This window comes from Aotus nancymaae, unplaced genomic scaffold, assembly GCF_030222135.1.
Source record: "Aotus nancymaae isolate 86718 unplaced genomic scaffold, 86718_ANA_hifiasm-v0.15.2.pri h1tg000058l, whole genome shotgun sequence".
In the NCBI taxonomy this organism is placed as follows: Eukaryota; Metazoa; Chordata; class Mammalia; order Primates; family Aotidae; genus Aotus; species Aotus nancymaae.
The window spans coordinates 4728113-4800201 of record NW_026988472.1 but is presented as its reverse complement, the minus strand read 5'-3'; the positions used below and the strand labels follow the sequence as shown (position 1 = coordinate 4800201).

At 37.7% G+C, this 72089-nt stretch overlaps 2 protein-coding genes and 1 pseudogene across 2 annotated transcripts; 1 reads left to right on the top strand and 2 right to left on the bottom strand.

Moving 5' to 3' along the window:
- Positions 1-17054: 17054 nt before the first annotated feature.
- On the bottom strand, positions 17055-18315 carry LOC105730467 (26S proteasome non-ATPase regulatory subunit 11-like; annotated as a pseudogene).
- Positions 18316-28811: 10496 nt separating this feature from the next.
- Positions 28812-36956, top strand: LOC105730468 (putative G antigen family E member 3). The gene is made up of 4 exons (XM_021671550.2): positions 28812-28895; positions 29219-29324; positions 30061-30186; positions 36799-36956. Exons 1-4 carry the CDS (start codon positions 28812-28814, stop codon positions 36954-36956), a joined length of 474 nt encoding a protein of 157 aa, XP_021527225.2.
- Positions 36957-37330: 374 nt separating this feature from the next.
- PAGE3 (PAGE family member 3) lies at positions 37331-66920 on the bottom strand. The gene is made up of 4 exons (XM_064364301.1): positions 66837-66920; positions 66272-66380; positions 64242-64367; positions 37331-37542 (listed from the first exon to the last, which is right to left on the bottom strand). Exons 1-4 carry the CDS (start codon positions 66918-66920, stop codon positions 37331-37333), a joined length of 531 nt encoding a protein of 176 aa, XP_064220371.1.
- Positions 66921-72089: the final 5169 nt, after the last annotated feature.

Here is a 72089-nt window from a genome sequence, read left to right as displayed (position 1 = left end):
TCTCCAGATTTTTTAATGATCACCATTCTAACTGGCCTGAGATGGTACCTCAATGTAGTTTTGATTTGCATTTCCCTAATGACCAGTGATGATGAGCATTTTTTCATGTTTCTTGGCCTCATATATGTCTTCTTTTGAAAGGTGTCTGTTCATATACTTCACCCACTTTTGAATGGGTTTGTATGTTTTTTTTTCTTGTAAATCTGTTTTAGTTCTTTGTAGATTCTGGATATTAGCCCTTTGTCAGATGGATAGATTGCAAAAATTTTTTTCCATTCTTTTGGCTGCTGGTTCACTCTCGTGATTGTTTCTTTTGCTGTACAGAAGCTCTGGAGTTTAATTAGATCCTATTTGTCTATTTTGACTTTTGTTGCCAATGCTTTTGGTGTTTCAGTCATTAGGTACTTGCCTATGCTGATGTCCTGAATGGTTTTGCCTAGATTTTCTTTTAGATTTTTATGGTGTTAGGTTTTATGTTTAAGTCTTTAATCCATCTGGAGTTAACTTTAGTGTAAGGTGTCAGGAAGGGGTCCAGTTTCTGCTTGCTGCACATGGCTAACCAGTTTTCCCAATATCACTTATTAAACAAGGAATCCTTTCCCCATTGCTTGTTTCTGTCCGGTTTGTCAAAGATCAGATGGTTTTAGATGTGTGGCGTTGCCTCCAAGACCTCTGTTCTGTTCCATTGGTCTATGTCTCTGTTTTGGTACCAGTACCACACTGTTTTGATTACTGTAGCCTTGTAGTATAGTTTGAAGTCAGGTAGCTTGATGCTTCTGGCTTTGTTCTTTTTGCTTAGGATTGTCTTGGATATGTAGGCTCTCTTTTGTTTCCATACGAAGTTTAAGGTAGATTCTTCCAGTTTTGTGAAGAAGGTCATTGGTAGCTTGATGGGGATAGCATTGAATCTGTAAATTACTTTGGGCAATATGGCCATTTTCATGATATTGATTCTTCCTAACCGTGAGCATGGAATGTTTTTCCATCTCTTTGTGTTCTGTCTTATTTCGTTGAGCAGTGGTTTGTAGTTCTCCTTGAAGAGGTCCTTTACATCCTTTGTTAATTGTATTCCTAGGTATTTTATTCTCGTTGCAGCAATTGTGAATGGGAGTTCACTCTCCTTTTAGAATTTATTGTAGTGGTAGTGACAAATTCCCTCAGCATTTGTTTGTGTGAAAACGACTTTACTTCTTTTTCATTTATAAACTTAGTTTTGTGGGATACAGAATTCTTGCCTGACAGCTGTTCTGTTTAAGGAGGTTGAAGACAGGGCCCTAATCTCTTCTGGCTTGTAAGGTTTCTGCTGAGAAGTCTGTTTAGTCTGATCGTTTTCCTTTGAATATTACTTGTTACTTTTGTCTTGGTCCTCTTAGAATTCTTTCCTTCATGCTGATTTTAGATAGCCTGATGACTGTATACTTTGGTGAAGATCTTTTTGCAGTGAACGTCTCATGATTTCTTTGAGCTTCTTAGATTTGGATATCTGGATCTCTAGCCAGGTCCAGGAAGTTTTCCTCAATTATTCCCTCATATAAATTTTCAAGACATTATTTTCTCTTCTCCCTCAGGGACATCAATTATTCTTAGGGTTGGCCATTTTACATAATCCCTTATTTCTTGGAGACTTTATTTATTTTTATTCTTTTTTCTTTATTTTTTCCTGATTGGCTTAATTTGATCTTCCTGGTGCCATATTATTTCTTCTGTTCTGATGGAAACATTTCTATTCTTTGGATGTAAGTACAAAGTTTGAGGGTACTTCTTTTACATTGTATACTTGTGGCTCATAGATAGAATATCATCACCTACTTTGGGACATTTTTGAAGTTTCCAAGGAAAACTTTGATTGTTGGAATGATTGGCAGGGGTTACCAGCATTTGAGGGCTCAAGGTTACAGGGAAGCAAATGTCTTTTTCCAGAGTCTTAAAACAACTGGACTTTCGATACATGTTACTCCCTATAAACTGAGGGAGACTTATATGTTTCTTCATCTGGGAACGTAAAAAGACTGTCAATTGAGACAAATGATGAGATAAGTCTCAATCATTTTAAGAGATTTATTTGCCAAAGTTAAAGATGCATGCCTGGGAAACAGGTCTATGCCTTTCTCAGAAGATGATTTTGAGGGCTCCCAAATTTGAAGGGGAAAGGATGGGATACTGAGAAGTACACAATTCAATGAAAGAGGCGGGTGAGGAAAAATAGCCATTCATGCTTTTGTCTGACTCAGTGAATCTGTATTTTTTACATAGGATGACATAGACAAATGGGGCAGAGGAAAAATGCAGGGAATATGCGTTTTACATAAGATAACACAGACAAAAATGGGGCAAGGGAACAATCAGATATGCATTTATGTCCTGTGGGCTGGGGGGTTACTGCACCTCTAAAGATAAGCTATTAATTTACGTTGTTACGGTGAAATTTTAACAGACACACCTTGGAAGACTTTGCAGCTCACTAGGAATTTCCTCGTGGGCAAAATATGGGGGAGGCATGTAGCTTTTCATCTTGTAGCCATCTTATTTAGGAACCAAAAGGGGGAGGCAGGTCTTTGTGACCCAGTTCCCAGCTTGACTTTTCCCTTTGGCTTAATGAGTTTGGGGTTCCAAGATTTAATTTATATTCACATTTCCCTCCCACTTTTTAAAAAAGTCTTTTGGAGAAAGCATTTTAGAAGAAAATGAGCCTCTGGTCCCAGGTTTTATTGATCTGTCATGGCCAGGATGGTTTATTCCTGTACAGGTAGGTCCAGATGTATTAGGAAAGCTCACTTCTAGAAGATTGTGAAGTCTCATGTCCTATGAAAAAAAATAGGGGTAGGAAGGAAGAAAAACAACAAATGAAAAACAACTCTGGAAAACCGACATAGGTCACATTACTCTGAAGTCCCTACATCAGTAGGCAGGTATAAAAGTGGCTTATGTATGTAAGTAGTTTGCTGTTATTTTCTTCTCATGTTTAAGTTGTCTGGCTTCAATTTGCAGGGCTTTATGAAAGCACAGCTTAGGTTTGATGACTCAAAATTAGGAAATATGGGAAAAAAAGAAGAAAAAAATTGAAAACATATTTTTGAAGACTATAGCCAAGAAAAAATTAAAATTTGGTCCAAACTGTAGAGAATAATGAAAATTAAAAAACATTGGGCAAGGTTAGAAACTAACAATAGGTGTACTATAGTTTTTTGAAACATAATTTTTCTCTCTCCACTTTCCCATTTTTGTTAAAGACAAATCATGGTAGGACTGGTTCACTTTATCATACTTGACCTAATTATTTGTATATAGTACAGCAAGAATAATTAATTTTTACATAGGCGTTTAAATTGGTTTTGATGGAGCTTTGTTCCATAGAAGGAATTACAGATAAGACTATTTAAAAGCTGAGCCCAGCCATGGATTTGCGGCATCAAGTATCTATGAGTCGGGTTAATTTCCTCCCTCTTGAAGTTCCAAGATAAACTTGGGGCTTCTGGGCCTGTCAGAAAGTGACATTCTTTACTTATCACAGGTCAGAAACTCTGTACAGGGACTGTGTACACAAAATATGAGGCCAATTTTTCCAAGAGCTTTATTAACTCCATAAGTCAAGTTTGATTTTTTAAAGGAAAGCACAGTATACCAGTCAAAGACTTGGTAAAATAATCAGTCTCTCCAATTGTACCCTGTTAAAAATGGAAACAGATTCTTTTTGCACTTATGCAAATACTGAATTACCATAAGTTAAGAATACTTATAAATAGTTCCAAATCAGGTAGAGAGAAACAAATATGGAACTCAGGTAGACAGAAATAAATATGCTCCAAATTTTGTTCATAGGAGTATACTAAATTGTAAAAAGCTGTCAATAGCTCAAAAGAGAAGTTTCAAGACTCTGAAAAAAACCCAAAGGATCAGCAACATTTTAAACAAAAAGTAAAAATATTAGTTCAGTTTGTGCAGTTAATTACTGTTTTGCTTGATACTCATAAACATTTTATCTCTCCATGAGTCCTGAAAGTTTTTCCTTTATTCTGATGTCACAGTCTCCAAAGTTATCAGAAACCTGCATATAAATCCTTTTAGAGTTTTACAGCTGATTATAAAACCACCTTCAAAAGAAGACAGAAACAACACAATTGCCCATAGATGACCAAAAGTTTTAGGGAAGCCATAGTCAAAGATACAAATGACAAGGAAATTTGTTACCTCTCTGGCAAACAATAATTTTAACATAACAATTATGATTATTACTGATAATGTACAATAAGTCATATTAGAATTATAGGAGTTTCCCTTAATTTTGGAACACACATACCAATAACATATTTATACAAATACAGCCCAAAGAAAACCAAACATCATTTCATATTTGACAATGCTTCCTGTATATTTTTTATACCAAATAAGACAGATTATGTCATTTTTGGACTTTAGGGAACCTAATATCTTAAGGGATTAATTTGGTCAGAAAAAGACCTAATTTATAATTTGATTTTGTAAAGCTTGTTAAATATTAAAGGTTTAAAACACTCAATATTACAAAATAAGATTACAGGTTATTGTAAAGTCATTCATTTAACCAAAGTTATAACTCAAAGATTTTTTAAAAAGTGAAAACCTTCATTCTTTGAGAGAGGAGACAATTTTTCAAACCAGAAGCCCTAATAAAAACATCAGGAAGCCAATTAAATTTGTTTTTTAAAAAATTCTGTAAACAATTTATAAAATTTAATCTTGATTATAAAATATAACTTCCATAAGCCTTTTATAACCTTTATTAAGGAGTTAATTAGTGCTTCCAGAAAACCTTGTTAATCTGACACAGGGATCCATATGCTGGTCTTGCATCAGTTTGCCTTTGACATTAATGATTAATTTAGAGAAAATGAACTTATTTTATCTTTTAAAATTGACCCTCACAATCTCACATGCCCACCTATTCTTTAATAGTACCTGGGCCTTAAGGAGTTGAATGGATTTAATTTCTGGCTTTGTGTCTTAGGAATGCAGTTTATTTTGGTTGGGGTCTTCTACAGGGCCTGAAGATGAGGCTTTAATTGCTATCAGTATTTAATATTTATCAAGACTTAGTATTCTTTTTAGACCCAGGAGTTAAAGCCCTGTAACTTAATGTCACAGGTACTTTAAAAGCACATACAGAAAGATACAGGGTTGTAATAACCTTAATTTAAAAGTTTTTAAATCTCAGTTTTTCGTAAGCAAAATCAAACTTAATAATAATGTCATAGAAATTATTTTAATAAAATGGAAAATCTATTATGCCAGTTACCAAAGGGCAAAAGAAAAAACCTTTGGCAGTGCACAGAATATTATATTGGAAGAAAACATTTCCTTTAGACCTTTAAGAAAACATGCCTTTTAAAAGGGAAGGGAAAGCTGAAAAGTGGTGAAATACAATAAAAGTTGAACTTTGGGTTAAAAAAATTAAACTCTCTTATAATTCATTAAGAGTAAAATTGGCTCATGCCTTCAATCCCAGCACTTCGGGATGTGGAGGAGGGTGGATCACCTGAGGTCAGGAGTTTGAGACTACCCTGGCCCACATGGCAAAACCCCATCTCTCCTAAAAAAAATACAAATATTAGCTGCATGTGGTGGCATGGCCCTGTAATTTCAACTACTTAGGAGGCTGAGGCAGGAGAATCACTTGGACCTGGGAGGCGAAGGTTGCAATGAGCCAAGATCCCGCCATTGAACTCCAGCCTGGGCAACAGAGAGGGACTCTGTCTCATTAAAACAAACAAACAAATTAATTAATTAATTAAGCCGCTAAGAAAGTATTACTGGTTTAGCCAATAATTTAGTGAATAAATGTTGTTTTACATAGTCCAATCTCTAGAAAGAGCATTTTAATTTTCCTTTAATTATAAACAATTTGATCATATAATTAAAAAAAATAAATTCTCTTATTGTTACTCACACAGACTATTCATGACATGCTTGTACTTTCTTGTTTGTTCTGAGCATCCTTCCTTTTAAAGAACCAGTCATTTATATTAGGACCAAATTTACCTTATAAGATTCTTTATGACATAAAATCATTTCTCTTTAATCTTTCTTACCACAAAATCCTCTTTATTTTATAACTTTCTTGACATCTTTTTTACTTCCTGGTTCCTTTACCTTGTTTTACACATAACATTTAAATAAGCTTTGAATTAGACAAAACTTGTTCACCTTTTTAAAAAAGAACATACTTTTTTTGGCAAGAATGTTTTCCTACAATATATTTTTTTATTGGAAAATACCCAAATAATGAAATATGTATTATTTGATGTAATATAACTTTATCTAAATTGTGTCATTTGTTTACAGGTATTCATCCCATTACATCTGCCTAATTAGTTTGTTTTAATAGTTTGCCTAGATTATTTATGAAATCTGTGATAGTCATGATTTAAAGTTATGAAACCACAATTGCAAAATTATAACTGAGACAGTGAAAAAGATATGACCTAACTGACTCCATCTTGCTTCTAACCTCCAAACTGTCCTTGTTCATTCCTAAACTTTGGGAGGAACGTGGTTTATAGTTTTGCTTTGAAACAAATACAATAACATTCCTTTTCCAAAACAAACCTCCTTACTCCCTGTGGACTAGACTGCCTAAAGCCACAGGATTAGAAGTTAAGGTAATCTTACTAAATTCAAGATGCAGCTGTTTTTATTAAACCAATATCAATGTCTGATTTATTAAAGATTGCACAAGAAAAGATTATTCTGGTTTGGGCCGGGTTTATAGTTTTGTAACTGCTATTCCAAATTTTGTCACTTTACAGTATTTGGCAGGGATAAGTGTGAAATTGGTTGAATTAATAAATGCAGCCAAAAAGTAGTGAAATATTGTATAAACAACACATAAATGTGTCGACATATTAAGCATGCAGATGGAAATACATCTTATAGATTCATGAAGATCCCTCTTCTTTTTTTCCTATTTTAGACTTTCAGATTCTTAATAACCTGTTTTACAACCCTAGGCAATTGTTAGCTAAATAGCCTCAAAGTTGTATATTAAAGGAAACAATCCAGGTGAAAATCAAATAGCAAAATTTGCATCATAAGGTAGAGAAAAAAAAGTCTGGTGGTGTTAGAGGGAGACATTTTTATTTTTCTTTGAGCCAAATTACACATAAAATTACAAAAATTTATCATAGGATTGTATAGAAAGACCAATTTTATTTAGATAGGGATTACCTATCTTTTTAACTGGATCTCTGAGCTCTGGGCAGAGCATACCAGTCTGAATCCCGGGTCTCCAAAAAAAGGAATAATCATCTTGAAATTAGACCACATGATGCTTTTACAGTGCACTTAATTTTTTTTAACAAAGACATTTCTAAGTGTCTAAGCTGTACTCTTCCTTAAAAACTTGGGAGTAGCCTCTGTTACACTAGCTATTAATGAAGAAAACAGAATTCAGTCAACTGAGAAATTAAAAAAAACTTTTGCTCAAAAACAAACAAACAAAAAACAAACAAACAAAAAAACAAGGTCCTAGGAGAGAAAACAAAAAGCAAACCAACACAAAAACATGAAGGCCTTAAATACAAACAGGCACACACACACACACATACACACACATCATGGATGTTAGCTTTTAATTAAGTGGACTTTTAACCGTTGAGCTCTCTTAAAAAAATCTTTTAAAATTTCATTACTATATTTCGGCTAGAACAAATTGCTGCTGTTTCAGAAGTACCAAGTATCAAACCAGAAAGGGTTTGATTTAGGAACAAACGTAGGCTGTCATGGTGGGGAATAAAAAAGAAGTAAGACCCTTAGCTATTGAACTGCAGCATGGTGGTGGGGAGAGAAAGACAGTCATTGCTTTCAATTTGGCATGGTTAGGAAAAAAAAAAAAAAAAGCTTTGTTATGTAAATAAAGCTCCTTACGTAGTCAAAATCAAAAATCTTTCCTTTTATTTTTCTGTTTTCTTTTGCTGGCTGTTTTTCTCCCTGCACTATACCACCTTTCATTTAGTGGGAATTTAGCCACTTTAGAGGCCTTGCTCCCCCTCATTTGGAACTTTCCTTCAGATTTGATCAAGTCAGACAGAGCTGGTCAAACCCAATGGGAAAAAGATGGAAAAAACAACAAAACCAGAAACAAACAAACAACCAAAAAACCAGTCAAGCAAAATAAATGATTGCACAAATTATATAATTACTGAGTGCTCTAATGGTAAGGAGAAATTAAGACCAGCTGGTTGTTAATCTTAACTTCAGCCAAGACAAACTCCAATTCAGTTACTTACCTAGGGATGGGTCTCAAGCTGTAGACTGCTCTCTACCATTGTAGAAGAAGGAAAGTAAAAAACAACTCATCTTCCATGTTGGAATCGAGCTCAAACTCCATCAAGGAGTTACCTGCCTTCCATAGTTACAGAAACAGGAAATCTTGCCTTCCTCATGGGAAGCAAGTAAAACTGAAAAAAGAAAGAGGAGTTGGACAGCAAAATAAACTTTAGATTTTAACCAAATTTTGGGAGATGAGGGATTCTCTGGAAATGGTGCTCTCAGACCTCAGCAAATTGTCCTTTTGGTTTGAGCCATAAAGTTAGCTCAGGCTGGTACCAAGCACCAAGAAGAGATTTGTCAAATGTCAGGGGCATCTCCATTCAGAATCCCTCCGTGGCTACCAAATGTGAACCCCAAATACTGGAGACAGGTCTCAGTTAGTTTAGAAAGTTTATTTTGTGAAGGTTGAGGATGTGTGCTGGTGACATAGCCTCAGGAAGTCCTGGCAACATGTGCCCAAGGTGGTTGGGGCACAGCTTCATTTCATGCATTTTAGGGAGACATGAGACATCAATCAATACATCTAAGAAGTACATTGATTGCATCCAGAAAGGCAGGGACAACTTGAAGCATAGAGGGGGCTTCCAGGTCACAGGTAGATGAGAGACAAATGGTCGCGTTCTTTTGAGTTTCTGATAAGCTTTTCCAAAGGAGACAATCAGAATACACATCTATCTCAGTGAGCAGAGGGGTGACTTTGAATAGAGTGGGAGGCAGGTTTGTCCTGAGCAGCTCCCAGCTTGACTTTTCCCTTAGCTTAGTAATTTAGGGGCCCCAAGATTTTCCATTCACAGTATAAAACCAAGCTCTGCCCTAACCACCTTGGGCACATGTCGTAAGGACCTTGTGAGGCTGTGTCGTGGGTGTGTCCTTAACCTTGACAAAATAAACTTTCTAAATTGATTGACACTTGTCTCAGATACTTTTTGGTTTACGGGATAAACAGGAATGAGAAAATTTAAATATACTGTTCCATATCTTTTTAGTCAGTGTTGTAGTCCTGAGACTAGATTCGTCCAGTTAAACAGCTGTATCCATTAGGAAGTGGCATTGCAAATGGGCAAGGCTTCTGTATGTCATGAAGACAAACAGATTTTTAATAAGAGGCATTTCTATAGAGACAGAAGAAAAACAAAGGTTAATGTTGAGCACAATTTATCCAGATATCTTTAGTATTAGAGGAGGAAGGCAGTGGCAATCTGACATTTTTTTCTCTTGCCTCTGTTACAAGGCATAAGCTTCAGCTTGCAGGGTCTTAAGAAAGAGGTAGTAGCAATTTCATTGAGGAAAAATCAGAAAAACAAAAGAAAAATTTGAAAGCATTAGTATGGGGACTTGTAGCCCAGAAAGAATTCAGGATTCAGCCCAAATTGTGTAATCGCCTAATGGGTTCACCTTGCTCACTGCCTAGACAGAGCTAATTTATCAAGACAGAGGAATTGTAATAGAAAAAGAGTAATTCATGCAGAGCCGGCTATGTGAGAGACTGGAGTTTTATTATTACTCAAATTAGTCTCACTGAGAATTTGAGGATCAAAGTTTTTAAGGATAATTTGATGGGTAGGAGGCCAGTGACTCAGGAGTTCTGATTGGTTGGGTCAGAAATTAAATCACAGGGAGTTGAAGCTGTCCCCTTGTGCTGATTCAATTCCTGGAAGGGTGGCCACAAGACCAGATGAGCCAGTTTGTGTATCTGGATGGATCTAACTAGTCCATCGAGTGCAGGGTTTGCAAAATATCTCAAGCTTAGGTTTGACAACAACAGTGATGTTACCTTAGGTTTGACAACAATAGTGATGTTATCCCTGGGAGCAACTTGGGGAGGTTTAGAATCTTGCAATATGCAGCTGCAGGACTACCAAATCATAATTTCTTTTTTAATTTATTTATTTTACTTTAGGTATATACTATATCTGGCATTTCTCCCCATGTTCCAAATCATAATTTCTAATCTTGTGGCTAATTTGTTAGTCCTGCAAAGGCAGTCTAGTCCCCAGGCAGGAAGGGGATTTGTTTTGGGAAGGAACTGCTATCCCCTTTGTTTCAAAGCTAAAGTATAAACTAAGTTCCTCCCAGTTAGTTCAGCCTACACTCAGGAATGAACAAGGGCAGGTCGGAGGTTAGAAGTAAGACAGAATTGCTTAGGTTAGATCTCTTTTGCTGTCTCAGCTATAATTTTGCAATGGTGGCTTCAATTGCAGAAAATAATAAAAACTCAAAAACAGTGGATGAGACTAAACTCGAACAACAGCTATACTATAGTTTTTTTTTGAAACATAGTTTTTCTCTCTCCAGTTCCTGCTTTTACTAAAGACAAATCACAGTAGGACAAATTTATTTGCAAAATAAGTTTTAGTTTTATTGTGCTTGGCCTGAGTATTTGCACAAAGTCAGCATATTATTTGCCATATAGGTTCTTTTAAAAATTGGCTTTGCTGGAACTTTATCCAATAAAGAATCTCAGATTAGACTTCAAAACTTTGAGGCCAGCCACGGATTTATCTGTGTCTACAAATACTTGTATTAATTGGGTAAATTCCTCACCTTGAAGTCCCAAGGTAATTTGGGGCTCCTGGGCCTGTCAGAAAGTGACACTGTCAGAAGGAGTGTCAAAGAGTGACACTCTTTACTTACCACAGGTCGAGAACCCTGTACAATGACTGTGTAGACAAGATATGAGGCCAGCTTTCCCAAGGGGCTTTTATTGGCTCTATAAATCAACTTTGTTTCAATTTATTTATGTCTGAAAGTATGCCATTCCAGTGAAAGCCTGGGTAAAATAGCCAGTGTCTCCAATTGCGTCCTGTTACAAAATAAAACAGGTGCTTATTGAACATATGCAAATAACTCTACCACCATAAATTAGGTATACTTATGAATAATTTTCAAATTCTGGAGAAATCAGGTAGAGAGAAAGAAATACACTTCAAGTTTTGCTCACAGAGGTTTACTTTACCCAATTGTTAAAATCTATGAGTAGTTCTAAGGAAATAAAGGTTTTCTGAACTCTGAAAAACCAAACGTTAGCAATACTTCAAACAAAAAGTCATAAAAAGATTATTTTAGTCTTCCATTAGTTCAGTCTACGTAATTAATTCCTGTTCTGCTTGATATTCATGAACAGATTAGCTCTCTATGGGAGTCTTGGAAGTTATTTTCCTCTATTCTAGTGTCACGATCTCCACAGTTATCAGAAACCTGCATTCAAGAGCATCTGTCATAGTCCTACAGCTGATTATAAAACCACCTTAAAAATAACCAAAGTGAAACAATTGTAGATGACAAAAGTCTCAGAACAGTCACGATAAAGACTGGTCATCTCTGTGGCACACAATAATTTAACATGGCAATCATAATTACACTGAGACATAACAGAATTATGAAAATCTTACATCATGATGAAACACATACCAGTAACAGATTCATGTAAATACAGTCCAAAGAAAGCCTAACACCATTCCATAGTTGACAATGTTTTTGTACTATTTTTATATACCAAATAAGCCAAATATGTGGCTTTTGGACTTTAGGGTAACTAATATCTAAAAGGTTAACCAGATTTTTTAAAAGGCTTAATTTAGAATTTAACTTTGGAAAGTTCATCAAATATCAAAGGTTGAAACACTTGATATTACAAGATAAAATCCCAGGTCACTGTAAGTCATTTATTTAGCCAAAATGATAACTCAACACATTGTTAAAGGCAAAAATCTTTACTCACTGATAGAGGAGAGATTCAGTTTTGCAAACATGACCCAATAATGACAGCAAGAGGTCAACTAAATCTGTCTCTTTTTTCCTCCCCTCCTTTTTCTCTATCGCTTATTCAAAAGGCAAACAAAAATCTTTTATTACATTTTAACATTACATGAAAATCTTGTTTAAAAGAGAAAGCCAAATTTCTCCTTTGCATTAGTATATTATTAATCTTAAATCTGATTCTAAATAAAACTTTATAGGACAGGCACAGTGGCTCACGTCTGTAATCTCAGCACTTTGGGAGGCTGAGGCAGGTGGATTGCTTGAGTCCAGGAGTTTGAGATCAGCCTGGGCAACATGACAAAAGCCTGTCTCTACAAACATACAAAAATTAGCGGGGCATGGTGGTACATGCCTGTAATCCCAGGTATTCAGAAGACTGGGGCACGAGAATTGCTTGAACCCAGCAGGCAGAGGCTGCAGTGAGCTGAGATCACACCACTGCACTCCAGCCTGGATGACAGAGGGAGACTCCGTTTAAAAAAAAAAAAAGAAAGAAAAAAAAAGACCAAAAAAACCCCCTTATAATCAAATCTATGCAATCTTAATTGGTTTGACCATAAGGTAAAATTTTCATAAACCTCTTATAACCCTTTACAATTTCCTATTAAACAACTGATCAATTCTCTAATAAAACCCTGTTATTCAGTCATGTGGGCCCAGGTTCTGACCCTGCGTGTGTGTGCTTTTATTTCAGTGTTCAACCTACAGAAAAATGAAATAATCCCCTTCAAATCTTAGCGAACTTGCCCATACACACAGAGCTTCTTTTACAAGATCAACCCTTCACAAACACTTTACAACTTGCTTAAACCTTCAGTTTTGCCCCATTGCTCTTTTAGGCTAGGACAATCCTTAAAACCTCTGAACCAGACAAAATTACATTCCCTTTAACAAAAACCATATTCCCATGCTATACAACCTCCCACCAAAATATTATACTTTCCTTCTATATCTTGCATGTAAAACTGTTTTTCCAGTAGTCTCAAGTACACATGTTACAATGTTAATTCCTAGCAGCTTTTGTTTTTAGTGAGAAACCTAGTAGGTAAGCAATTTTAACAATGTATAAGATTGCAGAGCCCATGACTTTTCCCAGCTTAGCCAGGGTACTTGGCTAACTCCATATACCCCATGACTTACCTAGAATCTAATGACTGTAAAACAGACAAGTCAAACAGTTACTAAAAGTCATAGCAGTTTATGTCCTTAAAACATCTAGTAGACAGTATCCGACTTGCCTAATGTAGACCAAATGTGTGAACTTTGAAGACATTTTTATTTTAATTTAACCAATAATCTTTAAACTGTCTTTATTTTTCAAAGGTTATCAGAGTCACATGACCTAAAAGCAGTAATATTTCTATTTTTCTAACAACATGTTTGATTAAAGTGCTTATTTTTGTTTAAGTCAATTAACTAGAGCTCTTTTATAATAAACATCACACACATAACACATACAGCTACACAGACAGACAGAAACAGGGAATCATGAAAAAATTCCATCAACTGAGAAGTTTTCTTCACTTAACAATATAGACTTAATGTTTGTCCATATCTTTTTTTGGCTTAAGAGCTCATTTCTTCTTATCATTAAATGATATTCAATTGTACAGACATACCAGAGTTTGTTTATCCATTCACCTACTGGGGGATATCTTCATTGCTTCTGAGTTTTGGCAATTATTAATAAAGTTGCTATAAACATTGATGTGCAGGTTTTGTGCACATTTTACTTTTTTTTTTTTTCCTTGAGACAGAGTCTTGCTCTGTTGCCCAGGCTGAAGTGCAATGGCGCAATCACTGCAACCGCCGTCTCCCAGGTTCAAGTGATTCTCCTGCCTCAGCCTCCCGAGTAGCTGGGGCTATAGGCCCACGCCACCATGCCCAGCTAATTTTTGTATTTTTAGTAGAGATGGGATTTCACCATGTTGGCCAGGCTGGTCTCGAACTCCTGACCTCAGGTGATCCACCCGCCTTGGGCTTCCAAAGTGCTGGGATTACATGCGTGAACCACTGCACCTGGCTTACATATTAAGTTTTCAAATCATTTGGATAAATACCAAGGAGCAGGATTTCTGGGTTTTATTGTAAGAATATGCTTAGTTTTTGTAAAAAGCCCCCAAACTGTCTTCCAAAGTGGCTGTACCATTTTGCATCTCCACCAGCAATGAACGAGTTTCTGTTGGTCCACATCCTTACCATCGTTTGATAATCACTAGTTTAGATTTTAGTTATTCTACTAGGTGTGTGTTGGTATCTCATTGTTGTTTCAATTTCCACATCCTTCCCAACATTTGAGGCAGGAGAATAGGGTTTGGGGGCAGGGAACCTAAGGCTGTTTCACGGGGACTTCCTAGAACTAAATTGAAAGGAAAACCCTAACTTTCCTCCCCTAAGTAACAAAAGGACCAGAGGCTACTCCCTTTCACCTTTTCTGTGTGGCAGATGGGAAATTGGTTGTCGGCAATAAATCATACTGCGTTTGGGTGGCGTCTTCCTTTGCAACTTTGTAACTCCACTCCAGCCTCTGATTGGTTGCTGTCCACAACCATTCAGATTGATTGCCCGCAGAGTCTTCTTTTGCATAGAAGTATAGCTTTGTAACTTCACCCTGGCTCCTGATTGGTTGCTCTATGCAAAAAGAAGACTCTTTGCTCACCCTTACATGAGGTGAGCAAGAAGTGGCCAATGGGAAACTTCTAGGGGGCATTTGGAACCAATAAGATTCCGTATCCAGGCCCTTGAGCCACTGCTTGGGTCCGCTCCCACACTGTAGAGTATACTTTCCTTTTCAATAAATCCCTGCTTTCAGTCTTTTGTTGCTTCATTCTTTCTTTGCTTTTCGGGACGTTTTGTCCAATTTGTTTTTCAAAATGCCAAGAACCTGGACAACTTGCAATTACTACCCTCTACCAGTGACAATTCGATATAGACAGTATTATAAATTTTAATTATTCTACTAGGTGTGTATTGGTATATCATTGTTGTTTTAATTTGCAGTTCCTTAATGACACGTGATGTTGAACATCTTTTCATGCACTTATTTGCCATCTGTATATCCTCTTTGGTCAGCTGTCCAAATTTTTTATCTATTTTTTAATTGGGTTCTTCCTTTTTTTATTGTTTTCAGAATTCTTTGCATATTTGGATACCTGACCTTCATTACATGTGTTTTACAAATACTTTCTCCTAGTGTTCTTCATTTTGTTTCATTTTCTGAACAGTGTCTTTCAGAAAGCAGAAGCATTTAATTTTACTAAAGTCCAATTTATCATATTTTTTCTTTCATAGAGTGTATTTTTTTTTGAAAAAATATTTTTATTGGAACTCATCTGAACATCAGATATACATGGCGTTGGTTAGCAAGAACCGTTTGTACATTTGATGTTGATGGTGCCAAAACCAGTGACTGGGCATAGTGGGGAGAGATGTTGAGAACAAAAACCTGATTTTGGAGAGGAAAATAAAAGCCAGCCATATTCAATGAGGATGCAAAACCTGGTACAACAAAATCCTTGTACAAAATATGAATGTATTGCAAAAACCTGGAAGGATAATCCGTGGAAGGTAAAGAAAGAGAAAAGGAGACCAGCAGGAAGGAGGCAGGAAGAGGGGAAGAGGAAAAGAGAAAAGACAAAGAGGAGGTGTGAGAAGAAAATACAGTTCAGCACAACAGAGGTGCAGAAGCTCACCTACCCAAATGGCATTAAAGCCTTGCTGTGTAATCGCGTCAGAAAACAAAGCATGCTGACACACAGTGCTCTACTTCCCATCCACTTGAGTTCTAACAGGTAAATAAAGAAGCTCCCTGGGAAGGGGACATGAGGTTGCTCAAAAACCCAACAAAGAAAATTAAAGGAAAAAAAAAAAAGAACCACACTTCACAATCTCATTTCAGATGTTCACTGTTTAAAAAAGGAATAAATCCAGCTGAAAGCAGGAGAGGAGGAGTGGGAGAGGGAGAGAAGCTCATGGATTTCAGACAGCCTGACTCCCCTGGAGGGGAGAGGGAGAAGGCAGAGAGACATGACAGTCTTCTGGTTGAAAGGGGAAGAGAAGGGAGAGGAGAGGAGAGGAGAAAGGAGGGGACAGGAGAGGAGGAGCAATTAAAACACTGATGGCTAATCTGGTTTACTGTGTGGAAAAAAAAAAAAGTCACATGCGTAGCAGGCCCCCTGGAAGCTAAGGGCCCACACTGCTCCCTGTGTGGCCGTGGTAGACACTAGCTCCTGGCCTCATCCCAATTCCTTCACAGGTCAGAGCGGAGCTTTGCAGGTGCTGCTGCTGCTGCTGTTGCTGCTGCAGTGGTGGTGGTGGTGGCCGTGGCAGTGGCGGCAGGACTTCCAGCTGTTCTGCTGGAGCCAATGTGGGGGATGGAAGGGTAGACAGGCCGTATGGCAGGAGAAATAACACCAAAATGTCCCATTTCAAATAAAAAAGAAAACAGCAGTCTATATACAGTTGTTTGTTTTGGTTCAGTACAAACAGAATAAGAAGTCTTTGCTTTTGATGGTCAGCCAACATCCAATTGTGAGGAGGAGGAGAGGTGATGCCCAGCAGGTGGATTAGGCCCCCTAGTGGTTGGCGGGGTGCCTGGCTTTGCGGCCCTCTCCCAGGAGGCAGAGAACACAGCTTTAGGTAGTGGAAGCCTTTTTCCTTTTATTTCGAATAATCTTTTCTTTTTTTAAAGCAATTTCCTCACTCCCAAGTTGGGCCAGTAAAGATTACATGAAAACTGGCACACGTATTGGCTGGAATATAGATGTACCAAATGAGGATTTAAAAACTGTCTGAGCGAAAAGTAGAACAAGAAGAAAAAAGAATCTCCTTGACCAAGCAGAAGAAAAGATATCAGAGGTCGAAGATCAAAAAAAAAAAAAAAAAAAAAAAAGAAAGAAAAAGAAAGAAAAAAAAATCTCTTAGAATTTCCCCCCGAGATTTCACTCTCCCCCCGCCACACTCTCCAAAGGACTGCTACGCATCCAACTCTATGTCAGTTTCTTGGCTTTGTTGTAGAGGGGATCTACTACTTTATTCATGTTCTGAATTGTTTCCAGAGCAGCTTCATAAGTTTTATTACTGGGGGTTCACTGAAAATAATCAGGATACCTTACCCCTGGTCCAAAATCCAATGAAATTTCTTGTCAAGAATCATCTGTGATAATTTCCTTTCCACATCAGGCTTGGACAGTTTGATGAGACTAGATATGTGTTCAATCTGTACTCTAGAAAAAGTCTCAATGACTCAGATCGGATTCTGTTCCAGTAAGTTATCATACAACACGGCCAAGTGTGTGCTGATGATTGGGTCATCCTGGAGCTCTGCCCAGTAATCTGTCAGAGCCTTTTCAAAATCTGCCAGTTATCTGTTCTTGCTAGCCTGAGTCCACATTTTAATGCTTCTGTCTGCTTCCCTGAATAACGAAGTGCAAGCTTCCCACTTATCAAAGCCTGGACGTCTTCTGGGGTGTTGAGCATGATTTTGCACAGCAACATGTTCTTCAGTGATATGATGGTCTTGGGGCTGTCGATGGAGTCATAACCCTCAAATGCCTCATAGAGGTATGAGTACGCAGTTTTCCAGTCCTTCTCTTCTGCTGCATGGATAATACATGACTGCATGTCCAAGGTGGCCTGCAATTTAGGGGGGCAGTAGATGGCATTTGCTGTGGTTCAAGCAGAGTTAAGGCAGCTCGGGCTTTTGGCAGGTTGCTCAGGGCATGGTAGTTTTGCTTTCTAAAAGCTATACTTCCACCAGAAGGGCTTTGTTGTCTATCTTTTTCAATTCCCACAGCAGCTGAGAACCCAAATACGATGGTTCCTGGTACCTCTTGGTATCAAATTACAAGGACACCAGTCTTGCCTCCAAATCTTGGCATAAGAAAGTTATTTTATCTGATTTGGCCCATTCGATGTACTCTAAACACAGCTCCACCTCCTGCCCTGTAGCTGCTTCCATATCAAGAAACAGATCAGACCAGGCGAGCTGCTTTAGCCTTGCTGATAGAATTCAAGAAGGGTCACACATACATACTTCAGGAGTCCCCCAAGCTCTGCAGCTTGTCCAGTCTTCTCCAGGAGAGATCCCAGTTCCAGGATGCTCTGCTCTTTGACTTTCACTGCCTCCTCATCGTCTTCTTGAATGTCACACTTCACGATGGAGTGGAGGAGGTGGATGGAGGCCTCCCGGTAGGTGCTGAGTAGAGACTGGGCTCTCTGGAACTCCACCACCACCACCGCCGCCACCATCTTACTGCTTTCACACCGTCCCCATATTGTATTTTTTGAGTTATTTTTAAGAAGTCATTACCAGGCCAGGTGTGGTCGCTCACACCTTTAATCCCAGCCCTTTGGGAGGCTGAGGTGGGCAGATCATGAGGTCAGGAATTCGAGACCAGCCTGGCCAACATGATGACACCCCATCTCTACTAAAAATACAAAAATTAGCTGGGCGTGGTGGCGTGTGCCTATAATCCCAGCTACTTGGGAGGCTGAGGGAAGAGAATCACTTGAACCTAGGAGGCAGAGGTTGCAGTGAGCCGAGATCACGTCATTGCACTACAGCCTGGGCAACAGAGCAAGACTCCGTCTCAAAAAAAAAAAAGTCATTACCAAACCCCAAATCACCTAGATTTTTCTACTACATTGTCTTTTAGAAGTTCTGCAGTTTTCCATTTGGATCTAAGATCCATTTTGAGTTCATTTTTATGAAAGGTATACGGACTGTGTCTGGATTGATTTTTTTTTTGTATGTGGTTATCCACCAAGGCTCATTTTGACATTTACATTATGTTTAAAACTGTATCTACAACTAGTTATTTATAGCAAATTCTACCAATAACCTACTTCGCCTGAAAGAAGTTCAGTCATATTTCTAGCAATTTAGGAACAAAAAGAATCACAGACGTTTCCTCGCTTCCGATAAATTGAGCTAGAAATTTGCTTAGTAATAAGTCAAATGCTTAACCTGCAAATTTAAAAAACTGACCTCAAAATTTTACATTGTAAACAATGGTTTAGATGTTGCAGTTCCTGCTCTGGGATGCATATGGGTTGAAAAGCACCATTCAAGTGGATATGTAGCACTTCGGTCATTTGGTCAAGGGTAATTCGCCCTTGGCTAGTGGGGAGAACCTCAGTGTTACACCATCTAAAAAGATGCATAAAAACCATGGTTGTCTCTGAGAACTTTTATGTCTGAGCTGGTCATAAATATGTCAAAGAACATCCAAAGGAAGTAACTGGGCTCAGAGAAGGCTAGAGAGGACCAGAGTTTCAAAATTAGGAAGAAGGTTCCTTCAGAGACTCTCTTGCCCTAATGCTGAAGACTTTTTTTTCAAACGTATTTATTATATTTAAATTGACAGATAAAATCATATGTATTTATTGTGCACAACATGATAGTTTGAAGTACATATGTGTTATGGAATGGTTAAATATAGCTAATTAACATTGCATTACCTCACATAGTTATCGTTTTGTGGTGAGAACACTTAACATCCACTCTCAGCATTTTTCAAGATCTCGTAAACTTATTCTCTCTATCTAACTGTAATTTTGTATTCTTTTAAAGGTATGTGAACTGTATGGCAGTTTATGACCTATGGAGGATCTCAAATCATATCTCTTGAATTGATGGATGGGTGGTGTCATAACTTCTTGCATGCATAGATGGATGTAAATTTTAAGTCTCTTTTTCTCTGATGAAGTCACAATGGTGCTTTCCAGCCCATGTTAAGTTAGCTTTATAATTTATTTTGGGACAAAAGTAGTATGAGTCACTAAAAACACAGTGTTGGAAATTATGTCATAAGGATATTGACTCTGCAGAATTGTCCCATCTGAAGAATGTTATGATTTGTGTTAAATGCCTATCAGAGGATTCTACTAAGAGCTAGGTATTCAATATAATCTACTATGTATCAGAAAAATAAAGATACACATCTGAATGCCAACATACTTTGCATGTGCTCTAACTCCTATGCAGCAGGTATGAAAATGGTATTCATACAATCACACAAGGGAGTGTTTTCACACAAGCACCGGCATCTGAAGTAGCTCAACTAAGGGCAGAAGCTACAAAAAGCCTATGTTTACCATTGTGAATAAGGAGTCTCTGGTTCTTACAACAGTGTTCAACCTGTCAGACTATGACAGCACTTCTGCTCTATGCCTAGTTTTAGGTTTGGTCTAGTAATTCACTCTGATTATATCATTTTTTTCCATGTTACACTCATTGCTCGTAAGTTCTTACCTTCATTGAAACTTTTCTTATGTTTTAGGACACATTAATTTAAAGCAATCTACTCACTGTTTTGGTATTTTATAATTTGGACTCTAGAACCTGAATAACCATGCAGACCAGCTTGATGCAACATACACTGAATTTTTTAAAATCTATTTTTATTTTAAATGTTTGTAAGTACAAAGTAGGTGTATATATTTACAAGGTACATGAGATGTTTTGATGCCGGCATGCAGTGTGAAATAAGCACATCATGGAGAATGGGGTATCCATCCCCTCAAGCACTTATCCTTTGTATTTTAATACAAAAAAAATTATTTATTTTAGAATATACAATTATTCTTGACTATAGTCCCCCTATTGTGATATAAAATAGTATTTTTTTTCTAGATTTTTGATACCTACTAACTATTCTCACCTACCTCCAGCCCCCCCACCTCACTTCCTAGACTCTGGTATCCATCCTTCTACTCTTTATGTTGATGAGTTCAGTTGTTTTAATTTTTAGATTCCACAAATAAATGAGAACCTACAATATTTGTCTTTTTGTGCCTGGCTTATTTTACTTAACATAATGACCAGTTCCATCCATGTTGTGGCAAGTGACAGTCTCATTATTTTTTATGACTGATAGTACCCCATTATGTATATGTACCACAATTTCTTTATCCATTCATCTGTTGAAGGACACTTAGGTTGCTTCTAAATCTGAGCTATTATAAACAGTACTGCAACAAACGTAGGAATGCAGATATCTCTTCCATATACTGATTTCCTTTCTCTTGGGTATATACCAAGCAGTGGGATTGCTGGATCATATGTTAACTCCATTTTTAGTCTTTTGAAAAACATCCAAACTGCTCTCCATAGTAGTTGTACTAATTTACATTCCCACCAACAGTGTACAAGGGCTCTCTTTTCTCTACATCCTCACCAGCATTTGTTATTGCCTTTCTTTTGGATATTAGCAATTTTAACTGGGGTGAGATGATATCTCATTGTAGTTTTGATTTACATTTATCTGATGATCCATGATGTTGAGCATCTTTTCATATGCCTGTTTGCCATTTCTACATCTTCTTTTGAGAAATGTCTACTCAAATCTTTTGCCTATTTTTAATTGGATTATTAGATTTATTCCTATACAGTTATTTGAGCTCCTGTATATTATGGTTATAAATCCTCTGTCAGAGGGATAGTTTGCAAACATCTCTCAGTCTGTGGGTTGTCTCTTTACTTTGTTGATTGTGTCCTCTGCTGTGCAGAAGCTTGATGTGATCCCATTGGCCCATATTTGCTTTGGTTGCCTGTGCCTATGCAGTATTGCTCAAGAAGTCTTTGCCCAAACCAATGTCCTAGAGATTTTCTGCAATGTTTCTTGTAACAGTTTCATAGTTTTCAGTCCTACATTTAAGTCTTTAATACATTTTGATTTGATTTTTGTATGTAGCCAGAGCTTATGGTCTAGTTTCATTCTTCTATGATGGCTATTCAGTTTTCCCAGCACAGTTTATTGAAGAGAATGTCTTTTTCCCAGTGTATGTTCTTGGCACTTTTGTAAAAAGTGAGTTCATGGTAGGTGTGTGGATTTTTGTTTTGAGACAGAGTTTTGCTCTCGCTGCCCAGGTTAGAGTGCAATGGCACAATCTCAGATCACCATAACCTCTGCCTCCCAGGTTCAAGTGATTCTCCTGCCTCAGCCTTCCATATAGCTGGGATTACAGGAATGCACCACCACACTCAACTAATTTTGTATTTTTTTTTTTTTTTTTTTTTTTTTTTTTTAGAGATAGGGTTTCTCCATGTTGGTCAGGCTGGTCTCGAACTTCCGACCTCAGGTGATGAGCCCATCTCGGCCTCCCAAAGTGTTGGGATTACAGGCATAAGCCACCACTCCCGGCCTGGTGTGTGGATTTTTTTCTGGGTTCTCTATTTTGTTCTATTGGTCTATGTGTGTGTGTTTATGCCAGTATCATGCTGTTTTGGTTACTGTAGTTCTGTAGTATAATTTGAAGTCAGGTAATGTGATTCCTCCAGTTTTGCTCTTTTTGCTCAGGATAGCTTTGGCTATTCTGGGTCTTTTATCCATATAAATTTTATCCATGGCTAGGTGCAGTGGCTCACACCTGTAATCACAGCGCTTTGGGAGGCCAAGGTGGGTGGATCATGAGGTCAGGAGATGGAGACCAGCCTGGCCAACATGGTGAAACCCCGTCTCTACTAAAAATACAAAAAATTAGCCAGGCATGGTGGTACATGCCTGTAATCCCACCTACTTGGGAGGCTGAGGCAGGAGAATTGTTTGAACCCCAGAGGCGGAGGTTGCGGTGAGCCGAGATCGTGCCATTGTATACCAGCCCAGGCAACAAGAGCAAAACTCCATCTCCAAAAAAACAACAAAAAATTTTATTCATATAAATTTTAGAATTTTTTTTTCTATTTTTGTGAAGAATGTCATTGGTATTTTGATAGGGATTGTATTGAATCTGTAGATTGCTTTAAGTAGTATGTACATGTTAACAATATTGATTTTTCCAATCCATGAATATAAAATATTATTCCATTTTATGGTGTCCTCTTCAATTTCCTTCATCAGTGTTTTATAGTTTTCATTATAGAGCTCTTTCACTTATTTTATTAAGCTAATTCATAGGTATTTAATTTTATGTGTGGCTATTGTAAATGGGATTACTTTTTTTTTCTTTTTCACCTTGTTCACTTTTGGCGTATAAAAGTGCTACTAATTTTCCTATGTTGAATTTATATCCTACAACTTTACTGAATTTAAAAAAATGAGTTTTAAGAGTTTTCTTGGCTGGGCACAGTGGCTCACAACTGTAATCTCAGCACTTTGGGAGGCCGAGGCAGGTAGATCAGGAGATTGAGACCATCCTGGCTAACATGGTGAAAACTCGTCTCTACTAAAAATACAGAAAATTAGCCAGGTGTGGTGGCGTGCACCTGTAATCCCAGCTACTCAGAAGGCTGAGGCAGGAGAATAGCTTGAACCCAGGAGGTGGAGGTTGCAGTGAGCCGATATTGCACCACTGCACTCCAGCCTGGGCGACAGAGTGACACTCAGTCTCAGAAAAAAAGAAAAAAAAAAGTTTTCTTGTGTAGTCTTTAGGCTTATAAGAGAATGTAATCTGCAAACAAGGATAATTTTACTCTTTCCTTTTTAACTTGGATGCATTTTATATCTTTCTCATCTGATTGCTCTAGCTAGGACTTTCAGTACTATGTTAAGTAGCAGCAGTGACAGAGGGAGTCTTTGTCATGTTCCAGAACTTGGAGGAAAGGATATCAGTTTTTCCTCATTCAGAAAGTAACTATTTTGGCAGTTAGTGAGGGCAAAAATCCTAGGAAGAACTTTCCTTCTAAAAAAAAGCAGCTCAATAAATCACTTCTTTTCTAACAAAAGCAGCCTGGAAGATTGAGGGCCAAACATAGATAAAGAAGCTGGAAGCTTTCATAGGGGGATGCAAGGAACTGCACAGATAGAAAAGGCCACCTAGGGCCAGGCATCTCCACCATGGGGATTCTACCTCCCCTTTTTTAGCACATGCGTAGTAAGAAATAAATGAGCAACATGGAGTGGCTCAGGCTGAGGACCCGCGTGCATAATAAAAGATTAGGGTGGAGGCTGCCAGAGATTCACGACCCATGCAGATGACACACCTGGTCCTAACTGGTTGTTTGTACCCGATGTAGATCAGATACTTCCTCCCCACTAGCTCATCTATAACAACCCTTGTATATCACTGCAGGATGGCAATGCTTTTTCCAGGACCCCTCTCTGTAGCAGAGAGCTGTTATCTTTCTTTCTTCTATTAAATTTCTTCTCTAAACCTCACTCTTGGTGTGTCCACATCCTTGATTTCCTTGGTCGTGAGACCAAGAACTCTGGCTGTTACTTGAGGCAACCAGGCCACTTCAGTACTAGCTGTGGGTCTGTGGTATATGGCTTTTATTACATTGAAGGATGTTCTTTCTATCCCCAGTGTTTTCAGGGTTTGTATCATGATGACATAACAAGTTTTATTAAATGCTTTTTCAGCATCAATTGAAATGATTGTATGGCTTTTGCCCTTCATTCTGTTGATATGATTTATCACATAAATTAATGTGCATACGTTGAAACATCCTTGCATCCCAGGGATAAATCTCACTTGGTCATGATGAGTATTCTTTCTAATGTATTGTTGAATTTGATTTGCTAGTATTTTGTTAAGGATTTCTGCATCAATATTCATCAGTGATTTTGGCCTGTGGTTTTCTTTTTTTGATGTGTCTTTGTCTGACTTTGGTAACAGGGTAATACTTGCCTCATAGAATGAGTTTGGAAATATTCCCTCCACCTCCATTTTTCAAAATAGTTTGAGTAGGATTGGTATTAGTTTTTTAAATGTTGGGTAGAATTCAGCAGTGAAGCCAACAGGTCCCAGGTTTTCTTTATTGGAAGACCTTTTATTATGGCTTTGATCTTGTAACTTGTTATTGGTCTGATCAGGTTACGGATTTCTTTCTGGTTCAATCTTGAGAGGTTGTATGTATTTAGATTTCCCATTTTATAGGCATATAGTTGCTCATAGGAGCCAGTAATGATCCTTTGCATTTCTGCACCATCAGTTTTGTAATGTCTCCTTTTTCATTTCTTTTCTATTTTTTGTTTTTTCTTTTGAGACAGAATCTTGGTCTGTCGCCCACACTGGAGTGCAGTGGCGCAATCTCAGCTCACTAGAACCTCCACCTCCTGGGTTCAAGCAATTCTCTTGCCTCAGCCACCCTAGTAGCTGGGACTACAGGTGCCTACCACCATGCTCGGCTAATTTTTGTATTTTTAGTAGAGATGGGATTTCACCATGTTGGCCAGGCTGGTCTTGAGCTCCTGGCTTCAAGTGATCTTCCTGCCTCAGCCTCCAAAATCCTTTTTCATTTCTGATTTTATTTATTTGGGTTTTTTCTCTCTCCTTTTTTTTAGTCTGGCTAATGGTTTGTCAAATTTGGTTAACTTATTTTAAAATATCTATATATGATTACAGTTGTGAGGCACTGCGCCTGGTTTTTTTTTCTGTTTTTGTAAATTTGTTTAAGTTCCTAATAGATGCTGGATGCTAGACCTTAGAAAGATGCATAGTTTGCAAAAGTATTCTCCCATTCTGTGTGTTGTGTGTTCACTCTGGATAGTTTCCTTGCTGTGAAGAAGCTCTTTAGTTTAATTAGATCCCATTTGTCAATTTTCGCTTTTGTTGCAATGGCTTTTGGCATCTTCGTTATGAAATCTTTGCCCGTTCCTATGTCCAGAATGATATTGTCTAGGTCGTCTTCCAGGATTTTTATAGTTTTAGGTTTTACATTTAAGTTCTTAATCCCTCTTTAGTTAATTTTTGTATAAGAAGTGGTCCAGTTTCAATCTTTTGCATATAGCTAGCCAGTTATCCCGGCACCATTTATTGAATAGGGAGTCATTTTTATATTGCTTGTTTTTGTCAACTTTGTTGAAGATCAGATGGTAATAGGTGTGAGTTATGCAGCATTATTTCTGGGCTGTGTATTCTATTTCATTGAGTGATATGTCTATTTTGGTACCAGTATCGTGCTGTTTTGTGTACCATGACCTCCTAGTATAGTTTGAAGTCAGGTAACATGATGCCTCTGGCTTCATTCTTTTTGTTTCGGATTGCCTTGGCTATTTGGGCTCTTTTTTGGTTCTATATATGAATTTTAAAGTAGTTTTTTTCTAATTCTGTGAAGAATGTCATTGGTAGTTTAATAGGAATATCATTGAATCTATAAATTGCTTTGGTCAATTTGGCCATTTCGACAACATTGCTTCTTCCTGTTCATGAGCGTGGAATGTTTTTCCATTTGTTTGTGTCATCTCTGAGTTCTTTGAGCAGTGTTTTGTAGTTCTCATAGTAGAAACTTTTGTCCTCCCTAGTTAACTGTATTTCTAGGTATTTTATTCTCTTTGTGGCAATCGTGAACGGGATCATGCTTCTGATTTGGCTCTGAACTTGAAGGTTATTGGTGTATAGAAGTGCTCCTGGATTTTCCACATTAATTTTGGATCCTGAAATTTCCTGAAGTTGTTTATCAGATCAAGGAGCTTTTCGGCAGAGAGTCTGGAATTTTCTAGGTATAGAATCATAATGTTTGCAAACAGAGCTTGTTTGACTTCTATGAAAAACATAGTGGAGTGAAAGAAAACATTTGTCTGCAACGGAAGAGAACAATAAAAATGCCCAAGAATAAATTTAATTTGAATGTGAAGAAATAATATGAAGCAAATAAAATCATTGAGAGGGATACATAAAAACCTTGAGGAATTGAGGAGTAGCTGTATCTTGGATAGAGAAATTCTAAAATAAAAAGACGGTATTGCCCCTCAGTTAAGATGTAATTTAAAAATAATAATTAGTATCTCAACAAGAATATTTTAGCACCTGATCAAATGATTCTGAGGTTCATCTGAAAGACAAACGTGTTAGAATAGATAGAAAAGGAGAAAGCAATGAGGGAGGACAAGCATTATGTCATATTTCTAATATAATTAAGCGATAGTGATTAAAATAGTATAGTAGTGGTACAGGTATAAATAACTCAATGAAAAAAATTAAAAGAGAGTTACATACAAAATTCAGTGGGGATGTAGGAGATGATAAAAGAGCCATTTCAAAACAGTGGGTGAAACAGGGATTCCACAAATACTGTTGATTCTCTACCACTTTAACTTTGTCCAGTTAGATCCATGATTTTGAAGGTCCAATAATGTAACAAAAAACTATGAATCTCTTATTGTATTGGAGTGGTTAAGATCATTGCAAGCATGACAGCAAACTCATGAAGAAGGCAAGAAAATGATTTATGAGAGCATATGTAAAATAGGTATTAAAATATTTAATATTTATTTCTATCATGATGAATTTTTCTGAAACACATTCTTCCCTAAGAGTAACCTGGGGCTCATATTCTCCAAAGCCATCGGAAGTGAAAGAAAGGTTGGGTGGGGAAAAAGAAAAGTGCTTTGGAAGTTCATTTTCATTGTCAGGAGAGCTTGTAGTTTAGGTTCTCCACAGAGGCAGGAAAACTTCAGTCACGTGGCGAATGCCCCACTCAGTGCGCATGCTGCACAGACCTGTTGCTGCGCATGCGCCTTGTTGCCCACCTTTGTCCACGCAGAGTTCTGTAAGGAAAAGTCTTGTCTTTATTATTATTATTATTATTATTATTATTATTATTATTATTTTTGGGACGGAGTTTCACTCTCGTTACCCAGGCTAGAGTGCAATGGTGTGATCTCAGCTCACCGCAACCTCCGCCTCCTGGGTTCAGGCAATTCTCCTGCCTCAGCCTCCTGGGTAGCTGGGATTACAGGCACGCGCCACCATGCTCAGCTAATTTTTTGAATTAGTAGAGACGGGGTTTCACCATGTTGACCGGGATGGTCTCGATCTCTTGACCTCGTGATCCACCCGCCTCGGCCTCCCAAAGTGCTGGGATTACAGGCATGAGCCACCGCACCCGGCCTGGACAGCTGTTCTTGCAGCCATCTTCATTCTTTCTTACTGACAAGACTCAGCTGGTAGGTCCACAGATCGACCTTTCGGGGAATTTAGTTGTGAGTGAATGTGAGGAGCCAGCGAGCTTTGGACAGGTCCTGTGGCACAGTCCGTGGCTTCTGAGGGAAACGTGCCTCTTGGCCGTCATCTGGCTCCTCCCAGGTAGTGACCCCGCCATGGGTCTTGTTGCTGGGCTGGGATGAGGGAGGAAGGTGAGCCGCAGAGGGGAGAGACACGTGAAGATGGGGCGAGTGTTGAGAATGCTGTTAGAGGTGTCTGAGTCCCGAGAACTCCCGGGACTCTCTGAGGGAGGACAGTTTCCAGACTCCTCGGTAGGGACGTCATGGGTGGTAAAGAAGGGGCTTGGGAACTGGGAACTCTGTGGGCTGGTGACTGTTGCCCTGAGGTCTGTAGAGTGCCTGGCAGAGGTGTCCTGTGAGGAGCATAACCTTCACTGTGTCGCAACTTCTCACCTCCGCCATGGACGTCATGGGAAAGAATGGGCGAAGCTGTGCATTCCACCAAGCCATGATTTTTTGGGAGGCGGGGGTTGGTACGTGGAGGAGAAATGGACCTAGTAAGTCAGAGTTGGGAGAAAGCAGTAGTCACTTCAGTTTCAATTCTTGGCCCATATTTTCATAAACATGTTCATGATGGCGAGTCTAATTGTGAAACCAAAACTCGTAAAATTTTAAAAGTCCCCTTTCTTTTACTATGGCATTAAGGTGATTTCTATGCTTGTTTCACTATGATATAAACAAATCTGTACTATTTTGATTGGAAAGCATGCGTGCTTATCATTGTCCTGTGACTCATTTTGAAAACACTTTCAAGATTAAAAAAGTACAAATCATTATTTTGCTATGGAATGTTCATATATACAGCTAAGTTGTTACACACATTTTTCATATAACAATATTCTATTTTCAGTGGGAAATATGAGTAAGCTTGTGAGAACAAGATCCCAATCCTCAGAAAGAGGAAATGATGAAGAGTCTTCCCAGCTGGTTGGACCTGCGATTGTGAGTCCTTCAACATTTGATGTTTTCTATTAACACAATTTAGTTTTAAAAATATTTCTGAGCTAGTGTACATGAACTGATACACGTCTTCCTTGCTGATAAAAAATATTAATGGAATCTCATGAAGGAAACTTTGGTTCAGGAGTATTATATTCTGGTGTTGCCTGTATGGATATGGATATGGATGTGGATGTTTCACTATGTATACACATGTATATATAGTGGAAAATGTCATTAGACTTATGATTGACTTATTATGCACATATGCATTGTGTGTATTAATATTACTGACTTTTTATTTGCATACAAACTTATACCCTTAGGTCCAGCAACCCACTGAGGAAAAATGTCAAGTGGAACCACCAACTGAAAATCAGGGTATTACACCCAGTGGGGAGATCAAAAGCGAAGGAGCCCCTGCTGTTCAAGGTGAAGGGAGAGTGAAGAATAATGATTATGGGCGGTGGAGATATATTTATGCATTATATTTTGTGACATACCCATAACAGGAGGAAAGAAAACATTGGGAAGGAATCTTAAACATTTCCTACTGCTGCTGTGGGGAGGGGTGGGACAAGGACGCATAAAAAGCCACAAAACTTTTCTACCATTTTGATGGAGGATTTTTATTGATTGGATGTTTGCATGGTTGCCATAAAACTCTGAGTATTTTCCACAGCTCCTGTATGGTTTTACTGCACCAGTTTCTGCTTTTTTTTTTTTTAATGTTTCTGTGGAAGAATGGCACCTTGCAGCTTCCTAGTCTGCCATTTGCTGACAGCTCATGTATTTTTTTAAGATACTTTTTTCCACACATTTATTAATGCTTCCTCATGCCACATAATATACTAAGTGCTGGAGATGTCAGTGCTAAATTTCTGCATAAAGCTCATAGTCTAGTAAGACCGACTCAAAGAAATCACTGATTTAATGTGCTAAGTATAACAAATGAGTACAAAAGGAATGAGTAAGTTGTCTAGGGCCAACTTTGGGAACGGAAAGGGCAATCTTTGAAAATCTCTGCTCTCCTGTTTTTTGGCAACAGACTCCTGAAATAATTAGCCTACAGGTTTTTATTTCACAACGATGAGGGAATAAATATTGTAATTTCCTTGTTCATAGTTCATGTTTTAATTTGTAAATTGATGACCTTTTTATCTTTAAGAGCCTGATGTGGAAGCTCTTCAACAGGAGCTAGCTCTGCTTAAGATAGAGGATGAGCCTGGAGATGGTCCAGATATCAGGATGGGGATTCTACCCACTTTTGATCTCACTACAGTGCTGGAAGCTGGTATGTTATTCAATAAGATGCAAATTATAGGGTTTCTATTTTCACAGTATTATGTTTTACATGACACACAGGTAAAGTTACTGCTATTTTAATATCATGCTTCACATATAACGAGTCTTTGAAGATAGCTCAGACCCCAAATGCCTGCCTTACACATTATCAGAGATAGAGGGCCAAGTGTGGTGGCTCATGCTTTTAATCCTAGCACTTTGGGAGGCCGAGGCAGAAGGATCACTTGAGGCCAGAAGTTCAAGAGATAGAGAAAAATTGGGTCAAAGCTAATTAAATTACAATATGAAAGATATGAAACATGCTAAGAGAGTAGATTTCAAGTGTCTTCACAGCTATGTGAAGTAATGCACATATTAATTAGCCATTTCACAATATATATATTTAATATATCTTGTGCATGATAAATATGTATGATTTTATGTGTCATTTTTAAAAGAAAGATATGAAAATGTTTTCTGACTTTCGAATGTAAGTCATTTAACCAACAGCCAATAGTTTCCAGATATTTTGATAAAGGCCTGTTTTTAACAAATACATAATATGTTCATAATAATCATCAGTTTATATTGTGATGTTAACTATGATGGTAATGGCTTGAAGCTAGCATGGGTATTTAGTTTACTGAATAAACTGAAATGCTTTTAAGCTTGTCAAGAAGCAAAAGTACCAGTGAAAACAGTGACAAATGGTCACCCTACTTAAAGCAGCTGTATAATGGCTAAAGTAGTCCAAAGTAACATTTTTACACTTTTCCACAAGAGACACAAAACAAATGTAATGCTGACTTTTCTATTTACTTCCTTAGGCAGTTCTAAGCATACTCTATATTCAGAGTGTTATTTCATATCAAAATATTTAAATGGTACTTTTACAAAATTCTTTTTTTCCTTAGGTTTTTGTTTAGTTGAATTTTTACTGAAAGTATATGCATGTTTTTGCTTTCTACTTATATATAAAAAATATTCAGTTGATTTAAGTCATTCTGAACTCGAATAGTCTCTTTGTTTCCTTATTGTACTCGAAAAAGTGGCATGAATTAAATATAGTGTTAATATGCCTGGAAGTCTACTTTCAGAGTTTATTCAAAGGCTAACTGGATGTAAGCTAAAGAGTCACCCTTAAGGTTCTGATTTTAACTAATCAACATTGTAGTTGTATACCTCTAGTGTCATCTAAATAAAAATCTGCTGAGTAACATGCCCTAATTTTATATTGTATTATAGATGAAGGGCAACCAGAGAAATGAAGACTGAAACCAAGAATGTTGCTCTTATGCTGGAAATTTTACTGCTGACATTCTTTTAAAGTTTTACATTTTTCTGCAAAGAATTCTTGCACACTTTTGTTAAATTTATTTCTAGGTTTTTAATACTCTTGAGAATTGTATTTATTTTGAAGGTTTAAATCCTGTGTTTGAAATGCTATATAGAGATAATATATTGGTACATTGATTTTCTATCCTGCAACCTTACTGACTATGCTTTTTAATTCCAAAAGTTTACCTCCAGATCCTTTTGGATTTTTAACATATACAATCATATAACCTTTGAATAATAACAGGGATTTTTTGCCATTTTTAATATTATTCCTTTTATTTACTTTTCTCATTCACGTTAGTGGATAGAATTTCCCAGTACAATTTGAATACAATTGGCGATTGTAGACATCCTTGTCTTGTTTCTGATCAGAAATAGATCATTTTTCCACATTTCACCATAATTTTTACTGTATTTTTCTTGTAGGTGCAGTTTATCAGAGTAAGGAATTTCTATTCCTGGGTTGCTACAAGTAGTTATCTTCAGTATATGTTGATTTTTATCAAACACTTGTAGTGCATCTATTCTGATGATCATAGGATTTTTCTTTATTAATTGGTTTTTGTGGTAAATTACATTGATAAGTTTCTACATTACATCTCTGAGCTCCCATTTTCATCTTACCATCCCAATAAAACAGTTCTTCAACAAAGGACTTCATTCAGAGTCCACGTGCTTAGGGAATGCCAGGGGATTATATATGTTAATGATTTTTACCCCTACAGAGTTTTAAGTATATTTCTTTGATCCAAAAAGATTTAAAATATATGATCCAAATTTAAAAATGAGCCTAAATTTAAAGGTATACCAATTTCCACAAAATATGTGAGGCGTCCATAAGCTGAGGTAAAGTTTCTTGAGTCGTATCTGTTCTGTCCCTTTTTGGCCAAGGTATGAATCAGCTGTGGGTTTCCATCCTGGTCCTGAAATATACTGGCTGGAAAATGTACTTAAATTATTCGGATCTGCTTCCATATTTCTAAAATAGAATTGTAATGTGTATACTAAATTACCGCTAACATGAATAAGTGAGCAAACCTATATGGAGGAGATATTAAATTATAAATAGATTTGTTTCATTAGTTAGATTACATTTTTCATTAACATTTTCTTTTTTGCATTTTTTAACCTTTACAATTATACTTCTAGCAAGCAATATTGCTTTTGAATTTCAAGTAGGGGATATCAAATAAACTTTTTTGATGAGTTTGAGTTAAACTGATTTCAACTTTCTTTTTCTTTTTTTCCTTATTGCTTTTTTCTTTTTTAAATTGAATATATTAATTGAATGATGTAGTTGGCATCAGACCTGACATCAATTCTAAAGTTGGTTTGCAAGTTACCCATATCTGGCAAAATCTGCCGTAAGTATTGCTGTGTGCTGAAAACTCTGTCTCTTGAGGTGTGTGATGCCAAGGAAGGTAAGTCAATATTCTGGTTATGCACCACCTTATGACTCACTGCCAGAGTCTGTCAAGTGGTCAAGTGGTTCCTAAGCAGCACTGCAGTGTCTAACAGCCACAAGTATCACTACTGGTATTAGGTTGGCTTGTCACACTTCCATAGATTTCACTTGTAAGGTGACAATGTGCTTGATGGATCCAAACATTTTATTAACTTACAGAGAAAGAAAAAGCAAGATCAAATTGTGTCAGCTGCCTGTGTCTCTAGTTCTACAGCATGACACTGAATCAGATGTGCTCAGTGACAGACAGCTTAGGTGGTGGGTCTCTCTGCCGGTGAGGAGCCCAAAGCCATACTCTACAACAGTAAGCAGTTTTGTAGCCCACAACTATTCCCTACGTTGGGGCAAGAAGGAACATCCTGTACCCAACTGAGACTAGGGAGATGGATGAGTAATGGCCTTGTGTCAGGCTCCAGCAGTATAGGGAAGTAGGTGAGAAACTGCTTCATGGCAGCTACTTACCATGCTGCTGCTTTTCCCTTGTTCCAAGAGGAACCACTGGGTGTCCTGCCAAGACTCAGCTCCGTCTAGTTAAGCCTATATACCTGGGCCTATCTGGCGAGATGCAGAGTTTCCAGGGCACCATAGCAGAATCATCCCCCTACAGGGTTTGGCACCAAAGACTGTACGTGTGGGACCTTCAAACAACATCTACAATAATGACTCCAAAGTGAGGGAGATGCTTTCCACTGCTAGGGTCATTATGAAAGATTAATTTGATACACATGCACTAATGCCTGCCATGTTAAGGAAGTGTTTGGGATGCTGAAATTGAAAAGTGCTTGCCATGAGGGATACCACACTCTAGTTTGAGAAACAGCCACAGAAATAGAAAAGCAGTTGAAAAGTGGAAGAACACAGGCAAGGGGCCCATAAAACAACAAAAACAATTAATACCGTAGCCTAGAATCAAGAGTCAAAGGGAAAGAATGATTGTGAGAGTAAAATAACTAGATTGGACTTCCCATATTTGTTGATTACTGGGTTTATATTCTTGATTTTTTTTTTGCCATAAGGTTGGGTGACGTATTTATGCCTTACACTTATAAATACTAAAATAACCAGATAGACAGTCTTGTGTTGGTTCAAAAAATGTTTACTGATGGACTGGTCTGTTCTTCAGCCCCTTTGGATATGAGAAGATCAGTGAATTGGCCAATACAGCCCTTAACTGAGGGCCAATCTGACCAGGATGTCCAAGATTGTTATGAACATAAAGATAGGAAATGTGCTAGTACTAGGCACTTCCAGACAAAGTGTGGGATGAAGGCCAGAAACACCTGCCGAAGAGAACATAAGTTTGGAAAGATAGTTCTGTGATTTGTCATTTGCAATGTATTATTCACAGTAAACAAATTGCTGGTTTAATAATGGCATATTTGGTTAAGTGGGTAGCATATGTCACAAACATGAAGTCAAAAACCCAAAACTTGTCTGATAACCTGGGAATCAGGCTCTGGGCACTAGTCTAGACAGACGCTAAGGACATAGGAATGGTTCATGCAGGGTAGGAGTTCTTAGAGCTCAGAGTCTAATTAGTAGAGAATCATTCAGAAGATTATGACAATACAAACGTAAAACAAGCAATGACAGGGATGAGCCAGGGGATGCTCAGAACACAGAAGCTGGCCCTGTAAACCCAAGTGGTTCGGAGGAGCTTCTTCCAGGGGATGATGTGTGTGCTCTAGGTAGTTTCACTGTAAATAACTTTTAATCTCTCTGGTCATTATTCCTCTTTTCATAAAAAATATAAATCTCTCCACTCAATTATCTCTTTTTAATAGATGAGGTAGCTGAGGATCAGAGAAGGTAAGTATCTTATTCAAGTTCAAATCTTTGGCCAGTGGAACAGCCAATTTTCAGCCCTTTCAGTTTACATGCATCTTTTATTATATTACGTTGATGCAAAAGTAATTGCAGTTTTTGCTATTAAAAGTAATGAAAAGTAATGGCAAAAACTGCAATTGTTTTGCACCAACCTAAATAATAATCTTTTCATTCTTAATACTGTTTTATATTTTAATTAACATTCACATGCTATGTATAGTTTGCTTTCCTTGTCCCATAAATTATTTTTCTTGAATTCATTTGCAGTTGTAGAACTTTATTGCTAAACAGGCAAAACATTTTTCAAAGTGGACTGTGCCACTTTGCATTCCTACTAGCAGTAAATCCGGGCTATAGTTGTTCCATCCCATGATGAACACTTGGTATAGTCAGTTGTTTCAATTCTGGTCATTCTAGTAGTTGTGTAGTAGTATATCCTCTTGCTTTTAATTTGCATTTCAATATGTTGAACAGTTTTTTTTTTTTTGTGATAGAGTCTCACTCTGTTGCCCAGGCTGGAGTGCAGTGGTGCGATCTTGGCTCACTGCAACCTCCGCCTGCCGGGTTCAAGCGATTTTCCTGCCTCAACCTCCCTAGTAGCTAGGGCTACAGGAGCGTGCCACCACATCCAGCTAATTTTTTTGTATTTTAGTAGAGATGGGGTTTCACCATGTTGGCCAGGATGGTCTCAATCTCCTGACCTTGTAATCCACCCACCTTGGCCTCCCAAAGTGCTGGGATTACAGATGTGAGCCACCATGCCCGGTCATTGAACACATTTGCATGTGTTCATTTGTCATCCATATGTATTCTCAAATGCCTTGGACATATTTTATTGGGTTGGTTGTCGTGTGTGTGTGTGTGTGTGTGTGTGTGTGTGTGTGTTTTAAGAATTTACTATTTATATTTATTCTTGGTATTCTGAAAGTGTACAGTAAAACACCTTTGTCTAAGACTCTTCACTTATGTTGGATAATCATGCCCTTCTTTGTTTAGGGGCATTTCTTTGCATGATTTCTATGATAATTTCTTCTGCCTCTTTCTCTGTTCTCAGTATCCAGAAATTTTCTTAATCTAAATCTATATCACCTTTATTAAAACTTTTAAAATTGTTTCACTGTTGTCTTTTATTGAATGCTTTTTTATTTGCTACCTAATTTCTAAGAGTCTTTAAAACTACTTTTTCATAATTGATAGCTAAAATATAAGTATACAGCTTAACCAATTGAGCGCTCGTTGTTGATACCAAAGTGAAGACAAGTTCCCAAAACATATTGGATACTCATTTTTCCCCCTCTGCTATGGAAGGATGTACACAGCACTGGAGTTGCATGTTGCCCATAGACTTGTAAGCACTGCCATCCCACCACCAACTTTGACAACAACCTAATTTTTTTTTTTTGTTTTTTTTGTTTTTTTTTTTTTAATTGCATTTTAGGTTTTGGGGTACATGTGAAGAACATGCAAGGTTGTTGCACAGGTGCACACCTGGCAGTATGATTTGCTGCCTCCCTCCCCTTCACCTATATCTGGCATTTCTCCCCATGCTATCCCTCCCCAACTCCCCACCCCCCCACTATCCCCCCTCCCCCCAACAGACCCCCGTGTATAGTGCTCCCCTCCCTGTGTCCATGTGTTCTCCTTGTTCAACACCCGCCTATGAGTGAGAACATGTGGTGTTTGATTTTGTGTTCTTGTGTCCTAATTTTTTTTTTAAAGGATGAAAAGATAGCCCATGGGGAGCAGGGATTCTTAAGTTGTACTGACTTTGGTTGGAGTGCTTTGAATGAACTAAGTTCAATTTGGGGCACGTTGAAACTCAGGGAAAACTGATTTCTGCTATTCTTTCTAAGTCATCTGATTACTGTCTTTGATTCAGAAATTTGGGTCTGGGGAAGAAGAAAAACTTGGGGAATGAGTAAAAATGGAGAGATTATTGTTTTCTCCACTGATAAAGATAAACCCATAAAGTCTGTCCTATTTGTTCTCAAGTCTACCCATTAAAGGTGATTGAAAATGTTTTTCTGTTGCTCAAGCTTTGGGTTATAGACTTTTGTCAGGAACTATGTGGCTGGGTCAGAAGCCATACCGAAGATGGATGCCAGCCCTCCACTCCCCCTGCTCTGCCTCCATCGGCGAGGGATCCTTGAGGTCTAAGATATATTTATTTCAGCTGCTGGGATCATCTTCTCTGGATGAGGAATATAATTATACAAATTAGTCTATGACACAGGGAAAGAAAACCTCAGGAGGACGAGAGATTACCAGATGTATCTGTTGGGCAACACAAGCCTAAGAATCCAATGATGAGGCAGCAACTCCTCCACGTTCAGCTCAGATCAGAGTCATAGGCACCTAAAATTCCAAGATTCACAGGATGACAGTGTGCTGCAGTTGTGTAAAGGGGCTTCCTTCACAAAAAGTATGCTTTGGTGGTACTGGTAACAGCCATTGCTTAATTTTCCACTGCTTCTTTTTTCACTTAATTCAACAGTTCTTAAGCCAAACCTTTACCAATGATTCATCAGCATTGAAGACTGAAGCCTGTTCCTCCAAGGTAACCCAACTGAAGTACGCTGTCTTCCTGAACATATCTTCCAACACTCTTAGCTGTTCCAGAGTAAAGACTGTGTTCCTCCAAGCATACCTTGGATGTGCTGGCATGAGAATCTTTGATGTGCAATAGTTCAATCAGCTGGGTCACATCTGAATTACTTTGTAGTGCCTCAGTTTGCTCTATGACAATATTTTCAGTAATGAGGCATAATTCAATTACAGAAAAATTCACTCTTTTGTTCTACAGTTCAAGTTTTGACAAATGCATGCAGTGTATAAGTACTACCACAATCAAGCTATAGAATAGTTCTGTCATCCCCAAATTTTGTCTTCTGCCTGTTTTCAGTCAACCTCCTCCTCTATCTCTATCCCCTGGCAACCACTGATCTTTTCTCCATCACTACAGTTTGGCCTTTTGTAGAATGTCATAGAAATAAAATCATGGAATATTTAATTTTTTCACATCTGGCTTCTTTTACTTTTCACTATCCATTTGAGATTCATTCATGCTGTCTATAAGTACTTTGTTCCCCTTTATTGATGAATAGCATTTCTCTGTATGGATTTAACATAATTTTATTAAAGGACAAATTGAAGGACATTTTATTTGTTTTCCTTTCTTGGAGATAAAACCACTGTAAAGATCTATAATATGGTTTGGATATTTTGTCTACTCCAAATCCCATGTTGAAATGTGATTCCCAGTGTTGGAGATGGGCTATGATGGGAGGTGATTGGATCATGGAGGCAGATCCTTCCTGAATTGTTTAGCACCATCCCCTTGGTGATAAGTGAGTTCTTGTTCAGTTCACACAAGATCTGATTGTTTAAAAGTCTGGGACATCCTCCCTCTCACTCTATTGCTGCCTCTCACCTAGTGTTAACACCTGCTCCCTCTTTGCCTTCTGCCATGATTGTAAGCTTCCTGAGATCTCCCCAGAAATAGATGTGGGCACTATGCTTCCTTTATAGCCTGAAGAACCATGGGCCAATTAAACCTCCTTCCTTTATAAATTATCCAGCATCAGGTATTTCTTTATAGCAATGTAAAAATGGCCTAACACAGAAAAATGGTACCAAGGAGTGGGGCATCACTATAATGATAACTGAAAATGTAGAAATGGCTTTGGAACTGGGTGATGGACAGAGGTTGGGAGTGTTTGTAGGTCTTAGAAGAAGACAGGGAGACAAGGGAACATTCAGAACTTCTTAGAGGTTTGTTAAGTGGTTGTGACCAAAATGCTGATAGAAATATGGACAGGGAAGGCTAGGCTGATAACATCTCAGGTGAAGGCCAGGCTGATAATGTCTCAGATGAAAATGAGGAAGTTATTGGGAACTGGATCAAAGCCCACCCTTGTTACACCCTAGCAAAAAACTTGGCTGCATTGTGTCTATGCTATAGGGATTTGTGGAAGTTTGAACTTAAGAGTGATGACTTATGGTATCTAGCAGAAGAAATTTCTAAGTAGCCAAGTGTTCAAGATGTGGTCTGGCTGCTTCTAACAACATATGATCAAATACAAGAGCAAATAAATGACTTAAATTTGAACTTATATTTAAAAAGGAAATAGAGCATAAAAATTTGGAAAATTCACAGCCTGGCCATGTAGTGGAAAAGAAAAGAGCATTTTCCAGCAGAGAGCAGAAGCAGACTCCAGAGCAGCCACTTGCTAGAGAGGTTAGCATAGCTAAAATGATGCCAAGTGTTAATATCAAAGGCAATGGTAAAAGGCCTTGAAGGCATTTCAGAGATCCTGGAGACAGCTTCTGCCATCACAGGCCCAGAGGTCTAGAAGGAAATAATGATTTGACAGCCAGGCCCAGGGTCCTGCTGCCCTGCGCAGCCTTGGGACACTTCTGCCCAAATTCTGGCTGCTCCAGCTCCAGCCTCAGTGAAAAGGCCCTCAGATATTGTTCAGACCACTGTTTTGAAGAACACAAACTGCCATAAGCCTTAGAGGTTTCCATGTGGTGCTAAGTCTGTGGGTACACAGGATGCAAGAGTGAAGGAAGCTTCGCAGCTTCCCTCTAAATTTCAGAGGATGTACAAGAACATCTGGCTACCTGGACAAAAGCCTGCCACAGAAACAGAGCCCTTAAAGAAATCTACTAGAGTAGTGCAGAGGAGAAATATGGGGTTAGAATCTTCCCCTCACCCTACCGGGGAACTGTCTAGTAGAGTTGTGTTAAGGAGGCCACCCTCTAGACTTCAGAATGATAAAGTCACCAGCAGCTTGAATGCTGGGCCTAGAAAAGCTGCAGACACTCAACTCTAACCCATTAACATAGCCACAGCGGCTGCACCCTGCAAGCCACAGGGATGAAGCCATCTAAGTCTTTGGGAGCCCACCACTTGCACCAGTGTGTCCTGGATGTTGGATGTGGAATCAAAAGAGATTATTTTGGAGCCTTGAGATTTAATGACTGTCCTTCTGGGTTTCAGACTTGCTTGGGGCCTGTAGCCCCCTTTTTTGTCCCATTTCTCCATTTTGGTATGGGGATGTATACCCAATGCCTGGTACCACCATTGTATCTTGGGAGCAAATAAATTGTTTTTTAACTCACAGGCTCATAGGTAGAGGGAACTCATCTCCAGATGAGACTTGGGACTCGGAACTTTTGAGTTAATGCTAGAATGAGTTAAGACTTTGGGAGACTATTGTGAAGGCATTTTTGAATAAATATTTAGGAGAGGGATTGCTAGATCATCTAACAAGTGTGTATTTAAGTCCATGTAATGAACTGAATGTGTCCCCACCAAATTCATATGTTGAAATCCCAATGTGATTGTACTAAGAGATGAGATATTTGGGAAGTAATTAGGTATTGAGGGTGGGACCCTCATGAATGGGTCAGAACGAACCCAGAAGAAAGCTCTGACCACAACTCAAATATGCTGGCACCGTGATCTCAGACTTGTAGTCCCTAGAAGTGTGAGAAGTAAATTGTTGTTGTTTATAAGCCATCTAATCTATGATATTTTGTTATAACAACCCGAATGGACTAAGACAGTTTATTAGAAATTGCCAAACTGTTTTCCAAAGTGTCTGGCTATTTTACATTCCCACTAGCAATGTATACAAGTATTAGTTGCATTATATCCTAGGTAATATTTGGTATTGTCAGTTTTTTAAGAAATATTTTTCTTCACATTTTAGATGTTGAGAGATTTTAACATCAATGGATGTGGAATTTTATGAAATGCTTTTTTTTTCTCATTTACTGAGATTATCATATGACATGCTAATGTGAACCAACCCTGAATTTTCAGTATAAGCCTCATTTCCTCATTGTACTTTTGTATTTTTAATATATTGCTATATTCAATTAGTCAATATTTTTGAGAATTTTTGTGTGCATATTCATAAGAAGTATGGTGTGTGATTTCATTTATTCATAATGTCTTTATATTTTTGTATCAGGATAATGATGGATTCATAAAATTAGCTGGGAAGTGTATTAGTCAGGTTTTTCTAGAGGGACAGAAGTAATAGGATAGATGTATATATGAAGGAAAGTTTATTAAAGAGTATTGACTCACACGATCACAAGGTGAAACCCTACAATAGGCCATCTATCTGCAAGCTGAGAAGCAAGGAAGCCAGACTGAGTCCAAAAATCTCCAAAGTAGGGAAGCCAACAGTGCAGCCTTCAGTCTGTGGCTGAAGGCCCAAGAACCCCTGGCAAACCACTGGTGTAAGTCTGAGTCCAAAAGCTGAAGAACTTGAAGTCTGATGTTTAAGGGCAGAAAACATTCAGCGCAGGAGAAAGATGAAGGCTGGCAGACTCAGCAAGCCGGCTCCTTCCGCCATCTTCTGCCTGCTTTTTTTTTCTTAGCTGCACTGGCAGCTAATTAGATGGTACCCACCCAGATTGAGGGTGGGTCTGATGGGTCTGCCTCTCTCAGTCCACTGACTCAAATGTTAATCTCCTTTGGTAACAGCCTCACAGACACACCCAAGAACAATACTTTACATCCTTCAATCCAATCAATTTGACACTCTATATTAATCATCACAGGAAGTATTTTTGTCCATTCTATTTTCTTGAAGAGTTTGGATGAATTGTCAATATTCCTTCTTTAAGGGTTTGACAGAATCCATTTATGCCTGGCATTATTTTGCTGGAACTTCAAAAAAATATGGATTCACAGAAAGAGGCTGAAACCCTAAATAAACCAGTATCAACTTCTGAAATGAAATCAGCAATAAAGAACTTACCAACCAAAAAATGCTCTGAATCACACGGATTTACAGTTAAATTCTACCAGATGTACAAGGAAGAACTGATATCAATCCTACTGAAACTATTCCAAACAAATTGAGGAGGAGGAGTGTTTTCTCCCTAACTCATTCATTTAATGTGATTATTTGTTTGTTATTTGCCAATTTGTTTAGTTCCTTGTAGATTCTGGATATTAGTCCTTTGCCAGATGTTTAGTTTGTGTCTATTTTCTCCCATTCTGAGGGTTGTCTGTTTATTCTGCTAATTATTTCTTTTGCTGTGCAGAAGCATTTTAGTTTAATTAGGTCCCATGGATTTATTTTTGTTGCATTTGCTTTTTGGTTCTTGGCCATGAATTTTTGCCTAAGCCAATGTATAGAAGAGGTTTTCTGAGGTTGAGCATTTTCTCATACACCTATTTGTCATTTGTATGTCTTCTTTTGAGAAATGTCTATTCAGGTCCTTTGCCCTTTCCTAAATTGTTTTTCCACTATTGAGTTGTATGAGTTCATACACTTTGGCTACTGACCTTTTATCAGATAAATGATTTGCAAATATTTTTTCCCAATCCATAAGTTGCCTTTTCATTTTGCTGATTTTTCCTTAAGAGCCAGAAATGTGTCTGATTCAAAGAGCCTAGCACAGAGTGCCAGAGTATATGCTCAATACATGCTTATCCAAGGAATAAAAGGATTAATGATGAGGAATGCATGAATTTGTTTATTTGCACATAGACATTCACTTTGTCTTCCTTCTTCTCATCATCACCATCATCATGGTTCTCCCCAGCTCATTTGTCTTCCTCCTTGTGGTACTACTCTTTGAAGTCCTTCATTAGCCTGCCCTACCTTATCAATCAGCCTTTATTCAGATGTCCCTTTGCTCAGAGGCCTTCCCTGACCAGCTTTCCTCAAAGGGTCAATTCCTCCACCAGTCACCTCATCACTTGTTCTCTATCACACAACCCTGGTTCATAATGTTCCATAACATTCACCGCTCTTAGAAATTAACTTAAATAAAGTTTGTCTGATATTGTCTGTTCCCCCACCCCTCACTGGAATGTCAACTGCACCAAAGTAGAAAATGTGGTGATTCCATTTACTTATTTTTGTCTAGAACTAGGACAAGTGACTGACATTGCAGGTACCCAATAACTCCAGACTGAATTTACAAATGACTTTTTATCCACCTTACAATAGCTGCTATTTGTAGAACACATAATCGTACAAAGCCGTGGTTCTTTATATACATTATTGCAAATACCAGTACCTCTTCTATTACAACAATAGATGTTGTAATCCCATTTTATAGATTAGCAGCCTCAAAACACATAGACACACAAACACACACCTGTTCATACACACATGTGTACACAAATATGCACACACATTTGTTTTTTATTAGAAGGATGCTCCTTCAGATCTCAGAAAGTCCCTGGAAACAGCTAAGCCCAGAGACTTGGCCTCAATGGAGCTATACCCAGCTGGTCAAAGACCCAAAACTTCTACAAAAGGGAGGCAAGCAGAAAGGAACATTCAAGAACAACTCCCTCACAAAGCCAGGCACAGCTTTCTAGGGCCAGGAACATGCTCTCCTAGTGTACTGAGGAGGAGCCCTTCCTGTCAGGTAGGGTCACATTTAGTAGAGGCAGATGTTGCAGATCCAGGATATACAACAGTCCTTGTACATTTGGAAGAACTTGAAAAAATTCAAGAAGAGCCATACATCTTAAACTGAAGCCTTTTATCATAGTCCCTTAATTAGTTTAACTGGAGAGGTGGCAATCTATATATATTGGGAATTCTGTTGGCATAGGCCTATTTTTCAATACAAGGGTAGTTAATGACATGTGATTTAGTTTAGATTAAATCCCTTGGTGGTATTTTTTTTTTTTTTTTGAGATGGAGTCTTGCTCTGTCACCCAAGCTGGAGTGCAATGGCATGATCTTGGCTCACTGCAACCTCTGCCTACTGGGTTCAAGCAATTCTCCTGCCTCAGCCTCCCGAATAGCTGGGATTATAGGCACCTGCCACCATGCCCAGCCAATTTTTGTATTTTTAGTAGAGATTAAGTTTCGTCATGTTGTCCAGGCTGATCTCAAACTCCTGACCTCAGGTGATCCACCACCTTGGCTTTTCAAATTGCTGGGATTACAGGCATGAGCCACTGCGCCCAGTCCCTTGGTGGCATCTTGCTCCTATATCATTCTGCTGGCCATGCTTATTCACTGAGAAGACATTCTCTATCTCAATGGTGCCATGCCATAGAGAGACAAGGGGGAAGAATTGCATTCCATTCTCAAGAAACTCCATATCTACTGGAAAAATAGGCAATTAATCAATTAAATATCAGTGTAATATATGTCATGGGGGATACACATGTCTCCTATATTGGACTTCAGACTCTTTATAAGAGTTCATTCTAGTGTCCCCAGCAATTAGTATAACTGTGTAGGTATATACATGCCTACTTCTATACATCTGGGATTGGATTTGCAAGTGAAGAAAACTGTCCAATTTCCTCCAATCATTTTTGCAACACATGCTTCGTTAATGTGAAGTAGAGTGTAATTGAAAATTCTCCCTCTCAATTTGAAGAGAGGGTCAATCATTTATGCATTGTTAAAAGATAACTGTGAACTAGATGCTACGCCTTGTGATAAGTATTGAGAGTTCAGGGACACAAGATGTAGTCTTTGATCTCATGGAGCTTACATTGAGGAGTCTGTTGCTTAGCCAAAAACCTATGTGTGATCTTTCTGGCACAACGATAGGCAACTACAAAAATACCCACAGGCCTTATGAAGAAAGTTCCCCTCCTCACCCCAGACTTGGTTCACAAGTAGTGCATTATAGTCTCCAAATGGAGCTCCATTCAAGTCTCAGAACTTTCTGGACAGCCATGCTCTTGTGCATAAACGCATTTTTAACCCAGGCACCTCCATTCAGATGACTATTGGAAGGCTCCAGCCAGGGTCTCTCATAGGCACCTCTACTGAGAGTTCCTCATCAGAGGGAAAAGGAAAACCTTGATGATTCACAAGTAGTGCATTATAGTCTCTGAATGGAGCTCCATTCAAGTCTCAGAACTTTCTGTATAACCATGCTCTTGTGTATAAATGCATTTTTAACGCAGGCACCTCCATCCAGATGACTACTGAAAGGCTCAAGCCAGGGTCTTTCATAGGCACTTCTACTGAGAGCTCCTCATCAGAGGGAAAAGGAAAACCTTGATGATTCACAAGTAGTGCATTATAGTCTCTGAATGGAGCTCCATTCAAGTCTCAGAACTTTCTGTATAACCATGCTCTTGTGTATAAACGCATTTTTAACCCAGGCACCTCCATCCAGATGACTACTGAAAGGCTCAAGCCAGGGTCTTTCATAGGCACTTCTACTGAGAGCTCCTCATCAGAGGGAAAAGAAAAACCTTTATGATTCACAAGTAGTGCATTATAGTCTCTGAATGGAGCTCCATTCAAGTCTCAGAACTTTCTGTATAACCATGCTCTTGTGTATAAACGCATTTTTAACCCAGGCACCTCCATCCAGATGACTACTGAAAGGCTCAAGCCAGGGTCTTTCATAGGCACTTCTACTGAGAGCTCCTCATCAGAGGGAAAAGAAAAACCTTTATGATGTTTTCCTCCCCTTTGACTCAGAACTCAGTATTTTTCCACTGCTAGCCCTTCCCTCATCTATACTTTCAGGGCTTCCTCTCTGCAGTCAGAGAATTTACACCATCTGTGCTGATACATCAGAACTTTGACTGATGCCTGCACAATTCCTTGGAGAAAAAGAGGCCAATGAGGGAGCTGGTCCTTTCTTCTTTTTGGTTTCTTGCTTATGCTATCATAGAGAGTAAACAATGCTTTAATTTTGGCTTATTGTCTTAGTTGACTACTCTGGCACTGGCAGCTTAACTAAGCTCTTGACAAATTGGCACAGTAAGCAGGGCAATTGATTAAATACAATGTTATTGTGAGACAACTAAGGCAAAAATAAACAAATAGGATTATATCAAACTAACTTCTGTGTAGCAAACAACCAATAGAATAAAGAGACAACCTACAGAATGACAGAAAAAAATATTTGCAAACTATTCATTCAACAGGAGATTAATATCCAGAATATACAACGAACTCAAACATCTCAACAGAAAAAAACTGTTAACAATACAAAAGGACTTGGCTGTTGTGATCTAAGCTATATCTGCTTTGCAGACTCACAGAGTTACTCAGCTCACATAGCCCTGACCTTCTCAGTTCTGTTTTGAATATCTGGAAAGCCTTACCAAGAAGGATGGTTGCAAACAAGCCCAGACAGTGAAGACTACAATAAATACCTAACTATTCAATGCCCAGACATATAAGAACATCTGCTAGCATCAACGCTATCCAGGACAACATGACCTCACCAAATAAACTAAATAAAGCAACAAAGACCAATCTTAGGGAAATAGAAATATGTGACTCTTCAGGCACAGAATTTGAAATAGCTGTGTTGAGAAAACACAAAGAAATTCAAGATAACACAGAAAAGAAATTCAGAATTCTATCAGATAAATTTAACAAAGAGATTGAAATAATTAAAAAAGAATCAAGCAGAAATACTCAAGCTGAAAAATGCAATTGGCATACAGAAGAATGCATCAGAGTCCTTTAATAGCAGAATGGATCAAGCAGAAGGATCAGTGAGCTTGAAAATGGGCTATTTGAAAATACACAGTTAGATGAGACAAAAGAAAAAAGAACAAAAAAGAATGAACAAAAAAGAACTTCAGGATTTAAAAATAGCCTCAAAGGGCAAATCTAAGAGTCATTGGCCTTAAAGAGGAGGCAGAGAAAGAGATGAGGTAGAACGTTTATTCAAAGGGATAATAACAGAGAACTTCCCAAAAATAGAGAAATGTATCCAAATACAAGAAGGTTATAGAACACCAAGCAGATTTACCCAAAGAGCATTTAATAACCAAACTCGCCAAGGTCAAGGATAAAGAAAGGATCCTAAAAGCAGGAAGAGAAAATAAACAAATAACATACAATGGAGCTCCAATATGTCTGGCAGCAGAATTTTACTTCTTCCTCACTCATGAAACTTAGTTTTGCCAAATATGAAAATCTAGATTGGAAATTCTTTTCTTTAGGAATGCTGAATTTTGGCCCCCAATCTCTTCAGGGGTTTCTGCTGAGAGGTCTTCTGTTAGTCTGATGGACTTTTCTTTATAGGTGACCTGGCCTTTTACCTGGTTCCCTTTAACATTTTTTCCTTCATTTTGATCTTAGAGAATCTGATGATTATGTGTCTTTGGCTTGTTCTTCTCGTGGAGTATCTTACTGGGGTTCTCTGATTTCCTTAATTTGAATGTTGGACTGTTCTGCTAGGTTGGAGAAATTCTCCTGGATGATATCATGAAGTATGTTTTCCAACTTGATCCCATTCTTCCATCTCTTTCAGGTATCCCTATCAGTCATAGGCTCAGTCTTTTAACATAATCCCATAGTTCTTGGAGGTTTTGTTCATTCCTTTTCATTATTTTTTCTCTAATCTTGTCTGCCTGCCTTATTTCATCCAAATAGTCTTGAAGCTCTGATATCCTTTCTTCTGTGTGGTCTATTCAGCTCTTGATACTTGTGTTTGCATAGTGAAGTTCTCATGAGTGAAGGAGAAGTAAAATCTTTTTCTGACAAGCAAATGCTGAAGGAATTCATCACCACCAGTACTGCCTTGCAAGAGCTCCTGAAGGAGGCACTAAATACGAAAAAAAAAAAAAAAACATTACCAGTCACTATAAAAACACACTCAAGTACAGAGACCAGTGACACTATGAAGCAACTACATCAAGTCTTCAAAATAACCAGCCAGCTAAAATCATGATGACAGTATCAAATTCATACAGAGCAATATTAAACTCAAATGTAAATAGGCCAAATGCCCCAGTTGAAAGATAAAGGATGCCAAGCTAGAGGAAGAGCCAAAATCCATCACTTTGCTGTATTCAAGAGACCCATCTCATGCAAAGACACACATAGACTCAAAATAAAAAGATGAAGGAAAATTTACTAAGCAACTGGAAAGAAGCAGGGCTTATAATCCTAGTTTCTGAAAAAGCCAACTTTAAACCAACGAAAATGAAAAAAGACAAAGAAGGGCATTACATAACGGCAAAAGGGTCAATTCAACAACAAGAGACAACTATTTTAAGCATATATACACCCAATACAGGAGCAGCCAGATTCATAAAACAAGTTCTTCGATACCTACAGAGAGGCTGGGCATGATGGCTAATGCCTGTAATCCCAGCACTTTGGGAGGCCAAGACAGGCAGATCACGAGGTCAAGAGTTCGAGACCAGCCTGGCCAATATGGAGAAACCCCTTCTTTACTAAAAGTACAAAAATTATCTGGGTGTGGTGGCACATGACTGTAGTCTCAGCTACTTGGGCGGTCAGGCAGAAAAACTGCTTGAATCTGGGAGGCAGAGGTTGCAGTGAGCTGAGATAATACCACTGCACTCCAGCCTGGGTGACAGAGCAAGACTGTCAAAACAAACAAACAAACAAACAAAAAAAAACAACCTACAAAGAGACTTACACTCACACACAATAGTAGTGGGAGAATTTAACACCTCACTGTCAATATTAGACAAATCATCAAGACAGAAAATTAACAAAGATATTCAGGACTTGAACTCAGCTCTGGTTAAGTGGACCTGATAAATATCTACAGAACTCTCCACTCCAAAACAGCAGAATATACATTCTTTTCATTACCACATGGCACTTAATCTAAAATTCATTGCATAATTGGAAGTAAATCACCCTCAGCAAATGCAAAAGAACTAATATCATAGCAAACAGTTTTTCGGACAACAGCACAATCAAACTAAAATTCAAGATTAAAAAACTCACTCAAAGATCACACAACTACATGGAAATTGAACAACCTGCTCCTGAATGACTCCTGGGTAAGTAATGAAATTAAGGCAGAAAACAAGAAGTTCTTTGAAACAATGAGAAAAGAGACAATGTATCAGAATCTCTGAGACACAGCTAAAGCAGTGTTAGGAGGGAAATTTATAGCACTGAGTGCCCACATCAAAAAGCTAGAAAAATATCAAATCAACACCCTACCATCACAGCTAAAAGAACTAGAAAACTAAGAGCAAACCAACCCCAAATCTAGCACAAGACAAGAAATAAATAAGCTCAGAGGGTAACTGAAGGAGAGAGAGACACGAGAAACCCTTCAAAAAATGAATGAATCCAGGAGGTAGTTTTCTGAAAAAAATAATAAAATAGATAGATGGCTCCTAGACTAATGAAGAAAAGAGAAGAATGAAATGGACACAATAAAAAATGATAAAGGGGATATCACCACTGACCCCACAGAAATACAAACAACCATCAGAGAATACTATAAACACCTCTGTGCAAATAAACTAGAAAATCTAGAAGAAATGGATAAATTACTGGACACATACACCCTCCCAAGACTGAATCAGGTATAAGTTGAATCCCTGAATAGACTAATAACAAGTTCTGAAATTGAGGCAATAATCAATAGCCTATCAACCAAAAAAAGCCCAGGACCAGACGGACTTACATCTGAAGTTTACCAGAAGTACAAAAAGAAGCTGATACCCTTTCTTCCCACACTATTCCAAACAATTGAAATGGAGGCACTCATCCCTAACTCATTCTATGAGGCCAGCATCGTCCTGATACCAAACCTGGCAGAGATATAACAAAAAAATAAAATTTCAGGCCAATGTCTCTGATGAACATTGATGCAAAAATTCTCAATAAAATACTGGAAATCTGAATCCAGCAGCACCTCAAAAAACTTATCTACCACCAATAAGTGGGATTCATCCCTGTGATGCAATTTCGGCTGTTTCAACATTCCTAAATCAATAAACATAAGTTATCACATAAACAGATCTAAAGACAAAAACCACATGATTGTCTCAATAGATGCCAAAAAGTCCTTGATAAAATTCAACATCCCTTCCTGTTAAAAACTTTCAATAAACTAGGTAATGAAGGAACATACCTCAAAATAATGAGTGATACATGAAAAACCCACAGCCATTATCAAAATGAATGGGCAAAAGCTGAAAGCATTCCCCTTGAAAAGTGGCACAAGACAAGGATGACCTGTCTCACCACTCCTATTCAACATAGTATTTAAGCAATCTGGCTAGGGCACTCAGGCAAGGGAAAGAAATAAAGAGTATTCAAATAGTAAGAGAGAAAGTCAAATTGTCTTTGTTTGCAGATGACATGATCCTATAACTAGAAAACTCCATTATGTCAGCCCAAAAGCTTCTTCAGCTGATAAGCAAATTCAGCAAAGTCTCAGGGTACAAAATCAGTGTGCAAACGTCACAAGGATTTCTATACACCAACAACAGGCAAGGAGAGAGCCAATCATGAATGAACACTCATACACAATTGCTACAAAAGGAATAAAATACCTAGGAATACAGCTAACAAGGGAAGTGAAAGACCTCCTTAAAGAGAACCACAAACCACTGCTCAAGGAAATTAGAGAGAACACAAACAAATGGAAAAATATTCCACACTCGTGAATAGGAGAATCAATATTGTGAAAATGGCTATACAGCCCAAAGTAATTTATAGATTCAAAGCTATTCCCACTAAACCACTATTGACATTCTTTTTGAAGATACTATTTTAAAATTCATATGTAAGTAAAACAAAGCCCATACAGCCAAGACAACTCTAAGTATAAAGAACAAAGTGGGAAGCATCATGCTACCTGACTGCAAACTATATTACAAGGCTACATACAGTAACCAAAATAGACATATAGACCAATGAAACAGAATAGAGAACTTAGAAGTAGGACCAAACATCTAGAACCATCTGATCTCTGACAGAAACAAGGAATGGGGAGATGATTCCCTATTTAATAAATGGTGCTGAGAGAACTGGCTAGCCATATGCAGAAAATTGAAACTGGACCGCTTTCTTACACCTTATACAAAAATCAATACAAGATGGATTAAAGACTTAAATGTAAAATCCCAAACTATAAAAACCCTAGAAGAAATCCTCAGCAATACCATTCAGGACATAGGCACAGGCAAAGATTTCATGATGAAGTCGCCAAAAGCAACTGCAACAAAAGGCAAAATTGACAAATGGGATCTAATTAAACTTTTAAAGAGCTTCTGCACAGCAAAAGGAATTATCATCAGAGTGAACAGACAACCTAGAGAGTGGGAGAAAATTTTGCAATCTACCCATCTGACAAAAGTCTAACATCCAGAATGTACAAGGAACTTAAATAAATTTACAAGAAAAAACCAATTCAATTAAAAAGTAGGCAAAGGACACAGACACTTCGCAAAAGAAGACATTCATGCAGCCAAACAAACATATGAAAAAAAGCTCAACATCACTGATCATTACAGAAATGCAAATCAAAACCACAACAAGATACCATCTTATGCCAGTCAGAATGGTGATTATTAAAAAGTCAAGAAACAACAGATGCTAGCGAGGTTGCAGAGAAATAGGAACACTTTTACACCGTTGGTGGGAGTGTAAATTAGTTCAATCATTGTGGAAGATGGTGTGACAATTCCTCAAAGATCTCGAACCAGAAATACCATTTCACCCAGCAATTCCATTACTTGATATATACCCAAAGGAATATAAAGCATTCCATTACAAAGATAACCTGCATGCATATGTTCATTGCAGCACTATTCACAATAGCAAAGACATAAAATCAACCCAAATGCCCATTAACGATAGACTAGATAAAGAAACTGTGGTAAATATACACCACAGAATACTATGAAGCCATAGAAAGGAATGAGATCATGTCCTTTGCAGGGACATGGATGGAGCTGGAAGTCATTATCTTCAGCAACTTAATACAGGAACAGAAAACCAAACACTGCATGTTCTCACTTAAAAGTAAGAGCTGAACAATGAAAACACATGGATGCAGGGAAGGGAACAACACATACTGGGACCCGTCACGGGGTGGAGTCAAGGGAGGGAGAGCATTAGGAAAAATAGCTTATGCATGCTGGCCTTAATACCTAAGTGATAGGTTGACAGGTGAAGCAAATCACCATAGCACATGTTTACGTATATAACAAACCTACACATCCTGCACATGTACCCTGGAACTTAAAATAAAAATTAAAATAATATATATAGTCATTTAAATTGATACTGAAAAAGCATTTGAGGTTCAACATTCCTTCAAAATAAAAGCCCTCATAAATCTGGGGATAGAAGAAATATACCTCAACATAATAAAAGCCATATATGACAGACTCACTGCTAGTATCAGCCTGAATGGGGAAAAACTAAAGTCTTCTGGAACATAACAAGGATGCCCAGTTTCACCATTTTTATTCAACATAGTATTGGAAGTCCTAACTAGAACAATTCAGAAAAGAGAAAGAAATCAAGGACATCCAGATTGGAAAGGAAGGAGTCAAAGTATCCTTGTTTGCAGACGATACGATCTTCCATTTGGAAAAACCTAAAGGCTCACAAAAACTATTAGAACTAATGAAAATATTTGGTAAAGGTGCACAATATAAGGTCAATATAGAATAATAAGTAGCACTTATACAAGTGCCACTTGTACAAATGCCAACAGTGAGCAATCTGTAAAAGAAATCAAGAAAGTATCCCATTTACAATAGTCACAAATAAAATAAAATACCTAGTAATTAACCAAAGAAGTGAAAGATCTCTATAATGAAAACTATAAAACATTAATGAAGGAAATTGAAGAGGCCATAGAACAATGGAGAGATATTTCATGTTCATGGTTTAGACACTCAATATTGCTAAAATATCCATACTACCCAAAGCAATCTACAAATTCAATGCAATTCCTGTCAAAATACCAATGACATTCTTCACAGAAATAGAAGAAACAATCCTAAAATGTATATGGAACCATAAAGGACCCAGAATAGCCAAAGCTATCCTAAGCAAAAAGAAGAAAACTGGAGGAGTCACATTACCTGACTTCAAATTATACTGCAGAGCTATAGTAACCAAGTCAGCATGGTACTGGCATAAACACACACACATAGACCAATGGAGCAGAATAAAGAACCCAGAAACAAATCCATACACCTACATTTAACTAATTTGCAACAAAGGCTCCAAGAATATGCACTGGGGAAAAGACAGTCTTTTTAATAAATTGCACTGTGAAAACTGGATATCCATATGCAGAAGAATCAAACTAGACCCCTATTTCTTGCTATATACAAAAATCAAATCAAAATTGATTAAAGTCTGAAATCTAAGACATTAAACTGTGAAAATACTGCAAGAATTTATTGGGGAAACTCTCCAAGGCATAGGTTTGGGCAAAAACTTGAGTAATATTCCACAAGCACATGTAACCAAAGAAAACATGGACAAATGGATTACATTAAGTTATAAGGTTTCTGCACAGCAAAGGGAAAAATTAACAAAGTGAAGACACAACCCACAGAATGGGAGAAAATAGTTACAAACTACTCATATGACATGGGATTAATAACCAGAATATATAAAGAGCTCAAACAATTCCATAGCTCTAATTAAAAATGGTGAAGAGGTATGAATAGACATTTCTTAAAAGAAGACATACAAATTGCAAACAGGCATATGGAAAGGTGCTTAACATCATTAATCATCAGAGAAATGCAAATCACAACTACAAAGAGAATAAACTCCTTGACATTGGGCTTTGCAGTAATTTTTGTTATGTGCTACCAAAAACGCAGGCAACAAAATAAAAAATTTTAAAATGGGACTACACCAAACTAAAAAGTTTCTGTACAGTAATGGAAACAACCAACAAAGTGAAAAGGCAGCCCACAGAATGAGACAAAATACTGTAAATTTTATATCTGACAAGAAGTTAGTATCCAAAATATACAAGGAAATTGCATAACTTAATAGCAAGAAAACAAGTAACCCTACTTAAAAAAAATGGGCAGTGGACCTGAATAGACATTTTCCCAAAGAATACATACAAATGACCAACAGTTATAGGAAAAGGTGCTCAGTGGCACTAATCAGGGAAATGTAAATCAAAACCACCATGTGATATTCCTTCACATCTGTTAGGATGGCTATTATCAAAAAGGCAAGATATAACAAGTGTTGTGGAGGATGTGGAGAAAAGCAAACCCATGTACACTGTTACTGGGAGTGTAAATTGGTAAAGCCATTATGGAAAATAATATAAAAGATATTTAAAAATTAAATATACAATTACCAAATATAGTCCAGGTTTTATGATGCTACTGGGTATATACTCAAAGGTAATGAAATCAGTACTTTGAAGGGACATTGCAGCATTATTCACAATATCCATGATATGGAAACAACTGAAGTGTCCATTGAGGGGTAAAGAAATTGTGGTAAGCGTATACAATGAAATATTATTCAGACTTAGAGAAGAAGGCTACTCTTCCATTTGTGACAATATGGATAAACCTAAAGGGTATCATGCAAAGTGAAACAGGCCAGACATAGAAAGAAAAATACTGCATCTCATATGTGTAACCCAAAAAAGTTGAATGCACGGAAGCAGAGCAGAACAATGATTACCTGGGCTGGGAAGTGGGGGGAATACGGAGATGTTGGTCAAATGGTATAAAGTCGTAGTTATGTGGGATGAATGAGCCTAGAGTTATAATGCATAGCATGAATACTGTTATGTACATTGAAAATTTGCTGACACCAGAAAAACCCAAAAAGGTAACTATGTGAGGACATGGATGTGGGTATTTGCTTCACTATAGTAATCATTTCACTATATTTATAAAAACATCTTGTACACCTAAAATATATACAATTTTTATTTGAGAAATAAAGGTAGGAAAAACAATAGAACAAAAATAACCAAAATGATTCTGAACTCATGCTACTTAAAGACTTAGTGTAAAACTACAGTAATCAAAATAGTGTGGTATTGGAAAAACAAAAAAAAGAAGGACCAGAATAGAGTCCGGAAATAGACTCACACACATGATCAACTGACTTTCAACAAAGGTGAAAAAACAATTCAATGGAGAAAGATAATCTTTTTTTTTTTTTAAAGAAAGAAAGAAAAAGAATAAAGAAGAGGAAGAAAAAGGAAGAGAAAGAGAGAGAGAGAATGGGAGTATTACTTTCTTGCCCAGGCTAGAATGCAGTTTAGTAATGGGTATTGAAAACCTCTTTTATACCAATAATTATACTTGATGTAGACAGGAAGGAATAAGGGAAGAAAATAACAAACGAGCAGCCAACCAATATTTCATTTAAACCTATGAAATGCTATGCGATGACTGAGGAGTGATTTACTTCCAATTATGTAGTCACTTTTGGAATAGGTGTGAGGTGGTAATGTATGTTTTATGTATTTGAAGTGGACAGTTCTATAAATGTTTATTAAGTTTACTTGTTCCGGGTCTGAGTTCAAGTCCTGGATGTCCTTATTAATTTTCTGTCTCGTTGATCTATAAAATCGTTAGCTCTTCTTGTTACATTGATCCTTTTGCCATTATGTAATGTCATTCCTCGCCTCTTTTGATCTTTGTTGCTTTAAAGTCTACTTTATCAGAGGCGAGAATTGCATCTCCTGCTTTTTATTTATTTGTTTATTTTTACTCTCTGATTGGTTGATAAATCTTCCTCCTCTTTGTTTTGAGTCTTTGTGTGTCGTTGCATGTGAGACGGGTCTGGATGCAGCATACCAATGGGTTTTGGCTTTTTATCTGATTAGAATATATATAACTTTAATACTGGCATTTGATGCTAGCTGGCTGTTTTGCCCATTAGTTAGTGTAAATTTTTCATTGTGTTAATGTTCTTTTCTTTTTGATATATTTTTGGAAAGGCTGATATTGGTTGTTCCTTTATATGTATACTGCTTCTTTCAGAAGCTCTTGTAAAGCAGGCCTGGTGGTGGTGAACTCTCTAAGTACTTGTTTGTTCGCAAAGGATTTAATTTTTCCTTCGATTATAAAGCTTAGTTTGGCTGGATAGGAAATTCTGGGTTGAAAGTTCTTTTCTTTAAGGATGTTAAATATTGGTCCCCACTCTTTTCTGGCTTGTAGGGTTTCTGCTGAGAGATCTGCTGTAAGTCTGATAGGTTTCCCTTTATGGGTAACCTGACCTTTCTCTCTGGCTGCCCTTAGTATTTTCTCCTTCATTTCAACCCTTATAAATGTGGCAATTCTGTGCCTTGGGGTTGGTCTTCTTGAAGAATATCTTTGTGGTGTTCTCTGTATTACCTGGAGTTGAATATTACCCTGCCTTGCCAGGTTGGGAAAATTTTCCTGAATGATATCCTGACGAGTATTTTCCAACTTGGATTCATTCTCTTCATCACATTCAGGTACACCTATCAAACGTAAATTAGGTCTTTTCACATAGTCCCATATTTCCTGGAGACTTTGCTCATTCCTTTTCATCCTTTTTTCTCCAATCTTGTCTTCTCGTTTCATTTCACTGAGCTGGTTCTCGACTTCTGATATCCTTTCTTCTACTTGATCAATTCGACTGTTTAAACTTGTGCATGCTTCGCGAAGATCTCGTGTTGTGTTTTTCAACTCCATCAATTCACTTATATTCCTCTCTAAATTGTCCATTCTCGTTAACATTTCGTCAAACCTTTTTTCAAGGTTCTTAGTTTCTTTGCATTGGGTTAGAACAAGTTCTTTTAATTCACAGAAGTTTCTTATCACCCACGTTTTGAAACCTGCTTCTGTTATTGGAACACACTCGTAATCTATTAAGCCTTGTTCCGTTACTGATGAGGAATTGCGATCCCCTGTAGAGGTAGAGGCATTCTGATTTTGAGTATTCTCTGCCTTTTTACGCTGGTTTCTTCCCTTCATTATATATTTATCCATCTGTTGTCTTTGTAATTACTGACTTTCTAACTAGGTCTCTGAGCAGACGTCCAACTTGTTGATTCCCAGCTGCCAAAATCTGAGCAATCCACTGCGCCGGCCAAAACAGCGGTGTTAAGATTGGTGGTGCTTTTCTGCCCGGGAATCTCCGGACTCTGCACCAAAAACTGGTGCGCTAAGGCGCCAGCAAAACCGCCGCGCCGGCCACAAGAGTCGCCCTGGCGACACGTGGGGCTCCTCTGCTGGGAATCTCCTGGTCCGTGAGCAACAAATATTCGTCTGAAAGTGTGGCGTCCTTTCATTCTCTGCGCTTTCACTGGGAACTACGAGCCCAAGCTGCTAGTGATCAGCCATCTTGGATCTCTCTCCCTGAAAGATAATCTTTTTAACAAGTAGTGTTGGGATAATTGGAGTCCAGAAGCAAAAACAATAAAACAAAAAATACAAACTGGAGAAACAAAAAAAAGCCTTATTCCGCACCCAATAGTTAACTTAGTGTGTGTCATAGAGTTAAACGTAACACCTAAAACTGGAAAATTTCTAGGGAAAAAAATAAATAGGAGAAGATATTTTTGGCCTTAAGTGAAGCAAAGATTTCTTGGATTAAAAAAACTGATGAAAGAAAAACTGGTACATTGTACTTCAAAACTAAAAGTATCTTCTGCTCTTTAAAATATATGGTTAAGAGAAAGAAAAGAAAAGGTACATATGGGAAGAAGACATTTGCAAAACATCGCATATGGGGAGAAAGTATTTGCAAAACACATCTTTTATAACGTATTCATTTCCAGAATATATAAAGAACCATCAAATCTCAATAATAAGAAATGAAAAAACTCAGTTAAAAAATGGGCTAAAGAACTCAGCAGACACCACCAAGGAAGATATGGATGGCTAATCAGCACATAAAAAGATGCTCAGCATCATAAATTATTAGGGAAATGGAAATTAATGCAATATGTTACTACTACACACCTATGCTGGTAGCGAAAATGAAAAGAAATACTTTTTAAAATGAAAACAACACTGTCCATCTGGCAAATTTTAGTTTATAATTGTCATTCAGTCTTACATTAGTAGAATCAAGTATATGAACCCAGTGATCAGTGGATATGGGAAGTCCAGTGTATCTATTTCTAACAGTGAGTCTTCTTTTTGTGCTTTTCTCCTGCTTTTAGGCCACCCCAGTTTCTTTAAAAATTTTTATTTTTACTTTTGGTTGGGTCTCTTGCCTCTGTTCATTCTTTGTGTTTAAAATGGTTTTGTGTTTGTTTATGCCTGTCCCAAGAGAATGTGATATCCCCCCATGGGCAAGCATCACATTTTTTTGGTCTCTTCATTTCCAGCATTCCAGAATTTTCTTGTAACATAGCAGGCATCAAGCCATGTATATTTAATTAATTTTTTGTAATGACCCAGACAGGGAAAGCATCCCCTCCATTTTGGAACCAGTATTGGAAATGTTATGTTCATAAGCACTATACATATGGTCTTTTGTTTTATGTCAGACACCAGTGGAATGGCTCAGCCTTGGTGCCTTGGTGACCCTGCCACAAGGAATTTTCTCACTTCCCTTCTGTCTCGCTGGAGGCTGACACGAGATCATTACTCATCCATCTCCCTAGTTGAGCACAAGATGTTCCTTGTTGCCCCACCTTAGGGTACAATTGTGGGTATAAAACTGCTTACTGACTTAGAGTATAGTTATGGATGGCAAAGAGACCCAGCACCTGCACTGCCTGTTATCGAACGCCTCTGATTCAATGTCATACTGTGAGAGTATAGTTATGGATGGCAGAGAGACCCAGCACCTGCACTGCCTGTTATCGAACGCCTCTGATTCAATGTCATACTGTGGGACTAGAGAAACAGAAAGCTATCATCGATGGGCATTTGGGTTGGATGATAGACTGGACAGGAAAAATGTGGCACATATACACCATGGAATATTATGCAGCCATTAAAAATGAGGAGTTCACGTCCTTTGTAGGGACATGGATGAACCTGGAAACCATCATTCTCAGTAAACTGACACAAGAACACAAAACCAAACACCACATGTTCTCACTCATAGGAGGGTGTTGAACAAGGAGAACACATGGACACAGGGAGGGAAGCACTATACACGGGGGTCTGTTGCGGGGGAGTGGGGGGGACAGCGGGGGGGGGAGTTGGGGAGGGATAGCATGGGGAGAAATGCCAGATATGGGTGAGGGGGAGGGAGGTAGCAAATCACACTGCCATGAATGCACCTATGCAACAACTTTGCATGTTTTTCACATGTACCCCAAAACCTAAAATGCAATAAAAAAAAAAAGAATTTATTACTTTTATAGTTGAAATAAATTTATAAAAATAAAAATATTGGAATAAAGACTATCACTTTGAAATCCTAAAAAAAAAAAAAGAGAAACAGAAAGCTGATACAATGCTGATCTTGTTTGTGCTGTCTGTAAGTAGTAAACTATTTGGATCTATTTGAACTCTTTGTCTTCTTACTAGCTGACTCTATGAATATGTGACAAGCCAACCTAACAATTGCAGTGGTGATCCTTGTGGCCCTAGTCAGTCACCACAGGGCTGACTTAGAGATTGCTTGACCACTTGACAGATAGACTCTGATATTGAGTTGTGTGATGTTGCATGACCACAATACTGACTTATTTTCGTTGCCATCACATGTAACGAGGAGCAGTTTTCAGCACATCAGATGACCTAAGGTGGCCTTTGCCAGGCCTCTGTCATTTATAAACCAACTTTAGATACAATGCTACTTCTGATATCAACTGCACTGCAATTTAATTGTTTACTTAAATCAAATTAATTTCTGAGCTCAGATTCATTCAGTTATATAATTACTTGAAATTCAAAATCAGTATCTCTTACTAGAGATATAATTATAAAAGTAACCGAAATACAAAAGTAATTAAAAATGGACTATAACCAGTGAACCAAATCCATTTATACTGTAATGCCTACTTCATATGTGTTATCTCATTTATTTATTATTATTATTTTTTAGTAGAAATGAGGTCTTGCTACGTTGCCCAGGCTAGTCTCAAACTCCTGGGCTGAAGCAATCCTTGGCTTTCCAAAGTGCTGAGGTTACAGGGATGAGCCACCATGCCTGGCTTTATCTCACTTATTAATCATAGTAATACTTCAGTATAAACATTGTAATTTATATTTTAGTAATGCAAAACAGTTCCAAAGGATGCAAGTATCTTTCTCACTATCACACAGCCAGTTGGTGTCAGAGCCACAATAAAAACCCATGGCTATTTCATGCTACAGCTTATAAAGAGGCAGTGTAGATAGGACCCAAGACATTTTGTCTCAACAAGCACCCCTTTCATTTCTACCTAGCTTCTGATCTTTGCAGTTAGCGCCACCATCTAGGAATCTCTCACAAATTTTGTGAAAGTTGAGATACCACCTTGCAGTTTTCTCATTTTTTTAGCCATAGATTTTTAATCTTTTCGGATCAAGAAAATATTTTAAACTTGCAAGTAGAAGAAATAGTTGCTATTTATAATCCTGTGTCTTTCCCTAAGCAAGGTGGATTTTGGGTAGGATCTTGCATAACTCTAAATGTGTGTGGATATGAATGGGGGCTCAGAGATGCAACCTGCTGTCACTGTGTACAGTAATAAGGGTGCAAGGCTGGAATTAGGTAGCTTTAGAGGTTTCTTAGTGAGATATGGTGAATATCAGGCCAATAAAGAATTTTACAGAGGAAAAAAGAGATTTGTCACTGATCCTTCTCAACCTCTAAATTAACTTTGAGAAAGAACAGAAGGGGATACAAGAGAAACTTTCCTTCAAGGAAAGAACAATGCCTTTTAAGTCAAACAGTGTTATATTCATATGCTGATGAAATTTTTATGAAAGTATCCTATTACTGGCTAAAGTCATCATGTACAGTGTTAGTTCCTTATACAACACTTTCAGAAGCATATACTTTGAGAAAAGCATCAGCATAAAAACATGAGCAGGTAGCTTTCAGAGTGACAGCATCATTAGAGGGATCAAAGCATTTAGAGAAGATGTGCCTCACAAGGTTTGAAGAGATGGGAACCTGGAGCTGCCCCTTCTGTCACTGCCTATTAAGTCCGAAAATTTAAAACTGTAAGAGGCAGAAGCCATACAGAAACAGATGAGCATGGGAAAGCCTAGCCCTTCATAACTCACAATTTGTAGAGATTTTATTTCCAGAGGATGGAAAAAGAAGTTTTACATCCCAATTCATATGAAAAAGCTAGCATAACCTTGATACCAAAGTCAAACAAAAATAGTACATGAAATCAAAGTGTAAGTTAATCTCACTCAGTCACTCTCTCTCTATATATATACACACTAATATTTTATTTAGTATATATACTAAATTTTATTTTTTATTTAATAATTTTATTAAATTAAAAAATATATATATAATTACATATACACACACACATACTAAATATTAGGACATAGATTACTGAAAAAGGATAACATTTCAAGAACCAGTTGTGTTTATCCTACAAATGCAAGGTTGGTTAAATGTACTTAGTGTATTCACCACAGTAGTAAATTAATAGAGGAAAAAATCCTATGATAATCACAGTCGATGAAGTACAACTATTTGGGGAAAGTCAACATATATCCAAGAGGAATACTCTCAGAAACTAGAAATAGAAGGAACTTCTGATAAAGTATATCTACAAATAAAATCTACAGTAAATCATGGTACAATGTTGAATATTTTCCATTTCTTATCAGTAGTAAGATGAGGATGTCCACTATCACCAGTTCAATTCCTCATTGTAATGGATGGGTCTGTCCAATGCCATAAAATGAATTAAAGAAATAAAGAGTATAATACTTTAAAAGGCGGAATGAAAAGTATTATTACTCACAGATGGCATGATTGCATATGTTGACAATCAAAAAGTACCTACAGACAAACTTTTGGAATTAATAAGCATATTTAGCAAGGTTTCTGGAGAGAAAAATCAATCATAAAAGTATATCTCTATATACCAGCTCAAACAGAATATAAAATTTCAAAAAAGATAAATTTTCAATAGTATGAAATACCTAATTATTCCTAGTTTAAAATAAGATGCACAAGACTTCTTTGTAGACAATTGGGAAACTTTACTAAGAGAATTTGAATCATCAAGTTTCCAACATGAAGACTGCATGTATGGTTGCAGCTTGTCTTCATTTAAAAATAAACATAACAGTTGGGAGTATTTCTTAGCAGGACTTATTTCGATAACACTATGGGTAAAAAAATAAGACATAGTTTTGGCTTTATAAAATGAACTATAACAAGGTAACCCTCTGGCTTATATCCAGTTAAACCTCTAGAGACTTAGAAGGTAGATTTTCAGGTATATTAACAATATTTTAAAATCCCACTCAGTTTTCTAGTATATAAGAAAGAGTTTGAGTTCAAAATGATTTGAGCAAATGAATCTATTTAAAGAAAGTTTTAACTAGAAACTAAAAACTGCATGTAATTTTAGAAAAAAAAAATCCAACCAACCAAACATAAAACTTAGGAAACAAAAGAAATTTGAAATAATTTTTCGAATATAGGAGAGCTCAAACAGTAATGCCACATTTGAAAGTGCTTATGTGACATAAATAGAAAGGCTAGTATTATATTTGTTTTGTTTCTGTTATGACACAATACTAAAATGTTTGTGATTAGTTTACTTCTTATATGTTTATTTAAAATAGGTTAACCATTTGTCTCTGTTTTCACCTGTGGTTCTAGAATAATTATCAATAACACTTCTTCGCACATTTAAAAATATTCCAGCTTGTATAATAAATTATGTTGTCTCACTGGTTGCAAGCCATTATCATTATAGATAAAGTGTTAAAAAGAAATAGTAATGATTCTCATAATTTGGCAAAAGGGGGAGCAGAAGGAGAGGGAGAGGAGGAGAGACAGAAAGAGACTAACAAATATGGAAAAGCTAAAAATAAATAAACAATAGCTTATTTTTGTTTGTTTGTTTCTAAATGATAAACACTGTTGATGGAAAATTCTGGCAAGTTTTAAAAGTTCATCCATGTTATGATGTTTAAATACTCACTACTGTGGTAGAGTAAATAATTTTGTTTTGATAGCATATCAAACATTGCATCAAAGTTTAAAAATTGTTCCGATTTCAAGAATGTATCCACTTGTAATCGTATTACACATTCAATATTGGTCCTGTCTTGTTCCTATTTTTTATTTTGTATACTTGAGCTTTGTCCATTTTCTTCAAGATGATGTAAACTAGAGACTATATTTTAAACTACATAATCTTGTAGAAAACCATTTTCTACAAGAAAACCATTTTCTACAAGATTATGTAAACAAGATTACACAAACATATCTATTCATAGATATGTTGAAAATCTCTTTTATTTACTAGTTGAATTATTTCCCTTAATCATTATACCTGTCTTTTACACTGTTTACAATAGCAAAGACTTGGAACCAACCCAAATGCCCATCAATGATAGACTGGATAAAGAAAATCTGGCACATATACACCATGGAATACTATGCAGCCATCAAAAAGGATGAGTTCATGTCCTTTGCAGGGACATGGATGAAGCTGGAAACCATTATTCTCAGCAAATTGACACAAGAACAGAAAAGCAAATACCGCATGTTCTCACTCATAAGTGGGTGTTGAACAATGAGAACACATGGGCACAGGGAGGGGAACATCACACACTGGGGCCTATTGTGGGATGAGGGGGCTAGGGGAAGGATAGCAGGGGGTGGGGGGATTGAGGAGGGATAATATTAGGAGAAATACCTAATGTAGATGACAAGGGGATGGATGCAGCAAACCACCATGGCATGTATATACCTATGTAACAATCCTGCACGATCCACACATGTATGGCAGAATTTAAAGTATAATAAAAAATAAAATAAAATAAACAAAAAAAGAAAATTAAAATTAGACAAAAAAGTATATTTTTCCTTTTTCCTTATGTTTATTTTGTACATTTTTCTTATTTTTTATATTGAATGCTCATATAATTTTATATTTTTATTTTTTAATAACATAGCTATTAAAAGCTATGATCTTACTATGAGTATATGTTCAACAGGTTCCTGAACATAGCCTGGAAACTATTTTTAACCTAAATATTCTAATGGAATGGATTAGGAATGTAGAGCAAAAACAGTGGACTAATGCAAAGTAATTTCTTCCCTAAACACTAAGTGTTTGCATTAAATTCAGAAGCTCATATAATTAATGCTTAGAAGTTTCGACATACTTAAGTTGATTACTCAAATTTTAACGTATCTGATTTTGACCCATTTTTATAAGAGCAAATGTGGGTATAGAAGATGAGGAATTTGCCCAAAGTCAGTTAACTTATGTTAGAGCTTGGACTAAAGCCTACTTAATTGCCTCAGCATGTTTCATACAATGAACATCTGTTACAAATTTATTAGATACTTTTTAAAAGCAGACCTTCATAAAAGTATCTGATATTATTAGCTGTTGGTTAAGGAACGTATACTAAAAAGTAAGAAAATATCTTCACATTTTATAATGGAATGTGGCTTTGACCCAATGTGGTAGAATCTCTGCCAGCTTATAAGTCAGGCTTTTCAAAGAGTCTTTATATATGAACTCTGTTAAATTATATTAGAAGTAATGGTACCTCTGTATTACAAAATATATAGTACTTTTGAAAGCAGAAACCGTATAATTTGCATTTTTAATGGATAACTTACCTGCTTCTGGTATTCTTACAGGCTCCAGATTTGGCAGAAATTCTCCCACGACGTCGGGTCCATCCCCACATTCACCCCCAGTCTTTGTCCGAATCAGTTCCCTGATATAGGCTGCCAGGCCTAGCACTTAAAAATAAAAAAGGTTACCAATTTAAGTTGTAAAACATAAAATATAAATAAAAGTGATAATATTCACTCCCTCAATGTTATGAAATAAAAGCCTATAGGCTAGTGTGGTAATAAATGCAATGCATAAGAATTTCAACAACATTATTTCAGGAGTCTTGTCAGAAAAAGAAAACAAGGTTTTCCGAATGTTATCATCCTTTTCTTCTCCCACAAGTGCCCCAGACAGCTTAGTTGACCCCTCTGTAGGTATACGTTCTTGTACTTATAATTTTAAATTAGTGATTTATTTTAGTGTAACTAGATTGTGAGCTCAAGGCTGAAACCATCTCTCTCATTAATATTTATATCCCTAAAACCTGCTTTTTCTTACAGCAACCTAGATGGTAAGAAGAATACATACTTTGGAATGAAATACAAATTATTTCTCCACCAGTGCAGTGCTCTTTTGTAAGCACAATCTCTGAGTCTCAGTTTTCTTACTTATCAAATGGGATTTATATCTCTATGCAAGCTAGTTTAATCCAAGGTGTTACATATAAAATATCATATATAGAGAGATTATATATCTCTATGCAACCTAGTTTAATCCAAGGTGTGAATTGGTGTGGATATGATATATATATATCATATATATGTAAAAAACATATGTATCATACACATGTAAAAACATATATGTGTCATATATGTAAAATATATCATCATATGTAAACACATGTGCATATATGTAAAAACATATATGTCGGTATATGTAAAAACATTTATGTGCCACATATGTAAAACATATATATATATATATATATATATTTTTTTTTTTTTTTTTTTTGAGACGGAGTTTCGCTCTTGTTACCCAGGCTGGAGTGCAATGGCGCGATCTCGGCTCACCGCAACCTCCGCCTCCCGGGTTCAGGCAATTCTCCTGCCTCAGCCTCCTGAGTAGCTGGGATTACAGGCACGCACCACCGTGCCCAGCTAATTTTTTGTATTTTTAGTAGAGACGGGGTTTCACCATGTTGACCAAGATGGTCTCGATCTCTTGACCTCGTGATCCGCCCGCCTCGGCCTCCCAAAGTGCTGGGATTACAGGCGTGAGCCACCGCGCCCGGCCGTAAAACATATATTTATATGCAAAACACACATGTCATTATATGTTAAACATGCCATATGTAAAACACATATTTCACTATATGTAAAAACATATATCATATGTAAAAACATGTAATTATATGTGTAAAATGTATGTCATTATATGTAAAATATATATAAAACATATCATTATATGTAAAACACATACATGTTATAATATGCAAAACATATGTCATAACATGTAAAAACATATATGTCATAATATGTGAGGCATATTATGTCATATGTATGCCATATGCAAAACATGTCAATATATCAAGATATGTAAAACATATATGTTAATATATGTAAAAAATGTATATCATATATATGTAAAAACATGTATCATATAGATATAAAATCATATATGTCATATATATGTAAAAACATGTATACATGATGCCTTAGCACTCTACACATGCTATTAAAAGTTGCTTAAACTTTTGTTGTAATTACTAAGAAGGACAGACAACATTCTAAGATCAAATTTAACTAGTGAAATAGCGCAAATTCTGACTAAAGTTAAACATAGTTTCCCTGGGTTTGCTAATGAAGGGCTCTGGCAAGCATAACAAGCAAGTCTTGAAGGCAGAAAGCCTTATACCAAGGGACTGCACTTGGCTGCAAGCTATGCCTTCTTCACTTTTCCAGCCAAATTTCAGGAAATGCTTGAGATCTCTTTCTATTGCTTTTTTCCTCCTTTTACTTCCATATTACAATACATGATACACACATACACCTCCTACATTCACAGACATTCTTCCTCTCCCACCCTTCACCTCGGAAATCCAGTGGTCCCTCATCTCTCTCTTGACCAGGTGTATAGTCTTGATTTTCAGTTGGTGGTTCCTCTTGTTGAGGTTGGTCATCACTGGGTGGCTCCTGGGCCTAAGAATGTGAGTGCGTGTGCAAATAAAAAGCTCTGTTATTAATGTATGTCAATAATATGCAGATACTCAATATACAGATACATCTCACCAAAAATAAGTCTAAAAACATTTTTTCTTACACAATTCTACATATACTTATTCTTAATAGTTACTACAAGAAAAGAATTCCCTTAAAAGCTTGGGAAGCTATTTTAATCCACGCTGGAATGGATGTATACAATGTGTTACGAATAAGCAGGAGAAGGAAGCCATAGGGCATATTTCTGGGGAATATAAAAATATAACCATCTACGCAACATTAGAATGCAAACATCCAAATCTATGTTTATGCCATGAGATTCAATTATTACCATTTATAAGCATGGAAGACCTTATTAATATATCAATATAAGTTCAACAACATTTTCACAAAAATAAGTTTCTAATAGAAAATATCAAATGTTAAAATACTCACAACCACAGCCCCTACTGGATGGTTAGACTCTTGATCATCTCTTCTTTCTCTAGATGTAGACCCTGCTCTTTGATGTCCACTCATACTTCACTCTGAAAGTGACATACTGTGATTCAGCAAATGTACATAAGAGTGTATCATTTGACCACTTCCATGGCTAAATTCGATGATACCTAAAGTTTTAAATTTTGAAAATATCTTAAAATTAATTTCCAGGATAATTGTGAGCTTGCATGCTTTCCAATCATACCAAATATGGCTGCTCGCAAAGTCATTCATATTATGGCTATGCTAGCTGGCAAGGCTCATGGCGAGACAGAGGACTTTGTGAGTTTTGGTTTCACATTTAGACTCTCCATCATGAAGACATCTAGGAAAATATAGGTGGAGAACTGGAACCAGAGTGACTACTGCTTTTGTCCCACTCTCATTTACTCGGCCCATTTCCCTCCTAAAATCAAGTTTTGTTGGAATGCACAGCCTCGCCTATTCCTTCCTGAGAGGTCCTGGCGCAGGTGTGAAGTTGCGAAGCCCCTACTGCTGTGGGGTGCTCTACAGACATTGGGGCCGCAATCATCAGCCCGCAGTATTCCTAGTTCCCATGCCCCTTCCTTACCACCCACCTCGCCCTGCCCCTGCCCAGGTCCCATCTGAGAACTGGGGCATCTGTCCTCCCTTGGAGGGTTCCAGGTGCTTTCGGAACTCAGGTACCTCCAACAGTATGCCCAGCACTCGTCCCATCTCCATGTGACTCCTCCCCTCCACGGCCTACCTTCCTCCCTCGTCCCAGTTCAGCCACAACGACAAAGGCCCATGTGGCATCGCGACCTGGGAGGAGCCGGACGACGACTGCAAAGCCCTTTTCCCTCAGAAGCCACGGACTGTGCCACAGGACCTGTCCAAAGCCCACTGGCTCCCCCTCACCTTCACTCACAACTAAATTCCCTGGAGGACTGATCTGCGGATCTACCGGTTGAGTTCCAGTCCTCGAGAAAAAGTGAAGAGGACAGAGGACCACCTTCCAGGCCACAGCTCCGAGCGCAGACTGCCGACAGCAAGGCACATGCGCAATAATGGACATGCCCAGCAACGCCGCAGACAGCAAGGCACTTGCGCAATAATGGACACGCCCAGCAACGGACATGCGCACTGACGCACCTTGTGTTATGTAGGCTGTTTTCCTGCCTCTGTTGACTAGGAGCCGTGAGGTTTCTTGAGTATTGAAAGGGGCTTGGATAGCTCTTTTACTTTTCCTTCCTAAACTTTTTGACATCTTAAATAAGGGTCCTTTAGGCTTGAGTTCAAATTAACTATCATGCCCAATACAACTCTCACACTTCCCTCATAGAGGGAAGAGGGATCATAAAAACATGACATTTAACTACACCCAAGCCCAAGAACAGCCATATACAGGATGGCAAGTGAACAAGAGGGCACCTGCACCTGTGGATCCTTTTTCCTGAGGTCTACTTTTTATTAACTAACTCTTGCCTTGTGAGAAACAGACACTGTTATCTGAAGTTTAATGTGAACTTTCAAAGATGCATTGTTTTTAGATAAAAAGGACATATTTGATATGGCCACTAGGGTTACCATAAAATACATAGTCATTGATGAAATGTAATTTGCATCTTTAATGTAATGAGCAATGAATAGTATTATAAAGAAACACAATAAAATAAGATAGAAACTATCAGAACTCCATATTGGATATACACATAGCCTACACACACATGTACAAACGTACATGTATACACGCATATATTTATGTTCAGTCCACATGTCCTGCCCTCAAACTGGGATTTACACCATTTGCTTCCCTAGTTCTCAGACCTTCGGATATGGATTGAAGTACATCACTGGTTTCCCTGGTCTCGTGCTTGCTTGTAAATGGCAGACTGTGGAACTCAGCCTTCATAAATGTGTGAATCAATTTTTCACACAATTATATATATAATATATATACACACACACACGGACACACACATACACATATATTTTTTCTTATCCTAGTGTGTGTGTGTGTGTGTGTAGGTACTTGATTCTAACTTCTAATTACTGATACTGAAAACATGATTTTCTCTTTCTTAAATTGTCTTTATTTTGTATGTATTAATATTATCAATCTATTACTCAAAAGTGAATGAAGCAGTAATTTAATTGTAGACTTTCGTTACTATTTGTAAACTATCAGATGGAAGCAGAGATTTCAATTGGATTATAATATTTTATTCCATCTAAGAGTATGTAATTGAGAAATTCATACACACACACTAGGATAAGGAAAAGGGCCAGGATATCAGCCCTACTCACTTCTCTTCAGCACTGTCCTGGTGGATGTAGTCAGTGCAATGAGAAAGGAAATGAAATAAAAGGCATCCAGATGGAAAAGGAAGAAGTAAAACTATATGATTCATAGATAATATAATCTTTTGTGTAGAAAATCTGATGAAATCTATAAAAGTTACTAGAAACAATGTGTTGCAGGATTAAAAATCAATATACAAAATTTAATTGTATTTCTTTGCATCAGCAATACAAACTTGGATTGGCATTTTTTATAGTATGTATTATACTCTCAAAGAATATTAACTACTAAGGGATAAATCTAAATAAGGAAGTTCAAGACCTATAACACCATGAAAAGTACAAAAGATGGCTGAGAGGAAATTTAAGACCCAAATAAAATAAAGAGATATATCTTGTTCACGAATCAAAAGAGTCAATATGCTTAAGATACAGTTTTCACAAATTGATCTATAGGTTCAAAGCAATTCCAATTAAAATCTCAAAGGGTGTTCTTCTTGGAGAAATTGATAAACCGATCTGAAATAAAAAGTTTTTTGACTGAATCAGACAAGTACAGAAACATGCATACATGAATACAATCACTAATCAGACAAGTGTAGCTGCTCTGTCTATGGAGTAGCCATTCTTTTATTCCTTTACTTCCTTAATAAACTTGCTTTCATTTTGCACTGTGAACTAGCCCTGAATTCTTTCTTGCATGAGATCTGAGAACCCTGTATTAGAACATGGGGTCGTGACCCCTTTCCTCTAACATATGTCTGGTGGCCACAGAAGGGACTACAGTGAAGAAACCCTGACCCAATGGCTACCTTTGGGTAAGTTTTGGGGTCCTAAAACATCTTTCTGGTGACTACAGAAGTGACTATACTGTGGAAACCCCCAATCCAAAGGCTAACTTTGGGTAAGTGGTGGGATCTGGTAACATCTTTCTCATGAACCAAAAAAGGGACAATACTGAGGAAACCTCCCCAACACAAAGGAAATAGACTGCAGCACTGATTGGCTGACTTTGGGTAAGTGGTGGGGTACCTGGGTAAAGAATGGGATTGGGTTAGAGGCCCAACTTAGGGGGGTTAGAGTCTCTCCTAAGACAGAGTGGGTTAGAGGCTCCTTTAATAAAAGGCAAGGACGCTTGACTGACCTTGGGTTAGAGGCCCAACTTGGGAGGGTTAGAATCCCTTCTAAGATTTAGGGGGTTAGAGGCCCCTCTTGGTAAAGTCCCTCTCAGCTAAGAACAGGTTCAGAACTATGGGATGTTAACTACTATTCTCTTTGGAATTAATCTGCCTTGCACTCTTTGCTGATGGCTGAGGGTGACAGGGTTAGGCATGTACAGTATCGAGGGACATGGAGAGCTTTTTCCTCCTCCAAAAGGGGAAGCTTGAGAGCTGATGGGACTGCTGTAAAAAGATCCCTGCTGGACCAACAGTAGCCACCTGAAATTTTTCAGTGTTGCTGCAATGGGTGGGTCTTTCTCTGGCCTCGCTGATCATTTTGCCTTCCCCACCCTGCCACAGGCAATATTTTCTTTCTCTACTTTTCCTTTTCCCTTTCTTATCTTTTTTTGTTTGTTTGAGACAATCTTGCTCTGTCACCGGGCTGGAGTGCAGTGGTGCAATCTTGGCTCACTGCAACCTCCACCTCCGGGTTCAAGCGATTCTTCTGCCTTAGCCTCCTGAGTAGCTGGGACTACAGGCACCCACCACCATGCCCAGCTAATTTCTGTATTTTTTTTTTTTTTGGTAGAGACGGGTTCTCACCATGTGTTGGCCTGGATGGTCTCGATCTCTTGACCTCGTGATCCTCCCACCTTGGCCTCCGAAAGTGCTGGGATTACACATGTGAACCACCAAGTCTGGCCCCCTTTCTTATCTTTTCTGTTCCTCAGGGCCACCATCTTGCCCAGAGAACAAGTGTTGAAACTCCAAGTCGGAGGTTGGATTAAAGATTATGGGGTCCATCTGGGGGTAAGTTTAAGCCTTGCCCATTTGACAGTGGGTGCTAAGCAGAGTGACTAATGTCTATGTTTTATTACACGTATTTTGCTCTGGCTAGAATGAAAAAAAATTTTTCCTTTATGATGACGCTTGGCCTCCAGGGTGATGGTGCCACAAGCTGGATCACTAGTACCACTAAGGGAAAGGGAACCCAGAAGTCTGGCATGCTGACAAAAGGTTAAGAATTTCTTACCAGTCAGATTTCTAGCTTCTCCCTCCCGGTGCAAACAGCTGAATGAATGGAAAAAGATATCAGTGTTTATCTCCTCTGTAAAGTTTTGATTGACACAAAAACAAATTCTAAGACTGGGCTTAGGCTGGTGTGTTTTGTGTTATGAATTTGCTTTTCTGTGTCGAGGGGTACTTGAGGATAAAACACGGGCTTAGAACACCTGTAAGTCTGCTTTTCTAGAAGACCCAGCAAGCTGGTCAGTAACAAACTTGGCTGCAGGCCCCTGAAACAAACTGAATTGTCTCCATGTTGTTTTATGCCCTTGGGAGCTTGACCTTTTAACCATGTGGCCATACTTTCTTTGGGTCTCTGCCTTCAGGGAACCGAAATTTTAGGGTTCATGTCATAGTTAGCTCTAAAAATCATATTAAATAGTTAAAAGCCTTTGCAAGCTTAAGATTAACTACTCTACACTCCTTCTGGGAAAGAAGCTGAAGCATGCTGTAGGCTGTAGCTCAGTAGCTAAGGTATGGCACTTTCACTAATAGTGTTCTGAGTCCGACTCCTCACCTAGGAACTAAGTCATTTCTGGTTTCATATCTGTGTAACTTTGTTGATTATTTTCTCCTCCATGGATTATCTTAAATTTTCCTTTCTCTAAGCACCTGGGAGGTTACCTTTGGTAAAGTTCAAAAGCCAGAATTAGACGTTTGTCATAAGAAATACTGAAAGGACTTTATTAAAAGGTTCTATGGTTAAAATCAGTTTAATTAA

Excerpts from the sequence above, each read along its gene's own strand:
- LOC105730468 (XM_021671550.2), top strand. The coding sequence starts at position 28,812 with ATGAGTAAGCTTGTGAGAACAAGATCCCAATCCTCAGAAAGAGGAAAT. Across the intron at positions 28,896-29,218 it reads AGCTGGTTGGACCTGCGATT|GTCCAGCAACCCACTGAGGA; the intron begins GTGAGTCCTTCA and ends TTATACCCTTAG. Across the intron at positions 29,325-30,060 it reads AGGAGCCCCTGCTGTTCAAG|AGCCTGATGTGGAAGCTCTT; the intron begins GTGAAGGGAGAG and ends TTTATCTTTAAG.
- PAGE3 (XM_064364301.1), bottom strand. The coding sequence starts at position 66,920 with ATGAGTGGACATCAAAGAGCAGGGTCTACATCTAGAGAAAGAAGAGAT. Across the intron at positions 64,368-66,271 it reads GGGACCACTGGATTTCCGAG|TGCTAGGCCTGGCAGCCTAT; the intron begins GTGAAGGGTGGG and ends TTTATTTTTAAG. Across the intron at positions 37,543-64,241 it reads TGTAAGAATACCAGAAGCAG|AGCAAACTGAGGCACTACAA; the intron begins GTAAGTTATCCA and ends ATATTGTCATAG.